Consider the following 72,089-nt stretch of genomic DNA (forward strand, 5'->3'; position numbering starts at 1 on the left):
TGGTCGCTGATGAAAAGGAGAAACTGAGCAATATATCTCCCCATGTGTACGGGGCTTAACTTTAATTGCAGAAACCAGCTCCTGTAGGAACAGGCATTGCAGTCAAGGCACTCTCTGGGACAAGCCTGCATCTCCCAGACCTCCACAGATGATGAGAAAGGTGGTTTGGACTGCAATCCCCCACTTCTGACCCACGAGGCCGGGGCCTTTCCTTGGTGCATGTTCATACCACATTTATATATTTATTAACAGCTTCTTATATAGTGCAGCATATTTCCTTGCACTTTGCAATAGGACACAGTGATACAACAAACTGAATATTTATAGACAGTCAAAGGTAGGAGGGCCCTGCTCACAAGCTTACAATCTATAGGGAAATAGGTATTAGTTCCACCAGAATGACAATTTTTCTATTGTGCTGTATGATACGGTGACCCAGTAGTTTGGGCAGGGGTCGGGAGGATGGAAAATGTGAAAAAGAAAGAAAGAGGATATGTGTGAACTGTACACTGGGGATGTGATTGGATAGGAATGGTACAGATGGAGCACCTTGCATACTCATTCAGAGGTTTTGGTGACCCTCTTTTCTTCTTGTGCTCACGTCCGCCAAGAGGGGTGTGGATGCACACCATACAATACAAATTGACACCGCTGGGTGGCTAATGCTCCACCAATCTAGCGGTGGATTGATATACTGTACTGATGGAAGCCCGCCATTAACAGATAGTGGAGCGAGCCTACACAGTATACTACAGTATGAGACGCTCATGCGTCTCATCACCTGTGAACAACGCTGCGGCTCCAACTATACTGTACAACTGTATAATGGGGAGAGATAAAAGCTCCTCCCTAAGTTGCCATCAGTAAGGGAATCGGCAAGCAACTGTAGGTAGGGACCCTCCAATTGTCCACCTAGCACATTACTACTGAGTACCGCGGAATGCAGTTAATATCCCGGCGGTCGGGATCCCGGCGTTCAGAATCCCGACGCCGGAATCCCGACCGCCGAAATACCAACATATTCTCCCCCTTGTGGGTGTCCACGACACCCCTGGAGGGAGAATAAATTAGTGTGCCGAGCGTAGCGAGGCACCGGGCCCGCTGCGTGGCGAGCGCAGCGAGCCCGCAAGGGGGGGCGATCCACGTCCCCCCCTTGTCGACATTTCGGCTGTCGGATTCCGGCATCGGGATTCTGAACGCCGGGATCCTGACCGCCGGGATTCAGTACTAAATCCGAGTACCGCTAATAGGAAATACTGTATAAAGAGGCTAAACATACTAGCGTTTTGGAGATATCACTTATAGCTGTAGCCATTACAGTACAATGCAATAAATGCTGTTGTGCCCGTGCAGACGCACTGAAAGCTTTATAAGGATGCAGGATTTTTTTGTGTTAATTATACAGTAACTAACCTACTATAAATGGAAAAAAAATAAGTTCCCTTTAATAATCAAACTCAGTTATACTGTACTTTAATATACAACATGCAGAGCGGCGCGCTTATCCACTACCCTACACACACCTGATAAGAGCGGCTAAAGCTTCCACTCAGATTTATCCTAGCACCTTTCAACCAAATCAGTGAAACGCATTAGCGCCTGTGCCCATAGCAAGTTATAAAAAAGTGTAATGATACGCACTTCTATGTAATTGTATTTATTAGTGTCTATCTACAGTACTGTAGCTGCTTCCTGAACAGTACAGTAGAAGCAAAGTAGTTCCTGCACTACAGAGCTCTGTAATCACTTCATGCACAGGCTGCAGCACACATTTCACGCGTGCGCAGTGGAGATTTCAAAAAGTTGATCACCGGTATTGAACTAATCCGGCAACACCACCACCAATTGCCAAGCTGTTAAAATGTATTGTGATGCCTTGCGCCATGGACCACCATGGCGGGCTTGCGGTATAACCAATATACAAAAAAGGTTAAAATAGTCCCAAGGCGCAAAGCCGGAATCCTGCAGCTGTACAGTGGAAGAAGAGGTTAACTAGAGGCCTCTTGTGGACGAAATTGCAGGGGAAAAGAACCAATGTGTGATGGGCACTGGTTTCCTGTTTGCTTTAATGGTAGCTCATATACGGAAAATATAGAAAAGAATGGACATACATTAATTAAAGATGTATGTGTATTTCATCCACACTATCCCTGTGTGGATTAAATAAACATACATCTTTAATTAATGTATGTCCATTCTTTTCTATATTTTCCACACATGAGCTACCATTGAAGCAAACAGGAAACCAGCGCCCATCACATATTGCGGTATAACCACCATAGGTAGGCTGAATGAGCGGCACTAAATCTATATATAAAGGATAACTGGCTGGTTCTGGAATAAGCTTGCCTGAAGAGATGAGTTTTCAGGGAACGCTCGTAGGTTTGGAAACTGGAGGAGAGTCTTATTGTACATGGGAGGGCATTCCACAGAGTGGGTGCAGCCCAACAAAAGTAATGCAATCGGGAATTAGAGCAAGTACTGAGTGTGGATGAGAGGCGCAGATCTTGGGAGGAGCGTAGAGGTCGTGTTTGATGATATTTTGAGATAAGAGAAGATATGTATGTTGGTGTAGTTTGGTTTATGGATTCGTTTGTAAGTAAAATAATTTTGTATTGAGTACGGTAGAATACAGGTAACCAATGAAGTGACTGACAGAGTAGCTTTGCAGACGATGAACGTCTGGCTAGGAAGATTAGCCTCGCAGCTGCATTCATGATGGACTGTAGTGGTGAGAGTCTGTATTGGGGAAGGCCAATAAGGAGACTATTGCAATAATCAATGCGTGAGATGATGAGAGCATGGATTAGAGTTTTTGCAGTGTCTTGTGTATGGTAAGGTAATTTTGAATATGTTTTTTAGGTGCACGTGGCATGATTTCGAGACAGATTGAATGTTGGGATTAATGGAAAGTTCTGAGTCATGAATGAGGCCCAGGCAGCGAGCTTTAGAGGTAGGAGCGATTGTCATATTCTCAACAGCTATAGTGATATCAGGTTGGTAACTACTATTTATTGGTGGAAATATAATTAATTCTGTTTTAGAAATATTCAGTTTGAGGGGGCGAGATGACATCCAGGTTGAATTACCAAAAAGGCATTCAGAGACATGGCCCAATACAGATGGGGAGAGGTCAGGGGAGGATAGGTAGAACTAAGTGTCATATGCATACAGATGATACTGAGACCTAGGGATTGTATTGTTTGTATGAGAAGTGTGTGGTCAACAGTGCCAAAAGCAGCTGAGAGATCTAAAAGAATTAGTAGTGAGTAGTGGCTTTTAAACTTAGATCATTCACATCTTTAGTCAGTGCTGTCTCTGTGGAGTGTTGGGAACGAAAACATGGACTACACATATTGCTGTACAGGGTGTCAAACCAAGGAGGAGAGTGGATAGGATGTCTTGCAGACCCCACACCTGGGTGGAGTTGGTGCTAGTGAAGGATTTGCTGATTTTATTGTGGCTGGTATCTAAGGTTTAAGCTAACATCCAGAACAATGCCAAGATTCTACACATGATAATTTTCTTAATTCTGTACCACCAAGTGTCAATCTAGTTGGTTGGCTATACTGAAGTATTTTCTTCTGATGTTGAGGCCCTTTTATAAGGACCTCTATTTTATCAACTGGCACTCATCCACTACTGGAGCTCCACTAGACAGCCATTTAGGGTTGTTATTGGTTCTCAGTGCCCAGAGCAAAGGACTAGTACACTTGTGAATTACCTGAATAGCAGTGCTAGACCGGGCTTAAACTTTACTGTTTACTCAAGCATTTCCTTCATTCCTTTAAGTATTGTTTATGGAAAGATTTTCTGTACATCATAGTTTATGTACTGTATTACATTAATTCTATCTGTTAAGAGTCTTGAGTCCTATTGGACTAAATACATTATTATTATTATTATTATTATTATTATTATTATTATTATTATTATTATTATTATTATTATTATTACTACTACTATATAAATTATGTTGATCCAGCTGGTATCATCAAACATCTAAACCCTCCTATGTAAATTATATTGTTCCAGCTGGTGACTTCAAATATCTAGATCCTACCATTTAAAATATGTTCTTCCAACTGTTTCAGGGGCATAGGGAGGGCGGAGCTGGAGGAGCACAAGCTCTGGGGGCCGAGAGATCAAAGGGCACAAGAGCAGTGTGCAGCCGGCTCCCCCGCCCTGCTTGTCAGCTCCCTCACTCCCTCCCCCACCTGGCTTTGGCACTTACAGTGCTAATACAGTGTGGAGGACGATGCTGTCAGAGGCACCTGGCAGGACAGAGAGAAGCAGTAACTGTGGCAACATGGGAATTGTAGTTTATATTTTACTGCTCAGACTTTGAGCAGTTAACGGTTAAGCTACAAATCCCATGAGGCCATGCTTTGCCCTAGCAGGAAGTCTCACACAGGTTATCTTGAACAGTGGAACCTCGCTGGTGGCATGCCTGCAGATTGCAGTTAGGACTAGACGGCTGTTATGGAGGCAGCTCTGCAGTTCTCTTCCTCCCCTACCTCCCCTGTGTTTACCTAATCAGCAGGGTCTGCAGCATCAGTAAGAGGACCCCTCCGATCCGTGCACAATATGTGATTTTTCACTGACAGGGTAAAGATCCTTTTTTGTGACTTGGTGCCCTCCCCCCCCTCCCCCCAAAACATTATTTTTTTTTTGCTTACTTATTCATTGCCACGGGGGTTACTTGCTCTTTTGCAAGGATTATTTGTTCATTGCCAGGGGTTACGTGCTCATTGCCAGGGGTAATGTGCTCATTTACAGGGAGTTTATAACTAGTTGCCAGTGGGGTTTCTTGCTCGTTGTGAGGGGGTTTCTTGCTGATTTCCATGGGGTTAACTACTTATTGCAACACAGTTACACAAAGCGCACTAGTGTACTTCCATGTATTGCTGTATGCGCTGCCTCCCCCTGACCTGGCAGGCTGAAGTCCCCATTGGCAACAAGCAGTTTTAGTCCACCTTGGCAATGAGCTTTTTCAGGTAACCTTGGCAATGAGCAATTTTAGTCCCCCTTGGCAATGAGCAATTTTAGTCCCTCTTGGCAATGAGCTACTTCAGTCCCCCTTGGCAGCGAGCTATTTTAGTCCACCTTGGCAACAAGCTATTTTAGTCCCCCTTGGCAACAAGCTATTTTAGTCCACCTTGGCAACAAGCTATTTATATCCCCCTAGGCAATGAACAATTGCAGCACTCCTTGGCATCGAGCATGAAGTTCCAAGCAATGAGTATGTAGAAAAGTGGCACTTATGTGTCAAATGTGTAATGGGCAATATGGTGTGTTATATAGTATGTAATGGGCATTACGGTGTTATATAGTACTGTATGTAATGGGCATTACGTTGTGTAAAATAATATGTGATAGACATTACGGTGTGTTATATAGTATGTGATGGGCCTTACTGTGTGTTTTATAGTATGTCATGTGCATTACGGTGTGTTATATAGTATGTAATGGGCATTACGGTGTGTTATATAGTATGTGATGGGCATTACGGTGTGTTATATAGTATGTAATGGGCATTACGGTGTGTTATGTAGTATGTAATGGGCATTACGGTGTGTTATATAGTATGTAATGGGCATTACGGTGTGTTATATAGTATGACATGTGCATTACGGTGTGTTATATAGTATGTAATGGGCCTTACTGTGTGTTATATAGTATGTAATGGGCATTACGGTGTGTTATATAGTATGTAATGGGCATTACGGTGTGTTATATAGTATGACATGTGCATTACGGTGTGTTATATAGTATGTAATGGGCCTTACTGTGTGTTATATAGTATGTCATGTGCATTACGGTGTGTTGTATAGTATGTGACGGGCATTACGGTGTGTTATATAGTATGTAATGGGCAGTACTGTGTGTTATATAGTATGTAATGGGCATTGCGGTGTGTTATATAGTATGTAATGGGCATTACTGTGTGTTATATAATATGTAATGGGCATTACGGTGTGTTATATAGTATGTAATGGGCATTACGGTGTGTTATATAGTATGTAATGGGCATTACGGTGTGTTATATAGTATGACATGTGCATTACAGTTTGTTATATAGTATGTAATGGGCATTATGGTGTGTTATATAGTATGACATGTGCATTACAGTTTGTTATATAGTATGTAATGGGCATTACGGTGTTATATAGTATGTAATGGGCATCACGGTGTGTTATATAGTATGTAATGGGCATTATGGTGTGTTATATAGTATGTAATGGGTATTGCGGTGTGTTATATAGTATGTAATGGGCACTACGGTGTGTTATATAGTATGTAATGGGCATTACAGTGTGTTATATAGTATGTAATGGTCATTACGTTGTGTAAAATAATATGTGATAGACATTACGGTGTGTTATATAGTATGTAATGGGCATCACTGTGTTTTATATAGTATGTAATGGGCATTATGGTGTGTTATATAGTATGTAATGGGCATTACGGTGTGTTATATAGTATGTAATGGGCATTACGGTGTGTTATATAGTATGTAATGGGCATTACGGTGTGTTATATAGTATGTAATGGGCATTACGGTGTGTTATATAGTATGTAATGGGCATTATGGTGTGTTATATAGTATGTAATGGGTATTTCAGTGTGTTATATAGTATGTAATGGGCATTACGGTGTGTTATATAGTATGTAATGGGTAGAGACCGGATTATATGCATTAGCATATTTGCATATGCATTTGCATATTTGCCCGATTTTCAGCAGAAATTGCATATCTGACCTAAATGTCCTGATGGTGCATATTTGGCATAGCGCGGTCGGCGCGGAGCGTTTACCCTCACTTCCTGACTTTTTTTTTTCTTTATGTGAGGAAACGCCGCTGATAGGCTGACAGAATCGCCCATCAGAGGAATGGATTGAGCGGCCTGTTAGCGCGGCGGGGGGTGGGATGTGGGTGGAAGAGCTGATACGCCGCAGTGTGTACTGTAGGCTCTTCCAGCTACATCCCACACCCGCCGCGCTGACAGGCTGCCCGCCGCGCTGACAGGCTGTCCACCTCTGCTGACACGCGGGGAATCACTGCGCGCCACACGGGTGCTGGAGGCCCCGAACAGTGGTGCTTCTGGACAGAACACTGACCTCAACCAACGGATGGCAACGGTGAGTGTGACTTACAGCACAGTTTCTGCTGGGGCATTACAGTATGTGCGGTTTTGCTGGAGGCATTATGTGCACTTCTGCTGGGGGCATTATGTGTGTTATACTGCTGGGGGCATTATGTGTGTTATACTGCTGGGGGCATTATGTGTGTTATACTGCTGGGGGCATTATCTGTGTTATACTGCTGGGGGCATTATGAGCACTTCTGCTGGGGGCATTATCTGTGTTATACTGCTGGGGGCATTATCTGTGTTATACTGCTGGGGGCATTATGTGTGTTATACTGCTGGGGGCATTATGTGTGTTATACTGCTGGGGGCATTATGTGTGTTATACTGCTGGGGGCATTATGTGTGTTATACTGCTGGGGGCATTATCTGTGTTATACTGCTGGGGGCATTATGTGGGGTATACTGCTGGGGGCATTATGTGGGGTATACTGCTGGGGGCATTATCTGTGTTATTCTGCTGGGGGCATTATCTGTGTTATACTGCTGGGGGCATTATCTGTGTTATACTGCTGGGGGCATTATGTGTGTTATACTGCTGGGGGCATTATGTGTGTTATACTGCTAGGGGCATTATCTGTGTTATACTGCTGGGGGCATTATGTGTGTTATACTGCTGGGGGCATTATCTGTGTTATACTGCTGGGGGCATTATGTGTGTTATACTGCTGGGGGCATTATCTGTGTTATACTGCTGGGGGCATTATGTGTGTTATACTGCTGGGGGCATTATGTGTGTTATACTGCTGGGGGCATTATGTGTGTTATACTGCTGGTGGCATTATCTGTGTTATACTGCTGGGGGCATTATGTGTGTTATACTGCTGGGGGCATTATGTGTGTTATACTGCTGGGGGCATTATCTGTGTTATACTGCTGGGGGCATTATGTGTGTTATACTGCTGGGGGCATTATCTGTGTTATACTGCTGGGGGCATTATGTGTGTTATACTGCTGGGGGCATTATGTGTGTTATACTGCTGGGGGCATTATGTGTGTTATATTGCTGGGGGCATTATCTGTGTTATACTGCTGGGGGCATTATGTGTGTTATACTGCTGGGGGCATTATGTGTGTTATACTGCTGGGGGCATTATGTGTGTTATACTGCTGGGGGCATTATGTGGGGTATACTGCTGGGGGCATTATGTGTGTTATACTGCTGGGGGCATTATGTGTGTTATACTGCTGGGGGCATTATGTGTGTTATACTGCTGGGGGCATTATGTGGGGTATACTGCTGGGGGCATTATGTGGGGTATACTGCTGGGGGCATTATGTGGGGTATACTGCTGGGGGTCATTTACTACTTGCTAATTGTATGCTGATTTAAATAAAAAACTAAAATTTCACTTTATTTTGTATTTTTTATTTAGCATATTTTGACGCTTTTCATGCATATTTTAAGTATTTTGTATGCATATTTGCATGCATATTTCGAGCTTTTTATGTTGCATATAATCCTGTCTCTAGTTATATAGTATGTAATGGGCACTACGGTGTGTTATATAGTATGTAATGGGCATTACGGTGTGTTATGTAATATGTAATGGGCATTACAGTGTGTTATATAGTATGCCATGGGCATTACGGTGTGTTATATAGTATGTAATAGGCATTACGGTGTGTTATATAGTATGTAATGGGCATTACAGTGTGTTATATAGTATGCCATGGGCATTACGGTGTGTTATATATAGTATGTAATGGGCATTACAGTGTGTTATATAGTATGCCATGGGCATTACGATGTGTTATATAGTATGTAATAGGCATTACGGTGTGTTATATAGTATGTAATGGGCATTACAGTGTGTTATATAGTACTGTATGTAATGGGCATTACGTTGTGTAAAATAATATGTGATAGACATTACGGTGTGTTATATAGTATGTAATAGGCATTACAGTGTGTTATATAGTATGTAATGGGCATTACGGTGTGTTATATAGTATGTAATGGGCATTACGGTGTGTTATATAGTATGTAATGGGCATTACTGTGTGTTATATAGTATGTAATGGGCATTACGGTGTGTTATATAGTATGTAATGGGCATTACTGTGTGTTATATAGTATGTAATAGGCATTACAGTGTGTTATATAGTATGTAATGGGCATTACGGTGTGTTATATAGTATGTAATGGGCATTACGGTGTGTTATATAGTATGTAATGGGCATTACGGTGTGTTATATAGTATGTAATGGGCATTACGGTGTGTTATATAGTATGTGATGGGCATTACTGTGTGTTATATAGTATGTAATGGGCATTACGGTGTGTTATATAGTATGTGATGGGCATTACGGTGTGTTATATAATATGTAATGGGCATTACTGTGTGTTATATAGTATGTAATGGGCATTACGGTGTGTTATATAGTATGTAATGGGCATTACGCTGTGTTATATAGAATGTAATGGGCATTACGGTGTGTTATATAGTATGTAATGGGTATTGCAGTGTGTTATATAGTATGTAATGGGCATTACGGTGTGTTATATAGTATGTAATGGGCATTACGGTGTGTTATATAGTATGTGATGGGCATTACAGTGTGTTATATAGTATGTAATGGGCATTACGGTGTGATATATAGTATGTAATGGGCATTACGGTGTGTTATATAGTATGTAATGGGTATTGCAGTGTGTTATATAGTATGTAATGGGCATTACGGTGTGTTATATAGTATGTAATGGGCATTACAGTGTGTTATATAGTATGTAATGGGCATTACGGTGTGTTATATAGTATGTAATGGGCATTACGGTGTGTTATATAGTATGTAATGGGCATTACAGTGTGTTATATAGTATGTAATGGGTATTGCGGTGTGTTATATAGTATGTAATGGGCATTACGGTGTGTTATATAGTATGTAATGGGCATTACGGTGTGTTATATAGTATGTAATGGGCATTACGGTGTGTTATATAGTATGTAATGGGCATTACGGTGTGTTATATAGTACTGTATGTAATGGGCATTACAGTGTGTTATATAGTATGTAATGGGCATTACGTTGTGTAAAATAATTTGTGATAGACATTACAGTGTGTTATATACTATGTAATGGGCATTACGGTGTGTTATATAGTATGTAATGGGCATTACGGTGTGTTATATAGTATGTAATGGGCATTACGGTGTGTTATATAGTATGTAATGGGCATTGCGGTGTGTTATATAGTATGTAATGGGTATTGCGGTGTGTTATATAGTATGTAATGGGCATTACGGTGTGTTATATAGTATGTAATGGGCATTATGGTGTGTTATATAGTATGTAATGGGCATTACGGTGTGTTATATAGTATGTAATGGGCATTACGGTTTGTTATATAGTATGTAATGGGCATTACGGTGTGTTATATGGTATGTCATGGGCATTACGGTGTGTTATATAGTATGTAATAGGCATTATGGTGTGTTATATAGTATGTAATGGGCATCACGTTGTGTTATATAGCATGTAATGGGCATTGCGGTGTGTTATATAGTATGTAATGGGCATTACGGTGTGTTATATAGTATGTAATGGGCATTACGGTGTGTTATAGAGTATGTAATGGGCATTACGGTGTGTTATATAGTATGTAATGGACATTACGGTGTGTTATATAGTATGTAATGGACATTACGGTGTGTTATATAGTATGTAATGCGCATTACGGTGTGTTATACAGTATGTAATGGGCATTACGGTGTGTTATATGGTATGTAATAGGCATTACGGTGTGTTATATAGTATGTAATGGGCATTGCGGTGTGTTATATAGTATGTAATGGGCATTACGGTGTGTTATATAGTATGTAATGGGCATTACGGTGTGTTATATAGTATGTAATGGGCATTACGGTGTGTTGTATAGTATGTCATGTGCATTACGGTGTGTTATATAGTATGTGACGGGCATTACAGTTTGTTATATAGTATGTAATGGGCATTACGGTGTGTTATATAGTATGTAATGGGCATTACGGTGTGTTATATAGTACTGTATGTAATGGTCATTACGTTGTGTAAAATAATATGTGATAGACATTACAGTGTGTTATATAGTATGTGATGGGCATCACTGTGTTTTATATAGTATGTAATGGGCATTACGGTGTGTTATATAGTATGTAATGGGCATTACGGTGTGTTATATAGTATGTAATGGGCATTACAGTTTGTTATATAGTATGTAATGGGCATTACGGTGTGTTATATAGTATGTAATGGGCATTACGGTGTTATATAGTAGTGTATGTAATGGTCATTACGTTGTGTAAAATAATATGTGATAGACATTACGGTGTGTTATATAGTATGTAATGGGCATTACGGTGTGTTATATAATATGTAATGGGCATTACTGTGTGTTATATAGTATGTAATGGGCATTACGGTGTTATATAGTATGTGATGGGCATCACTGTGTTTTATATAGTATGTAATGGGCATTACGGTGTGTTATATAGTATGTGATGGGCATTACAGTGTGTTATATAGTATGTAATGGGCATTACGGTGTGTTATATAGTATGTAATGGGCATTACGGTGTGTTATATAGTATGTAATGGGTGTTGCAGTGTGTTATATAGTATGTAATGGGCATTACGGTGTGTTATATAGTATGTAATGGGCATTACAGTGTGTTATATAGTATGTAATAGGCATTACGGTGTGTTATATAGTATGTAATGGGCATTACGGTGTGTTATATAGTATGTAATGGGCTTTACGGTGTGTTATATAGTATGTAATGGGCATTACGGTGTGTTATATAGTATGTGATGGGCATTACGGTGTGTTATATAGTATGTAACGGGCATTACGGTGTGTTATATAGTACTGTATGTAATGGGCATTACAGTGTGTTATATAGTATGTAATGGGCATTACGTTGTGTAAAATAATTTGTGATAGACATTACAGTGTGTTATATAGTATGTAATGGGCATTACGGTGTGTTATATAGTATGTAATGGGCATTGCGGTGTGTTATATAGTATGTAATGGGTATTGCGGTGTGTTATATAGTATGTAATGGGCATTACGGTGTGTTATATAGTATGTAATGGGCAATACGGTGTGTTATATAGTATGTAATGGGCATTACGGTGTGTTATATAGTATGTAATGGGCATTACGGTGTGTTATATAGTATGTAATGGGCATTACGGTGTGTTATATGGTATGTAATGGGCATCACTGTGTGTTATATAGTATGTAATAGGCATTACAGTGTGTTATATAGTATGTAATGGGCATTATGGTGTGTTATATAGTATGTAATGGGTATTGCGGTGTGTTATATAGTATGTAATGGGCACTACGGTGTGTTATATTGTATGTAATGGGCATTACAGTGTGTTATATAGTATGTAATGGGCATTATGGTGTGTTATATAGTATGTAATGGGCATTACGGTGTGTTATATAGTATGTAATGGGCATTACGGTGTGTTATATAGTATGTGATGGGCATTACTGTGTGTTATATAGTATGTAATGGGCATTACGGTGTGTTATATAGTATGTGATGGGCATTACGGTGTGTTATATAATATGTAATGGGCATTACTGTGTGTTATATAGTATGTAATGGGCATTACGGTGTGTTATATAGTATGTAATGGGCATTACGCTGTGTTATATAGAATGTAATGGGCATTACGGTGTGTTATATAGTATGTAATGGGTATTGCAGTGTGTTATATAGTATGTAATGGGCATTACGGTGTGTTATATAGTATGTAATGGGCATTACGGTGTGTTATATAGTATGTGATGGGCATTACAGTGTGTTATATAGTATGTAATGGGCATTACGGTGTGATATATAGTATGTAATGGGCATTACGGTGTGTTATATAGTATGTAATGGGTATTGCAGTGTGTTATATAGTATGTAATGGGCATTACGGTGTGTTATATAGTATGTAATGGGCATTACAGTGTGTTATATAGTATGTAATGGGCATTACGGTGTGTTATATAGTATGTAATGGGCATTACGGTGTGTTATATAGTATGTAATGGGCATTACAGTGTGTTATATAGTATGTAATGGGTATTGCGGTGTGTTATATAGTATGTAATGGGCATTACGGTGTGTTATATAGTATGTAATGGGCATTACGGTGTGTTATATAGTATGTAATGGGCATTACGGTGTGTTATATAGTATGTAATGGGCATTACGGTGTGTTATATAGTACTGTATGTAATGGGCATTACAGTGTGTTATATAGTATGTAATGGGCATTACGTTGTGTAAAATAATTTGTGATAGACATTACAGTGTGTTATATACTATGTAATGGGCATTACGGTGTGTTATATAGTATGTAATGGGCATTACGGTGTGTTATATAGTATGTAATGGGCATTACGGTGTGTTATATAGTATGTAATGGGCATTGCGGTGTGTTATATAGTATGTAATGGGTATTGCGGTGTGTTATATAGTATGTAATGGGCATTACGGTGTGTTATATAGTATGTAATGGGCATTATGGTGTGTTATATAGTATGTAATGGGCATTACGGTGTGTTATATAGTATGTAATGGGCATTACGGTTTGTTATATAGTATGTAATGGGCATTACGGTGTGTTATATGGTATGTCATGGGCATTACGGTGTGTTATATAGTATGTAATAGGCATTATGGTGTGTTATATAGTATGTAATGGGCATCACGTTGTGTTATATAGCATGTAATGGGCATTGCGGTGTGTTATATAGTATGTAATGGGCATTACGGTGTGTTATATAGTATGTAATGGGCATTACGGTGTGTTATAGAGTATGTAATGGGCATTACGGTGTGTTATATAGTATGTAATGGACATTACGGTGTGTTATATAGTATGTAATGGACATTACGGTGTGTTATATAGTATGTAATGCGCATTACGGTGTGTTATACAGTATGTAATGGGCATTACGGTGTGTTATATGGTATGTAATAGGCATTACGGTGTGTTATATAGTATGTAATGGGCATTGCGGTGTGTTATATAGTATGTAATGGGCATTACGGTGTGTTATATAGTATGTAATGGGCATTACGGTGTGTTATATAGTATGTAATGGGCATTACGGTGTGTTGTATAGTATGTCATGTGCATTACGGTGTGTTATATAGTATGTGACGGGCATTACAGTTTGTTATATAGTATGTAATGGGCATTACGGTGTGTTATATAGTATGTAATGGGCATTACGGTGTGTTATATAGTACTGTATGTAATGGTCATTACGTTGTGTAAAATAATATGTGATAGACATTACAGTGTGTTATATAGTATGTGATGGGCATCACTGTGTTTTATATAGTATGTAATGGGCATTACGGTGTGTTATATAGTATGTAATGGGCATTACGGTGTGTTATATAGTATGTAATGGGCATTACAGTTTGTTATATAGTATGTAATGGGCATTACGGTGTGTTATATAGTATGTAATGGGCATTACGGTGTTATATAGTAGTGTATGTAATGGTCATTACGTTGTGTAAAATAATATGTGATAGACATTACGGTGTGTTATATAGTATGTAATGGGCATTACGGTGTGTTATATAATATGTAATGGGCATTACTGTGTGTTATATAGTATGTAATGGGCATTACGGTGTTATATAGTATGTGATGGGCATCACTGTGTTTTATATAGTATGTAATGGGCATTACGGTGTGTTATATAGTATGTGATGGGCATTACAGTGTGTTATATAGTATGTAATGGGCATTACGGTGTGTTATATAGTATGTAATGGGCATTACGGTGTGTTATATAGTATGTAATGGGTGTTGCAGTGTGTTATATAGTATGTAATGGGCATTACGGTGTGTTATATAGTATGTAATGGGCATTACAGTGTGTTATATAGTATGTAATAGGCATTACGGTGTGTTATATAGTATGTAATGGGCATTACGGTGTGTTATATAGTATGTAATGGGCTTTACGGTGTGTTATATAGTATGTAATGGGCATTACGGTGTGTTATATAGTATGTGATGGGCATTACGGTGTGTTATATAGTATGTAACGGGCATTACGGTGTGTTATATAGTACTGTATGTAATGGGCATTACAGTGTGTTATATAGTATGTAATGGGCATTACGTTGTGTAAAATAATTTGTGATAGACATTACAGTGTGTTATATAGTATGTAATGGGCATTACGGTGTGTTATATAGTATGTAATGGGCATTGCGGTGTGTTATATAGTATGTAATGGGTATTGCGGTGTGTTATATAGTATGTAATGGGCATTACGGTGTGTTATATAGTATGTAATGGGCAATACGGTGTGTTATATAGTATGTAATGGGCATTACGGTGTGTTATATAGTATGTAATGGGCATTACGGTGTGTTATATAGTATGTAATGGGCATTACGGTGTGTTATATGGTATGTAATGGGCATCACTGTGTGTTATATAGTATGTAATAGGCATTACAGTGTGTTATATAGTATGTAATGGGCATTATGGTGTGTTATATAGTATGTAATGGGTATTGCGGTGTGTTATATAGTATGTAATGGGCACTACGGTGTGTTATATTGTATGTAATGGGCATTACAGTGTGTTATATAGTATGTAATGGGCATTATGGTGTGTTATATAGTATGTAATGGGCATTACGGTGTGTTATATAGTATGTAATGGGCTTTACGGTGTGTTATATAGCATGTAATGGGCATTGCGGTGTGTTATATAGTATGTAATGGACATTACGGTGGGTTATATAGTATGTAATGGACATTACGGTGGGTTATATAGTATGTAATGCGCATTACGGTGTGTTATACAGTATGTAATGGGCATTACGGTGTGTTATATGGTATGTAATAGGCATTACGGTGTGTTATATAGTATGTAATGGGCATTGCGGTGTGTTATATAGTATGTAATGGGCATTACGGTGTGTTATATAGTATGTAATGGGCATTACGGTGTGTTATATAGTATGTAATGGGCATTACGGTGTGTTGTATAGTATGTCATGTGCATTACGGTGTGTTATATAGTATGTGACGGGCATTACAGTTTGTTATATAGTATGTAATGGGCATTACGGTGTGTTATATAGTATGTAATGGGCATTACGGTGTTATATAGTACTGTATGTAATGGTCATTACGTTGTGTAAAATAATATGTGATAGACATTACGGTGTGTTATATAGTATGTGATGGGCATCACTGTGTTTTATATAGTATGTAATGGGCATTACGGTGTGTTATATAGTATGTAATGGGCATTACGGTGTGTTATATAGTACTGTATGTAATGGTCATTACGTTGTGTAAAATAATATGTGATAGACATTACGGTGTGTTATATAGTATGTAATGGGCATTACGGTGTGTTATATAATATGTAATGGGCATTACTGTGTGTTATATAGTATGTAATGGGCATTACGGTGTTATATAGTATGTGATGGGCATCACTGTGTTTTATATAGTATGTAATGGGCATTACGGTGTGTTATATAGTAGGTGATGGGCATTACGGTGTGTTATATAGTATGTAATGTGCATTACAGTGTGTTATATAGTATAGAATGGGCATTATGGTTTGTTATATAGTATGTAATAGGAATAACGGTGTGTTATATAGTATGTAATGGGCATTACGGTATGTTATATAGTATGTAATGGGCATTACGGTGTTATATAGTATATAATGGGCATTATGGTTTGTTATATAGTATGTAATGGGCATCACGGTTTGTTATATAGTATGTAATGGGCATTACGGTGTGTTATATAGTATGTAATGGGCATTACGGTGTGATATATAATATGTAATGGGCATTACGGTTTGTTATATAGTATGTAATGGGCATCACGGTCTGTTATATAGTATGTAATGGGCATCCCGGTGTGTTATTTAATATGTAATGGGCATTACAGTTTGTTATATAGTATGTAATGGTCATCACGGTCTCTTATATAGTATGTAATGGGCATCACGTTGTGTTATATAGTATGTAATGGGTATTACGGCGTGTTATATAGTATGTAATGGGCATTGCGTTGTGTTATATAGTATGTAATGGGCATTACAGTGTGTTATATAGTATCTAATGGGCATTACGGTGTGTTATATACTATGTAATGGGCATTACGGTGTGTTATATAGTATGTCATTGGCATTACGGTGTGTTATATAGTATGTAATGGGCATTACGGTGTGTTATATATTATGTAATGGGCATTACAGTTTGTTATATAGTATGTAATGGGCATCACTTTCTCTTATATAGTATGTAATGGGCATTACGGTGTGCTATATAGTATGTAATGGGCATTACGGTGTGTTATATAGTATGTAATGGGCATTACGGTGTGTTATATATTATGTAATGGGCATTACGGTGTGTTATATATTATGTAATGGGCATTGCGGAGTGTTATATAGTATGTCATTGGCATTACGGTGTGTTATATAGTATGTAATGGGCATTACGGTGTGTTATATAGTATGTAATGCGCATTACGGTGTGTTATATAGTATGTAATGGGCATTACGGTGTATTATATAGTATGTAATGGGCATTACGGTGTGTTATATAGTATGTAATGGGCATCACGGTCTCTTATATAGTATGTAATGGGCATTACGGTGTGTTTTATAGTATGTCATGGGCATTACGGTGTGTTATATAGTATGTATGGGCACTACGGTGTGTTATATAGTATGTAATGGGCATTACGGTGTGTTATATAGTATGTAATGCGCATCACGGTGTGTTATATAGTATGTAATGGGCATTACGGTGTGTCATATAGTATGTAATGGGCATTACGGTGTGTAATATAGTGTGTATTGGGCATTACAGTGTGTTACATAATATGTAATGGGCATTACGGTGTGTTATATAGTACTGTATGTAATGGGCATTACGGTGTGTTATATATCATGTAATGGGTATTGCGGTGTGTTATATAGTATGTAATGGGTATTGCGGTGTGTTATACAGTATGTAATGCGCATTACGGTGTGTTCTATAGTATGTAATGGGCATTACGGTGTGTTATATAGTATGTAATGGGTATTACGTTGTGTTATATAGTATGTAATGCGCATTACGGTGTGTTATATAGTATGTAATGGGCACTACGGTGTGTTATATAGTATGTAATGGGCATTACGGTGTGTTATATAGTATGTAATGGGCATTACGGTGTGTCATAAAGTATGTAATGGGCATTACGGTGTGTTATATAGTATGTAATGGGCATTACGGTGTGTTATATAGTATGTAATGGGCATCACGGTGTTATATAGTATGTAATGGGCATTACGGTGTGTTATATAGTATGTAAGGGGCATTACGTTGTGTTATATAGTATGTAATGGGCATTACGGTGTGGTACATAGTATGTAATGGGCATTACGGTGTGTTATATAGTATGTAATGGGCATTACGCTGTGTTATATAGTATGTAATGGGCATTACGCTGTGTTATATAGTATGTAATGGGCATTACGATGTGTTATATAGTATGTCATGGGCATTACGGTGTGTTATATAGTATGTGATGGGCATTATGGAGTGTTATATAGTATGTCATGGGCATTGCGGTGTGTTATTTAGTATATAATGGGCATTACATTGTGTTATATAGTATGTAATGGGCATTACAGTGTGTTATATAGTATGTAATGGGCATTACAGTGTGTTATATAGTATGTAATGGGCATTACGGTGTGTTATATAGTATGTCATGGTCATTGCAGAGTGTTATATAGTATGTTATGGGCATTACTGTGTGTTATATAGTATGTTATGGGCATTACGGTGTGTTATATAGTATGTTATGGGCATTACGGTGTGTTATATAGTATGTAATGGGCATTACTGTGTGTTATGTAGTATGTAATGGGCATTACGGTGTGTTATATAGTATGTCATGGGCATTACGGTGTGTTATATTGTATGTGACGGGCATTACGGTGTGTTATATTGTATGTGACGGGCATTACGGTGTGTTATATAGTATGTAATAGGCATTACGGTGTGTTATATAGTATGTAATGGGCATCACGGTGTGTTATATAGTATGTAATGGGCATTACGGTGTGGTACATAGTATGTAATGGGCATTACAGTGTGTTATATAGTATATAATGGGCATTACATTGTGTTATATAGTATGTAATGGGCATTACAGTGTGTTATATAGTATGTAATGGGCATTACAGTGTGTTATATAGTATGTCATGGTCATTGCAGAGTGTTATATAGTATGTAATAGGCATTACGGTGTGTTATGTAGTATGTAATGGGCATTACTGTGTGTTATATTGTATGTGATGGGCATTACGGTGTGTTATATTGTATGTGACGGGCATTACGGTGTGTTATATAGTATGTAATGGGCATTACGGTGTGTTATATAGTATGTAATGGGCATTACGGTGTGTTATATAGTATGTAATGGGCATTACGGTGTGTTATATAGTATGTAATGGGCATTACGGTGTGTTATATAGTATGTAATGGGCATTACGGTGTGTTATATAGTTTGTAATGGGCATTACGGTGTGTTATATAGTATGTCATGGGCATTGCGGTGTGTTATATAGTATATAATGGGCATGACATTGTGTTATATAGTATGTAATGGGCATTACAGTGTGTTATATAGTATGTAATGGGCATTACAGTGTGTTATATAGTATGTAATGGGCATTACGGTGTGTTATATAGTATGTCATGGTCATTGCAGAGTGTTATATAGTATGTTATGGGCATTACTGTGTGTTATATAGTATGTTATGGGCATTACGGTGTGTTATATAGTATGTGATGGGCATTACGGTGTGTTATATAGTATGTAATGGGCATTACTGTGTGTTATGTAGTATGTAATGGGCATTACGGTGTGTTATATAGTATGTCATGGGCATTACGGTGTGTTATATTGTATGTCATGGGCATTACGGTGTGTTATATTGTATGTGACGGGCATTACGGTGTGTTATATTGTATGTGACGGGCATTACGGTGTGTTATATAGTATGTAATAGGCATTACGGTGTGTTATATAGTATGTAATGGGCATTACGGTATGTTATATAGTATGTAATGGGCATTACGGTGTGTTATATAGTATGTAATGGGCATTACGGTGTGTTATATAGTATGTAATGGGCATTACGGTGTGTTATATAGTATGTAATGGGCATTATGGTGTGCTATATAGTATGTAATGGGCATTAAGGTGTGTAATATAGTATGTAATGGGCATTTATGTGTGTTATATAGTATGTAATGTGCATTCTGGTGTGTTATACAGTATGTAATAAGCATCATGGTGTGTTATATAGTATATAATGGCCATTACGGTGTGTGGTATAATGTTAGACGGCATCGCCTTTTTGCTGCAAAAGAGCCCCACGTACTACAAATAAGGGGGGGCAACATGCCCTTGCCCTGGGCACCGTGGCATCTAGCTACACCACTGAACTGCTTACATCAACATCTAGATATCTGACTTCTAACTTCTCACAATCTTTACAGACAGAAGTATAAGTCACTAGGACACTGCAAATTTCATACAGTATATGCCCCTGGCTATGATTAACTATTGTTCTCTTATAGAAGCAGAGCTTTGTGGAAACACTTGCAATATGATTGGTTTCCTATATTTATTGTTTATTTTAATCTTTACTTATAAATTTATGGAATGCTCTTTTGATGTCTTTGTTCCTCAAGCTGTAGATTATAGGATTTAAAAATGGAGTAATGACGGTATACAGCACAGAAAGTGCTTTACCGATGTTCACTTGTTTACCTTTGTTTTGAATAAGATACATAGCATTGAGAGTCCCATAAAATATAGATACCACAACAAAATGGGAACTGCAGGTAGAGAAGGCTTTCTCCCGTCCAACAACTGAAGTCATTCTAACAATGCTGAAAATGATATAGGAGTAGGATAGAGCAATCACTATAAAAGAAAAGAAAAATAATGGAATACCAAAAATACTAGCAATTAGTCGAATTCTGAAAATACTGGAGCATGAGAGTTCAAGAACAGGGTCAAAGTCACAAAAGAAATGGTCAATGATGTTTGGTCCACAGAAGTTTAGTCGGCAAATTTGTGATGCTTGAATTGATGTCATAATAAAACTAGTAATTGAAGTCACAGTGATCAGATCCACACAGAAGGAAGAGCTCATTATAGAGTTATAATGTAGAGGTTTACAGATTGCCAGATATCGATCATAAGACATCACTGTTAAGAGCTGGCACTCAAGAACTTCAAGAAAAGCAAATACAAAAAATTGGGTTAAACACCCCATGAAGGACATGGTGCTTCCATCAAACAAGATGACTTCAAGTAGGTTGGGGGCAATATCTGTGGTCAAAATAAGGTCCGATATGGAGAGTTGAATGAGAAAGTAGTACATGGGGAGGTGGAGATTCCTCTCACAATACACCAATATGATGATCAGAAGGTTACCAGTTACTGTTGCACAGTAAATTGCAAGGAATAAAATGAATATGAGATATTTAATATCATTAATGTTGTTAAATCCCAAAAATATTATGGTTGTGAGATTGTTATGAAACATTTCTGGACATAAAATAGTAGGAATAGCTTATATATTATTGTATTATAAAACACAAAATGATCCTTCATGGAATTCTCTATAAATAAGGATTTTTAAGTAATAATGTAAATAATTACATACTGGAACATACTGTATTTATATTTCTATAGCTCCCAACAAATATACATTCTCCACAACCATTGAAGACCTGGACTATGCAAAGATAGAGCTGTCTTCACTCGTGGTCATCAAAACTTGCACATATGTGGTAGGCCTGTGAAGAATAGACCATAGAGAACATTTGTTACGAAACTTGGCTGGGCTTAGAGTGATTCGACAGCTGGCAGGAGGGAAAAGGTCAGGCGTGAGCCCGCAGCTGGGACCGCTGTTTAGGACGGCCACAGCGATACCTACACTGACTGACAGATGGAATACCCCTGCAAGTGCTAGGCTTCGCCTGTAGCCGCCGCGTTCGACAGAGCCATTTAGACCGGCTCTGACCCCGATGCAGCCAGGTGTTAGGTGTTGACAAAGGGTGAGCGATCGCCAGGGAATATCTCAAAAGGATAGTCTGACTAAAAGGGCCTAGCTAGAAAATAACCCCTGACTACCGGCACCAGGCAGAGGACGTGGATAGCGACCCAGTCGCAGACACAAAAGATACAATGGGGAATCTCGGAACGGGGACACACAAAGGCAAGTGATTCCCCAAAGCCGGGAGCAGTAGAAAAGGGGTACACCCCTGCCTAAAGGAAACTAGGGCCACAGACAATAACAAAACAGGAGAAAACAACTGAACAGAAGACACAACAGCAAAATGATGAGCTCACGGAGGGGAACAGCCCTGGAGGGCAAAGGAGCAGAAAAGGGTAGCAACACCGGGCTCCAAAGGAGCACTTACGTGACCCACAGGTGGATGACGGATGTGGATCTGACGCAGGCTCTGATCCGGGACTGGAAGGCAGACCAAGCCAAAGGGGCTGCAGGAACACAAGAACTGAGGCTGGAGAACACTGGAGTGTCCAGCAGAAAAGGCACTGGAACTGTAAAGGTTCCAGGGACCGGGTGCTAAGGCTTATGCTTTAAAAAGCAATGAGCTATAACCGGCGTCTGTGCCCAGCAGACGCCGGCTATTTATTTGAGGATCGCGCCGCCTGCGTGACGTCAGGCGCGTGTGCGTTCCCTGGCTGCTGGGCGGAAGTTCGGGGACGTTGCCTGGCAACGCCCCGACGCCCGTGCTTAGAATGAGGCTTGGGACGTTGCCTGGCAACGTCCCCCGCCTCCAGCCTTTGTGCCAGAACTGTCGTCCGTCCGGGTGCAGCAGATCCCGGACGGCGGCATGTAACAGTACCCCCCTTGAGGAAGGGTTAACAACCCTTTACCCCCGGGTTTATCTGGGAACTGTTGGAAAAACAACCTCTTGAGGTTGGGCGAATGCAAATCCCTATCAGGAACCCATGACCTCTCCTCTGGACCAAACCCCCTCCAATGCACAAGAAACTGCAAAGACCCTCTCACGAATTTGGAGTCAAGAATTTTTTCCACACGGAATTCCTGTTGCCCCTGCACCAACACCGGAGCGGAGCCACTTCTAACCTTGCGAGGAAATTTCCGCGAGAAGACCACAGGCTTAAGAATTGAAGCGTGAAAGGTATTATTAATCTTGAGGGACTTAGGTAGAGAGACACAAAAGGCTACCGGATTAACCCTCTTGACAATTCGAAATGGACTGGTGAACCGAGGTCCCAATCTTGCCGAAGGTTGGTGAAGCTTGATATTCCAGGCAGAAAGCCACACCCAGTCACCCACCTTAAAATGGCAAGGACGTCTGAATTTGTCCGAAAATACCTTTTCTCTAAAGGAAGCTTCGTCAAATCATTCTGAGTCAAGAGGCAGCAGAAGACTGGTTCAACCGTTCAGTCTGCCCATTGGCCTGCGGATGAAACGCAGACGTAAGACTGGTCTTCACTTTCAGAGCAGAACAGAACAGTTTTACAAAATTGTGCCACAAATTGCGGACCAAGATCTGAAACAATATCACTGGGTAAACCATGCAATCTAAAAATATGCTGCAAAAACAAGGTGACCAGCTACCTGGCTGAGGGTAACTGCCTTAGGGCCACAAAGTGTGCCATCTTGGAAAACCTATCGATGACAACCCAGATGACCTGACAATGGGATGAGACTGGTAGTCCAACGATGAAGTCCATAGCCAAGTGGGACTAGGGTCTAACCAGAATAGATAAGGGCATCAATTCCCCTACCGTTCGTGTCCGCGGAACTTTATGCCTGGCACAGTCCGGGCAGGACAAGACAAAATCCTTGGTGTCACGAGACATTCCCGGCCACCAGACAACCCGGGTGAGAAGAGCCAGGGTATTAAATACTCCTGGATGACCAGCAATCTTGGAGTCATGACACTCCGCAAGGACTCTGCGTCTAAGCGACGGGGGCACAAATAATCTATTCTCCGGAGTATGGACTGGAGCTTGAACCTGAGCCTGACGAAGGAGGCCCTCCAAAGTTTGACCTACGCCCGCATGAATACAAGATGCCGGAACAATGGGTCCTTTACTGAACCTATTTGCATGTCGAGGAAGGAAGCATCGAGAAATAGCATCTGCTCTGATGTTCTTCGAACCAGGTCTATAAGAAATGATGAAATTGAAGCGCATGAAAAAGAGGGCCCACCGAGCTTGTCGGGTATTCAACCTTTTGGCAGACTCAATATACTGAAGATTCTTATGATCAGTTAAGACGAGAATCTGGTGGGCGGCCCCTTCCAGCCAATGTCGCCATTCGTTAAAGGCCCACTTGACGGCGAGTAATTCTCTATTGCCAACAACATAGTTGGACTCAGCCTGGGAAAACTTCCTGGACATATAGGCACACGGGTGCAGCTCCAATGACTCGGGATCCCTTTGGGACAGGACTGCCCCGGCTCCAACTTCAGAGGCGTCCACCTCAACAATGAAAGGCAGATCCGGATTAGGATGCCTGAGGACCGGGGCTGAGACAAAGGCTTGTTTAAGTGTTTTAAACGCCTGTTCCACCTGAGGTGTCCATAACGAGGGATCAGCCCCCTTCTTGGTCAGAGCCACCAAAGGCGCCACAATGGAAGAAAATGAGTGAATAAAACGCCTATAATAGTTGGCGAAACCAAGAAACTGTTGGACCGCTTTCAAATTGGTGGGCCTGACCCAATCCAAAACGGCTTGCAGTTTCTTAGGATCCATTTGGAATCCTTGAGAGGAAATAATGTACCCTAAAAGGATACCTGGGTTACTTCAAACTCAAATTTCTCAAGTTTAGCGAATAACTGATTTTCTCGCAATTTCTGCAGAACTTGGCGAACCTAAGATCTATGTGGGACTAGGTCTTGAGAAAAAATTAAAATATCGTCTAAATAGACAACCACAAACTTGCCCAGGAAATCACGGAGGACATCATTTATCAAATCCTGAAAGACGGCTGGGGCATTAGAAAGGCCGAAAGGCATTACCAGGTACTCATAGTGCCCTGTCTGCGTACTGAAAGCCGTCTTCCACTCATCCCCCTCCTTAATTCTTATGAGGTTGTATGCACCCCGAAGGTCGATCTTGGAAAAAATGGTTGCGGACCGTAGCTGGTCAAACAGTACCGCAATCAGGGGGAGAGGATAGGTGTTCTTCACCGTGATTTTGTTGAGGGCCCGGAAATCAATACAGGGCCTCAACGAACCGTCCTTGGCCACGAAAAAGAATCCGGCTCTGAGAGGCGATTTGGATGGCCAGATGAACCCCTTAGAAAGCCTCTCTTAGATTTAGTCGTCCATGGCTTTAGTCTCCGGAACGGACAAGGCATACAGTCTGCCCTTGGGCAATGGGGCATTCGGGACTAACTGAATGGCACAATCGTAGGGACGGTGGGGTGGCAAAGCGTCCATTTTCCCCTTTGAAAAAACATCTGAAAAGTCCTGATAGGGAGAAGGAATTTTGGAAAGGGAGACAGAAGGGAGCGGGAGTGACGTGTTGAAACAATGCTCGTTACAGGTGGAGGTACGTGTGAATTATCCGGGCTGCCGATTTTGTCCTTAAGTTTAGTTAACTTAAGGACACCCAACCGACGCGATGCCCGCGATTTACCCCCAAATCGCGGGCATCGCGTCGGTCGTGGCAGTTATAAGGGGCCGCGACGCGATGCCCGCGATTTACCATAGACAGTAATGTTAAAAGACGCGATGGACCCGATTTCCCATAGACAGTAATGTTAAAAGACGCGATGGACCCGATTTCCCTCAGACAGCAATGTTAAAATTATTACAGTAATGTTAAATGATGTGCAAAATAAAATGACAATGTGAAATTGGCCAATATGGCCATTTCACATTGGATATGTTTTAAAAAAAAATGTTTCATGGCCCCCCACCACCGTTAACGCCACCCCGCTATTGACTCCAACCCGAAGCGTGGGGAGCGCAGCGAGCCCGCGAGGGGCAACGGTACGCGTCCTCCGACCTTTTCATACCCCTACTATCCAAGTCGGCGTGGAGTTGAGAATAGAAAGTGTGGCGAGCCCGAAGCGCGTCCCCTCGCGGGCTTCACAGGTGTTCGCGTCCCCTCGCGGGGCTCGCTGCGCTCACCACGCTTCGGGTTCGCCAAACTTTCTATTCTCAACTCCATGCCGACGTGGATAGTAGGGGTATGAAAAGGTCGGAGGACGCGTACCGCCGCCGCTCGCCACGCTTCGGGTTGGCGTCAATAGTGGGGTGGCGTTAACGGGGCCATGAAACATTTTTTTTTAAAACAAATCCAATGTGAAATGGCCATATTGGCCCATTTCACATTGTCATTTTATTTTGCACATCATTTAACATTACTGTAATGATTTTAACATTGCTGTCTATGGGAAATCGGGTCCATCCCATCTTTTAACATTACTGTCTATGGGAAATTGTGGGCATCGCGTCGGTCGCGTCGCGGCCCCTTATAATGGCCGCGACCGACGCGATGCCCACGATTTTTCGGGCGCGATGAAAAAATTGGCAGCCCGGATAACTCACAAGTACCCAGGTGGAACTCCAACGAGCAATCTCCCCTTGATTCCAATCAATGATGGGGTTGTGTTTTTTCAGCCATGGGAACCCAAGCACTATGGGGACTGCAGGATAAGATGTTAACAAAAAGGAGATCTCCTCTTGATGGAAAAGGCCGATAGACAGCTGCAAGGGAGGAGTTTGAAAGGATATAGCCCCATTGGAGAGGGCGTTTCCGTCTAACCCACGTAAAGTAACGGGTATGGGAAGCTTGATATGGGGAATGCCCAACGTCTGGGCTATCGAAAAATCTAAAAAATTCCCGGCTGCGCCACTATCAATGAACATGGACCCAGAAAAGTTGGCGCCTCGAAAAGAAATACACCCCAAAACTAATAGCGAGTTTAGAGAGGAAAAGAGCAGGAGGCCTAAGTGAACCCTCTCCTCGTTCATTTGGGCCCGGGCTTTTACTGGTTTGTTGGGACAGTTACGGAGAATATGCCCCTTGTTGCCACAGTACAGACATAGGCCAGAGCCAAGTCGTCGGGCTCTTTCCTCCGGGGAAATGCGGGCTGCTCCAAGCTGCATCGGCTCCTCGCATTCCTCAGAAACTGAAGGGACATAGGGGACCGCCCGAGTTATAGAGCTCCGCTAAGACCTCCGTTCACGGAGACGACGGTCAATCCGGATGGATAACTCCATTAACTTATCGAGGGAGGTAGGAGCGGGGTACTGGATCAGGCAGTCTTTAATCTCATCAGCCAACCCGCAGCGGAATTGACTGCGAAACGCAGGATCGTTCCATCCGCAGTCATTAGACCAGCGACGGAATTCTGTGCAGTAGACCTCCGCTGGATCCTTCCCCTGTTTAAGGGCCCGGAGATGAGTCTCTGCAGAGGCCTCCCCATCGGGATCGTCGTATAACAGACCCAGGGAAGTGAAAAAATTGTCCACCGAGGACAAGGCCGGACTATCCGAAGGTAACCCAAAGGCCCAAGTTTGAGGATCCCCCTGGAGTAATGAAATGACCAGGCCTACTCGCTGGGACTCGGAGCCGGACGACCGTGGCTAAAGCCGAAAGTATAACTTACAGCTTTCGCGGAAGTAAAAAAATGTCTTGCAGTCTCCTGAAAACGGATCTGGCAAGTTCACCTTCGGTTCGGAAACCCCTGGCTCCGGAGGACGTGACCTTTGCTCTTGGGAAGCAACCTTCAACGAGAGCTCTCGCACCATCTGGGTTAAGCCCTGGACCTGATCAGAAAAAGTTTGTGCTGACGGATTCATAACCACTCAGGGGAGAGAATACCACTACAACAAAACAACAGGAGGGATGGTTATACACAAAGATTACCCTACCAGGCTGTCTGTAATGGCTGGTTATAATGTTACGAAACTCAGCTGGGCTTAGAGTGATTCAACAGCTGGCAGGAGGGAAAAGGTCAGGCGTGAGCCCGCAGCTGGGACCGCTGTTTAGGACGGCCACAGCGAAACCTACACTGACTCTGTTGAGTCCCCCGGGCAGATGGAATACCCCTGCAAGTGCTAGGCTTTGCCTGTAGCCGCCGCGTTCGACAGAGCCAGTTAGGCCGGCTCTGACCCCGATGCAGCAAGGTGTTAGGTGTTGACAAAGGGTGAGCGATCGCCAGGGAATATCTCAAAAGGATAGTCTGACTAAAAGGGCCTAGCTAGAAAATAACCCCTGACTACCGGCACCAGACCAAGGACGGGGATAGCGACCCAGTCGCAGACACAAAAGATACAATGGGGAATCTCGGAATGGGGACACACAAAGGCAAGTGATTCCCAAAAGCCGGGAGCAGTAGAAAAGGGGTACACCCCTGCCTAAGGGAAGCTAGGGCCACAGACAATAACAAAACAGGATAAAACAACTGAACGGAAGACACAACAGCAAAATGATGAGCCCTCGGAGGGGAACAGCCACGGAGGGCAAAGGAGCAGAAAAGGGTAGAAACACCGGGCTCCAAAGGAGCACTTACGTGACCCACAGGATGGATGTGGATCTGACGCAGACTCTGATCCGGGACTGGAAGGCAGACCAAGCCAAAGGGGCTGCAGGAACACAAGAACTGAGGCTGGAGAACACTGGAGTGTCCAGGAGAAAAGGCACTGGAACTGTAAAGGCTCCAGGGACCGGGTGCTAAGGCTTATGCTTTAAAAAGCAATGAGCTATAACCGGCGTCTGTGCCCAGCAGACGCCGGCTATTTATTTGAGGATCGCGCCGCCTGCGTGACGTCAGGCGTGCGCGTGTTCCCCGGCTGCTGGGCAGAAGTTCGGGGACGTTGCCTGGCAACGCCCCGACGCCCGTGCTTAGAACGAGGCTTGGGACGTTGCCCGGCAACGTCCCCCGCCTCCAGCCTCTGTGCCAAAACTGCCGTCCGTCCGGGTGCAGCAGATCCCGGACAGCGGCATGTAACAACATTTAAATGGTTGAAATAATAAAACACAACCCCAAATCAGTTTAAGTGTGACTGGCTTATTTTCAATTAGGTGTTAAATGACTGGTACTAACTTTAATTCATGGGACACGCCCACCTGATTAATTGGTTCTCATAAGAAAATACTAACCTGAAGGAAATTTCTAACATGTATTCTTAATGACACCATCGGCTATAACAACTGGTCTGCAGGCAGGAACCATGTTATATATTTTTTTAAATTATGAATAATTGGCTATGGGCTGGGAAGAAATCCTGTGCACTGTTCTTAGCAAGTTGACAGTGAAAGGCATATGCACCTCAATAGCAACTTATGAGAACATCGTGGCACATGTATACTGTGTACCATGATAAACTTACTGTATTCATAGATAACCGTTGTTAATTACTGTAGATCTTCTTTGGACAAACATTTATGAAAGCAAGCTAAAATACCATAAATATTTTTTAAATGGGACATTTTGCACAATTAATACCTTTTCTTAACAACCTCTAGCCCACCCTATATATTGCCAAAATCCCTAGGTTCTGGACTCCACTACCACTGACTACTACTGTACCTGAGTGGAACCGGGTACTTCAGCTGGTTTATAATGATGGTACAGTATGAACATTTGACTCAAGTTTTTACATTCTTGTGGTGTGCAACTGCCCAGTCTTAATATTTTCATGTTAACTGACTTGGGTTAACAGATGTGTCCACATAATATCTTCAAATTATGCCAAATAACAGCTATCTTCAGCTATCTTCAAATCATGCCAAATAGTCAAATAGCCAAATGGTTACAATTTTGCAACATAAACTTTGCAACTTACTCAATGTATGTTCACATGCATAGCGTAAATGAGATAAATGTTTAAAGAGCATGAAAATAAAAATAACTTACCCCATTGTCTGTGTATAGTTCTGGTACTTGCACATTTAATTGTAGGAGTGTAGGGATAAGGGAAAGAGGGCACATGCAAACACAGGTTCAGCACAAAAATGTTATGCTTGTGTATTAGAAACTGAGTCTTAGACAACCAAAGAATAATCTCCAATAACCAGCCCTCAGAGCTGCAACACAAAATAAAATTGGGGACTTTTGTCAGATCCCGTGTGTTACAGGTACTGTAATTAATATAAAAAAAAATACAGTGGCTTTAATTGTGTAGACAGAGTACTATTGGTATAATATCTTTAATACAAAAAAAATAGCTCAGCCAATTGGATCCCCACCTTGTTGTTTATTTAATACATTGTTTCATATTTTCTTTACATTCATTTATTTTTTATATCACTATAATTTAACTTTTTGTTTCACTCACTACGACTCTAAACATTTTTATTTGTACAACTTTAGAAATGTTGCTCATAAATAAATAAAAGGCAGAATGCTAAAGCAATACAATAACATGGAAAATATTAATTACCTGAGAAGGAACATTTTTCAATAAAGTTTACATTTTTTACATGTTTTAGAATCAAACAATCAGAAAAAAAAAATTAATGTTTGCATATGAAATTTTAGAATATTTTTTTTCCTGAAAACAAATAATATTAAAGTTAAAGATAAAAAATAATAAAAAAAAATATTTCTAATTATATACGATTGCTGAATCTTTAAAATTATTGGCAGTAATTAATAACAACTTATCTCTACATGATACACATAGCTTTAAAAATACATTATCTTCAGTTACATTTTGTACAGTAGATAGTTTTATGCTTTTACAAGTTTTCAAAGACGTGATCACAATATAATACTTTAAAACTCTTTTTTCTTGCAAATTAAATTTTAAAACAATTTATTTCAAGAAACAAATTACAGTATAACTTGAAAAAAAGGTTAATAATTTTGCCAAAGTAAATCTAGTTATAAAAACCTTTGGATTTAATGACAAAGCTAATAATACACAAAGCTTCAAAAATACATTTTCTTATGATGAATGTTTTAGATAAAATGTTCCTGTACTTAATTATTTAGGCTGCTGAAGGAAATTAATGAAGGACATAAATAAATTAAACATTCTACTTGCATGTTTGTATTGCAGAGAAAACATGAGGTGTGTTATGAAACGTCTTACATAGTATGATCAAATAAAACAGGGTGCTTCTGCACAGATCATTTTATAAGTAGATAGAATAAGCCCAGAAGAAATATTTACTCTAAAGAGTCCATTGTTAGTCTCCTGAGTGATTATAAAAAGTCCATGGTGTACTGTAGATATAAGAATAGAAATAAAAAAAAAAAAGGTTCAGGAAGAGATGCTAAGAATTTGTAATAAAAAAAAATATATAGTAATACGTTGTTGTTTTATATGTCAAATATAGAATAAGGGACCCATGGCTAAAATGTGTCTTAGCTGTTCCAGGTCAATATTATTTTGGTCATAGGAAAAACAACTATAATGCAAATCTTTCAATAATCCTTTTATTTATAGACTACTTTTGCATGAACAGAACATTCCTCAATATTACCTACATATGAATCTTATAATTAAATCTATGGTTATTTTTTTTCCCTCTCATCTTTGTCATCTATTCATCCTACAGGTCAACTCTTCTGACCTTTGTGACACAGTTTTCTCCTACAGTATGTTATTTTCTAAGTTATGAAACCTTCCTTCAGTGTTTCTACCAACATTCCCTTCTCAACTCACTATCACTTCACTATCTGCTGAGGCTCTACAGAACTCTTTTCTCAGACATCTACTTTTCTCATTGAGGGGTAGATGTATGAAGCAGTAATATCAGAGGTGATATGATAAAGTGCCTGGTACTTTATCACCGGTCAATCAGCTCATAACTTTGCCCTTTTAAACCCAGCCTATAACTTAACAGCCAGGAGCTGGATGGCCGGTGATAAAGTATGTGAAAAGCCTTATCCCTCAATAACTTAAGTTTTGAACTCCTCCTTCTGTATCTCTACATCATTTATGTTCTTCATTCCACTCTCATTGTCTGTTGGGTTTCCACAAAGCTCTGTTTTTAAAACTCCGATTTTTCATTGTAATCTTCTAACCTTTTTTTTTTTTTTAATTAAGTCTTTATTTATGGTTTTAATTTCCAAAATTATCACAAAATAGGCTAACATAGCCGTACTTATCTCACATTTGTACATTTCAATTTCATATATAGCCATACACACGTAGGAATAAGTACAGAAAAATATTACCGAACACATAACAATATCAATACATATGCATATACATGAATCCCCCCACCCCCCGTCCCCACATATACCCCCAACCTGGCCGGTCCTTTCTGACCCTTCACTCTATATTTACTTTTCCCTTTCCTCCTTATTGGCTACTATTACTTCTACGTCTGGAGCAACCCCTCTAGACTACCCCAACCCTCCAGTTTGTTATTTCTTCTTCCATTCCCTATCACAACTTCCTTACTTTCTTCCCCTTCCTCCCCTTACTCTTCTCTACTTCTTTGCTAGAATGAAAGCCGGGTTCAGGCTATATCTGCTAGATGACATATTGCCCTTAATTCATTCCTTCGGTGCGTTATTGGAGGCCGCAACGGGACAACAACAACTACGACAAAAAAAAAAAAAAAAAAAAAAAGAAAAACCCATCGGTGCAGATCTTACTTGCAAGTCATACCCACAGAAAACTAAAAAGGGAAAGGACTGTGGGCAACTCTCCTATATGGACTTGCTTCTTCGTGCAATGTCCGTTTGTGAAATACCCCCTATCCTGGGATTTACTGTAGACCCCCCCCACCCTCCCCTGTGAACCCCCTACTTTTACTTACTCCTATAGAGTCTCACTAAGTTATATGTGACTCTTGCTAAAAGAGCAGTGAAATTGAGTCGGTTGCCACCACTTAATATTCCCAATCTGTGACCCCCTCTATTTAGTCAGTAATTATTACCAACCGTTTCCCCCTTTACCCGCTATACTATCCAAGATGTTGCGTATTGTTGTCCCTTGTGCTACACTGTGATTATTCGCCATTATTCCGGGCAGCTATTTTAAACAGCCTAGATTGTCTCCATCTCCCCCAAATTTTCCCATATTTGGGCAATGCTCCTCTGGATGCATAAACAAATCTTTCATGCTCACACGTACTGTTGACCAGATTCACCCATTCAATGATGTTTGGACCCGAAGAGGCCATCCATTGCCTGGCAATTATAACTTTCGCTATTGCTGAGACATTAACCACCAACTCCTTCCAATCATAGTAAGGGGCATCCTGCTCCCACACACCCATTACCATGCTTCGTGCAGTAAGTGCCACTCTAGGAACCCCCACAAGCACCAACTTGTTCTCCACCCGCTCCCAAAACTCCTTGATAACCTTGCACTCCCAAAGGAGATGCCAGAATGAACCTATTTCCTCCCTGCATTTGGGACAAATATCATCATGGGTTCCTGCTATTCTTTTTAATCTAACCGGGGTCATGTAGCTTCTATGGAGGATATTAAATTGCACCTGCTGGATTCGAATTGATGTCGTTGCCCTCCCTGGTACCGCTAGTGCCCTCTCCCAGACTAACTCCATCCCTTGCTGAAGATCGGCAGCCCACTTGTCCCTTAAAGCCAACAATTCATCGTCCTGGGTGTATGAACTCAAGAAGCCGTATATTTTGGACAATCTCTTCCCGCCACCACTCAGTTGCTTGATGAACTTTTTGCATGGAGAGTCAAGAACGTTTAAAACAAACGCGCCCCCCTCCTGCTGTAGAGCACTTCTAACCTGGAGGAACCTGAAAAACATATGTTTAGGAAGGTTGTATTCTGCCTGAATTTCTTCAAAAGATTTAATGTTTCCATTCCTGAAAAATTGCTCAATCCTTGTCACCTGATATTTCCCCCATATCTCTATGCCCTGTTGCTTCCTCAATTCCGACAGTTCGTTCAAAGAAAAAATAGAAGTATCGGGGTCTACCCCCTCAAACTTAATTAACTTATGTACCCATCTCCAAATTTTAACAGCTTGCATCAATATAGGAGGAGGGTGCCCTCGCATCTCCATCGATAACAGCCACTGAAGTGGGCCCAAGTCAGCCTCAACACAACTAATAAGACCAGCTATCTCCACCGTGGCTTCATCGTCCCGAACCCAAGCACATAGATGGACCAACTGAGCGGCAATATAGTAGGCTTTAAAATTCGGAACCGCTAGGCCACCCCTATCCCTATCTCTGCACAAAACATCCATTCTGATTCGAGGGCGCTTTTCATGCCAAATAAAAGAGGATATAATACTATTAATTTTTTTAAAATAATCATCTTTTATATATACTGGTGATTGTTGAAATACATAACTTAGCCTGGGTAGTATCGACATTTTTATCAAGTTCACCCTGCCAATCTGAGAGAGGGGGAGTTTTAACCAACAGCGACATTTCACCTTGATGTCTTTTATGAGTGGCGTAAGATTGTCCCGAATATAATCCATTGGGACTTCCGAGACCCACACACCCAGGTATCTAAACTTCTCTGTAGGACGAAGAGGGGTACCCACCATGGCGCCTAGCACGTTATCCCCCACACTTAACAAATGGGATTTCCCCCAATTAATTGTGAGACCCGAGAATTCCCCAAACTCCCTCATACTCTCGATGATTCTAGGGATGTCCTCCTCAGGGTTCGCTACTCCCACTAACAAGTCATCAGCGTACAAAGACACCATGTTCAAGCCGTACCCTGATCCCTGTCCGAGACCTGCTAGTTGCTTTCTTAATATGCAGGCCAAGGGTTCGACTGCAACAGCGAACAGGAGGGGAGAAAGGGGGCATCCCTGCCTGGTCCCCCGAAACAGGGGGAACAGTGGGGATGTAAACCCATTTATTGATAGTCTAGCATGAGGATTCTTGTACAATAATGAAATCCATCCTATGAAGCGGTTCCCAAAGCCAAATGTCCTTAATACTGCCCACAAGTACTCCCATTCGATGGAGTCGAAGGCTTTGTTCGCATCAAAAGATGCCACTGCCGCTTTCGCCTTCCTACCCCTCGCTATTTGAATGTAAGAAAAGACCCTTCTCAGATTGATCATGGTAGACTTCCCAGCCATGAATCCCGTTTGATCGGGATGTACAATCTCCTAAATTACTCTACTCAATCGATTCACCAAAACCTTAGCGAAAATCTTTGCGTCTGACGATATTAAGGAGATTGGCCGATACGAATCAATCTGAGAAGGGTCCTTCCCACTCTTCGGGATCATTATAATCGAAGCTTCTGACATAGAGGGGGGAATGTTCCCCTCTACCTCCATCTCTCTAAACAGGACCAACAGCTGAGGACCCATTATTTTAGCGTAGCGTTGAAAGACTTCTCCCGGAAGGCCATCTAGACCCGGGGCTTTATTTGTGGGCAAAGACTTGATTGCCTCCATAATCTCAGCCAATTCTATAGGGGCCTCTAAAGATTCTCTCAGATCCGATGATAACCTAGGCATATCGATCGATTCCAGATACTCCCCCATTAATTCACTCTCCTTGTTAATTTGGGATTTATATACTTTACCCAGGTGATCCGTGAAGGCCTGGGCAATCTTGGGGGTCTCTGAGACAATCTCGCCCGTCTCTAATGTAATTTGTGGTATAATATTTGAGGGGTGAGCTTGTTTTGCCAAGATTGCCAACCATTTACCTGTCCTATCTGCGCTAGCATACCATTGATGAGCCCCATAACTCAATCTACAACAGGTAATATCTTGAAGGTACTCAAGCCATACTTTTTGGGCTTGCAACCAGGCGTCTTCGTCAGCCGCGAGATTGGATTTTAGATATTTAGTCTCCAGATTGCCCATTACTGTCTCCAGTTCGTTTGCCTTTACCCTATGTTTTTTTCTTTAAGAAGGCAATTTTCTTAATCATAATACCTCTAATAAAGGCCTTAAAGGAGTCCCAAACGACTAGCCCCGGTGAGGACCCACTGTTAATCTAAAAAAATTCCTGCATAGTAGCCTCCAGGTCTTCATGCTCTCCCATTTGTTCCAACCAAAAAGGCTGCAGCTTCCAATATTTGAAACCCACCTCACATTCAAAATCCATCTGCATCACCACAGGCGAGTGGTCCGAGATACCCCGGCCTTTATATTCTATATGGGAAACGTTATTCAAGAGACCCTCCGTTACAAAAATTAAGTCTATCCTTGAGAAAGCTTTAAATGAAGATGAGAAACAAGAAAATTGTTGACGATGGGGATATTTTACTCTCCACGGATCCCTCCACCCGATCTCTGTCATGAATTGGGAGAATCTATAGCCTTCCTTTACCACTTCCTCCTCTGATCTTCTCCATCTATCTACACGAGGGTCCAGAACCTTATTAAAGTCCCCCAAACAAATCACCTGGCTATCTGGGAATCTAGCTGAAAATTCTACCGCCTCTTTAATAACCTCATACGAAAATGGAGGGGGGATATATACCGTTAAAATACAAATTCTTCTTTGATTAATACCACACTCAATGAAAACATATTTCCCTCCCGGATCAATCTTAACAGCCCCGGGTTCAAACACCAGAGATTTCCTAAACAATAGGGAGACTCCTCTAGCCATCGAAGTAAAGGAAGAGTGATATGCATGCCCTATCCAAGGGCGTCTTAACGAGAGCAATCTATCTCCTCTGAGGTGCGTTTCTTGGAGACAGATGATATCTGCCTCAAGATTTTTACATTGTTTTAAAACCAAAGCCCTTTTGACTCTCCCATTAATCCCTCTAACGTTCCACGTCAAGAACTTAACCATACATTTATATGGTTGGAAATATAATCCCTGGCATCAGGGGACCCTTGGGGCGCAGCAGACTTTATCAGCCTTAAGGGAAAATTTCTTGGCCAGGTTAGGGACATACTGACTAACAAACAAGTACAAACAACACACCCATCCCCCCTCCCCCACCCTGTATGACCCATCCCATTAGTCATACCTGTACCCCTATGTAAACCCACTGCTATCTGTACCCCACTATTGTAAACCCTAAGGAGCAATTAACTAATGACCACTAGAGTGAGCCCCATCCCCCCCTCCCCAGCCCGTACTGCCAATTTACTTATATCTCCCATGCTCGCTCCCCACCTCCTCCCACGCCTCACCCCCCCAAAAAGAAGGTACATCGAATTTTCTAGCAATCACATAAGCATATATGAGAAGAAGAAAAAAAAAAAAAAAAAAAAAGAAAAACAAAATAGCATAAGGAACAGCAAGATATCATTCTTATACAGTGCCCCATACATGGTAATTTAAGCCAACACTTGTTTCCTTCCTGGATGATTCTCATCCAGCCATCTGGCTGCATCTGCTGGAGAAACAAAAAATTTTGTACCGCCATCGGTCACAATTCTCAACTTAGATGGATAGAACATCGAATAACTCAGTCCGAGCTCTCTCAGCCTTATCTTGATGTCTTTGTATTTAGCCCTCTCTTTCTGGACTTCTAACGGGAAGTCCGGGAAAGTGACAATTTTTTTCCCATTATAGAGGCAGTCAGATTTATCCCTGGCCAACCGGAGAATACAGTCACGATCTTTAAAATGAAGAATTTTTGCAATCAGGGTACGCGGCGGCCCTCCTGGTATAGGAGGACGGCCTGGAATGCGGTGGGCCCGTTCCACGGCAAACTGAGCAGAAAAAGCATTACTACCAAACATTTGAGTGAGCCAGTTTTCAAGGAATTTTTCTGGCTCATTTCCCTCCGCCCTCTCCTCAAACCCGATGAAGCGGACGTTGTTCCGTCTGAGGCGCCCCTCCATATCAGATAGTTTCAGGCGAATGTCCGAGATCTGGCCTGACATTATTTTAACCTGTGCATGAAGGGGTGTAACAGTATCCTCTAGTGTCGAGACACGATTTTCTACTTCAGTTACCCTTTCGCAGGTTTTTTGTACATCGTTTCTCAGTAGTGCCATGTCTGATTGGACTTGACTTAGTTGGTCCCTGAGGCGCGTCTCACAGTTATTCACCGCCTCTAACACTTGCGACAACGTAACTTCTGAGGGTTGCTGAGTGCTACCGCTCTTAACCGGGGTTGTCAGGGGAGTGCTGGGTTGTGAACTAGGCCCAGCCTGGGACTGAGCTCTAGCAAATCTTTCCAATCGAGCTGCCGCTGTGTTTTGGCCAGTTTTCCCCATGGTTATGGTTGTAGTTAACTTCCACACTGTACAGAAAACCTGCTCCCAAATACAATATTGTCGGGCACACTTCCACTTGCAGAGTACCACAATGTAATAAAAGTCAGATAAAGTGTACTCACTTCTGATGTGCTGCCGCTTTTTTAAATTTCCTTCTTCTCCTCCGGTAGTTAGTCTGAATTCGCTGCGGCCAGGAGGACTAGGGATCAGGCGTGCGGTTCTCCACTCGACCATGAGATTAGCCGATGCCCTTATAAAAACTGTGTCTTGTTTTCCAGCTCTGGCCGCTGTCTCTCACCCAGGGGTCAGCAACTACCTTGACACTTTATGGGACAAGCAATTTTGGTCGCCACTGGTGTGAAACTTGGATGCTGAGTCCAGTAAAATATACTGTATACTATAGCAGGCTTTCCTCCGCTGCCCGTTGCCTGCCTCTCACGCAGGGGGCTGGGTTGCAGAGGTCACACAATGCAGAACCTTCACGCTTTACCCTTCCACTTGGGCTCAGACTGCCACCCAGAGCCACAAGCGACTGGCAACAAGGCGAGCAGCCAGCACCACACCATCAAGCGGCTGCTTCTGAAGGGGTTTTCACTTTGATTTGTGCCTGGGCAGCTTCTGCCACTCGTCACCACAGGCACAGTATTTGCGGAGACGGAGAGCTGCAGGAGTCCGGTTGCTTTGAGGTAGCCGCCGCTTCCACGTGTGCGGCACAGTGCGTCCCCGGCAACAGCGTCCCCGGCTGATGACGTCGGGGCTCTCCCCTGCCGCGTCAGAGCTCCAACCACTGGACCCGACCACCGCTCACTCGCCGCTCGATGGAAGTGAAGATTCACGGCAAAGGAGGCTCACGAACCACACGCTCAGCACCCCTTAGATACTCGTCTCAGACGGCGGAGATCAGCTGGGAGGGTGGACCCGAAGAGGGAAGGGAGCACATATTCAAGCAGCCGGCATGAGGAGGTACAGGACACGCTCACTCACTCACGCACGCCGTGGCCACGCCCCCCGGGATTTGTAGTTAATCTTTTGTAATCTTCTAACCTTAGTAGGTAATTCAACCTCAAGTCATACCGCTATACAGTAAATCTATGTGGACTCCCCAGGCACACCAATTTCTGTTTCTAATTTCATACAGTTCTTATGTTTATCTATAGTGATATTTTCGTATGGTTAGTGAACTTAAGTGAGACATTGCGGGGACTTCCGGTTTCCGGGTGCATGCAGTGAGACGCGTCTCTCTCAGCTCCGCTCTGTGCCCCAATATATCCCCTTGTTTCACTGCGATTTCACCTCCAGAGCACCTGAGTCTGCACCCAACACCCTCTCTCCCTCCCCTGCACCACAGATGGACCGCTACATGACCGCTACACAGCCACCGTGCTCCCAGCAGCAGAGCGGGCAGCAGATAAAGAGAGGACAGGCCTCTGAAATGGCGCCGGACAGGGAGATGCTGTCCCTCCTCCCTGCCTCCAAGAAATCAACGCCTGACACTCAGAGAGACGAAGAGGACACCTTCCCTTCTCAGCACAACATGCCGCTGACATATGATGATATGGTGGAAGCCATCACTTCCACCATGGTCCCACTCTTCACAAAGGCAGTGAGTGACATTACAGCACAACTGCAGAGTTTGACACATAGAGTAGACTCTGCAGAAAACAATATTGGCACACTGGCACACAATTTAGCTAATGCACATTGCGAAATTAAGTGCATTGAAAAGGAGAATTACAAAATTATTAACAAATAGGAGGCGATAGAGAACAGGTCAAGGAAAAGCAACTTAAGATTAGTTGGCTTACCAGAAGCTGTAAGAAGGCAAGCCTTGGAACAATTTGTGGGCCTCACATTATCGCAATTATTAGGTGTCCAAGATGAATGTGCCTCCATGGTTATCGAGCGGGTTCACCATCTGGGTCCCCCCTTACACCCTAATGACACCCATCCTAGGGTCACCATCTTAAATTTTTTAAGCTATACCCATAAGCTAATAAGCTTAAAGAAAGATAACCACACTTAAATGGGAAGGTCATAATCTTCGCCTGTTCCAAGATGTCTCTGCAGAAGTTACCAAGGCTCATAAAGCTATCTCCCCTGTGTGTAGTTGGGTGATCACGGAAAAAATTAAGTTTGCATTAATTTATCCCGCCAAGCTAAGAATCTTTCACAAGTATTCTCAACATGATTTCCCCTCCCCTGCTGATGCATTGGAGTTCCTTAGCGATGGAAACAATGTCAAGGATGATGACATATCAGACAAATCTCATCCAATATAATCACCACTTCAAAACTCCCCTACTGTATGAATGTAATACTTAGGAGTAGAGGCCACTGACTTCTGACAATTCTGTCAAATATATCTGTCTTGTTGAGATAATTGGTTCAGCCGGCAAAAAGAAGGAAAGTCCTAGTGTACTGTAACAAACTAAAATTAGATTTACACAACAAAGAAAAGGGAGAGTGAGTTCTATGCGCCTGGGCAGCCTATGGTGGGCACATCCACAGGGGTGACCCTAAACCCCCCAAAAACAATAGAAACAATGGCAAGAAATGGGATGTTCCCTCCACCAGTGCCCTTGTAAAATCAGAGTACGTCCCTAGATATACAGAAAGGTCCTATTCTCCAAATATTAGCAGACATATACAGGTATATATAACCACAGATCGTTTGACTCATGTGGATCGAGTCAAACGATCTGTGGTTTTAAAGAATTGGTGTTCCACTATCTAATTTAGCAGTCGTCTTGGGAGAAGAGGAGACGCTAGTTGGACAGGAGGAACATATGGTTATATATACCTGTATATGTCTGCTAATATTTGGAGAAGAGGACCTTTCCTGTACAGTATATCTAGGGATGTACTCTGATTTTTCAAGGGCGCCGGTGGAGGGAACATCCCATTTCTTGCCATTGTTTCTAAAATTATATTTAATATACGTTCAAGAAGCCCACCTAACGCCTTTAGGTCCTCACCATATATCCCTTTATGGGGGATCCCTAATTTTACCCCCTCCCTTACGAATGTAACACTCCAAAGGTGGAGGCAAAGTGGACTGTCTTTAGTGACCAAGGTTTTTGACCCAGGTGGAACTGTGCTCTCTTTTGATACGCTTGCTCAGGTCTATTCAATCCCAAACTCTCAGTTCTACCTTTATTTACAAGTTAGATACTATGTCCAATCAATTTGTCCTCCCCCTTGGGAAAACAATGTCTCACGCCCTATTCTTAGATTATTACACCCAGTGGTGTAGCTAGGGCGGAGCGGGGGGAGCGCCTGCTCCGGGCGCCGAAAGTTGACTTGGCGTCTGATCCGCACACCGCATCCCTGCCCTTTATGCCGCCCGCCCGCTGTCTTCTCTCAGTAGTAGTTAGTCTACATAAAAATGGCCGCCGGCCTCCTGCACTGAGGACATGTCTAGTGCAGGAGGCCGGTACAGAGGGTAGGGGTAGCAGGAAGTAGTCTGTGATGATCACAGGCTGCTGCCTGCTGTGAGCTCTATCTACCTACTTCACTGCAGCCTGCCTCGTTCAAACGTGCACAGAAGGGGGTTTCCAAATACATAGAAACCCCCCTGCCCGCCGATACATCTGCTGAGGTGTTGAACAATGTATTTTTTTTGTTTATGAAGGCCTGCCTCGTACTGTTCTGCTGCTGGCTGACAGCAGCATCTCTCTCTCCGTGAGAGACTGGTCAGCCACTGTCTGCCAGTGGGGGGGCTGCAGCATTAGTGCACAGTGTGCAGCTCCTCTAAGTTCTCCCTCTCCTCTGCAGTTCTCCCATTTCTGCGTCTTTCTGACAGTTCTAGGCTGGCTGGGTGTCGTGGGTCAGTGAGTAATAACAGTAGAGCAGGTGTGAGTGTCTCATGTAGGGGTAGTTATATTGTGCTGGTCGGGCAGACAAGGGGACAGACAGCCCTGACTCCTGATAGCCTCAGAAGTTTATTGTAGTAAGGTGTGTGTGGGCTACAATAATACATCGTTTGTCTGACTTGGGGGCCAGTGGGCTAACAAAAAGTAATATCCCACTGGGAGAAGTGTTTGTGTGTGGATTGTACTGCAGTCCAATACAAAGCTTTCAATTAAACATTTACACCTGCTGCATCATTATTTTTATTAATGCAAAGCAGCAGCTTCCTTCGTTCTCAAGATAGTCTGAATGAGTCCGACAGTCAGGCCCCTACAATAAGCTCACATAGGAGTAAGGGATAGTCTGCAAAACGTTCGCCAGCATTCAAACACTGCTGACTACACTTCTATAGTGGGAAGTAATTTGCAGACTGTCCCTTACTTTTAGCGTGACTTGTGAGATCTCTGGCTGGCAGCAGCAGCAGCAGCATTCCTGGTAACTTTTTTGGGTGGAAATTGGAATGGATTGTGTGGGGTGTCACTTATCCTATTTGTGTGTATCCCTTGTACCTATGTCAAACCCAGGTGGGCATATCCTTGGCAGTACTTTCCCCACATTGTATCAATGCCATGCCCTTCTCATGGGAGCGTACGTACCTGCAATACACAAAAATATTCCTGTGACCGCTAACCCCTTCCCCTATCAGAGTGTCCCCCTGTGATTTACTTCTGGATCCACCCCTGATTTAAATAGTTTTGAAAGTAACCATACTGCTTAAATAAATTAAAGGGTGATCACAGGTTATTCTGGGGTATAGTTTCAGTGCACAAGTTCTCAAACTCGGTCCTCAGGACCCCACATAGTGTATGTTTTGCAGGTCTCACAGAATCACGAGTGAAATAATTAGGTCCACCTGTAGATCTTTTAAAATGTGTCAGTACATAATGATTGCACCTGTCGGGTGACCTGGAAAACGTGAACTGTGTGGGGTCCTGAGGACCGAGCTTGTGTTTAACTCTACATGTACCTGGAACTTGACTTGGAAGAAAAGAGAACAATGTTTTACACCACAGAAATACAAAGACTTATAAACCTGTTATACCCTCTGCTCATCTTATCATCTTGATAAAGGTCAGCTAGACCGAAACGCGTAGATCCTGTCAGAGGAAAGTGAGCAGCCACACTCCTGGATGTATGTATGCGCTTTTTTAGCTATATTTTAATGTTTTTGGATTACATTGGACACTTTGGATCTTCTTTGTATTTTTGTATTTTTTTGTCTCGTATCTATGTCCGCATGATCTGTCTATGGGACATACCTTTTTATATGGCTTAAAACATTGTGAAAGATTTTTATCAAAATTGAATCTTCGGCTTCATTCCTGTTAAAATTTGAGTACCCACCAATAGGAAAAGAAACTGCTATGGGCTTTTGCCCCCCTCTATAAGGGGTGAGTAAGGTACGCCACTACTGGCTGGCAAGATAGATCGATTACACAAATTTGGTGACATTTTACCTCCCTTAAAAAAACACTTTTATGTTTCATGTACCCCGATATACTGGAGCTACCGGGCTAACAGATACATATCCGGCTTCATTAATACCCCACTCATCAACACAAAGAAACCTTTATAGGTTTGAAAACTACTAAACACACCGTGAGTAGGGGTACGCCTTCACGTCATTCAATATAAAGAAACTTTTATGTGTGTATAATATTTGATTTAAATGTAAGTGAGGTACGCTGGCAAGACATTATTTTTGTACAGCTCCCACTCACTTAAAAAACAAGTCACTTTGTTTCTGAGACACTACTTTTTCTCTTTTTTGAACACTGGTGAAAATCCCGATATACTGGAGCTACCGGGCTAACAGATACATATCCGGCTTCATTAATACCTCACCCATCAACACAAAGAAACCTTTATAGGTTTGAAAACCACTAAACACACCGTGAGTAGGGGTACGCCTTCACGTCATTCAAACATAAAGAAACCTTTATGTGTGTATAATATTTAATTTAAACATAAGTGATGTACGCTGGCAAGACATTATTTTTGTACAGCTCCCACTTACCTAAAAACCAAGTCATTTTGTTTCTGAGACACTACTTTTTCTCTTTATTGAGCACTGATGAGAATATATCCATTGCTGCTGAGAGGCTGAGTTTCCCGAGACTACAACCAAAGAAACCTTTATAAGAGGGATAACATCTAGAACCAACGTGAGTCTTGGTACGCCTTGTGGAACTCAACTTGTCTCAACATTCACGATATCACTCACTAGAGTGTTTATAATAAGACACATACACGGATTTTTAATTATTGTTTATTTTTCTTGTTTTTCACGAATTTATATTGCTTGACCACCTTCACCTGAGACCAAGCTAAATATATGAAAATAGAAGTTAAAAAGAACGACTTTAAGTATCGATTTTGCGCCATTGTGTCGATATCCCACCTCTTTTTCCACATATTGTCTACAACCGCCTCACTGACTTTCTCTCCTCCCACTCTCTGCTTGACCCATTCCAATCTGGCTTCCATTCTCTCCACTCCACTGAAACTGCCCGTACAAAAGTCTGCAATGATCTTCATGCTGCCAAATCTAAGGGCCACTACTCTCTACTTATTCTTATTGACCTTTCTGCTGCATTTGACACTGTGGACCGCCCTCTCCTCTGAATCCTTCACTCCCTTGGTCTGCATGATACTGTTCTCTCCTGGCTGTCCTCCTACCTCTCTGATCGTTCCTACTCTGTATTCTCTTATAACACTACCTCCTCCCACCTCCACAAACCGTTGGTGTCCCACAAAGTTCTGTTCTTGGTCCTCTCGTTTTCTCTCTCTATACAACCTCATTAGTTTAGCTTAATCGTTCTTTTGGCTTCCAATATTATCTCTATGCTGATGATACTCAAATCTACCTTTCATCCCCTGACCTTTCCCCTGCTCTTCTCACTTGTATCTCCAACTGTCTCTCTTCTATCTATTCTTACTGGATGTCCTAGCACTTTCTTAAACTTAACATGTCCAAGACTGAGATGATCAGCTTCCCACCCTCCCGCACAACCTCACATCCCACAATCTCATTATCTATTGATGGCGCAACTATCACCTCTAGCTCCCAAGTATGCTGTCGTGGAGTAATACTTGACTCCTCTCTCTCCTTCAAACCACATATTCAGCACCTCTCACAAACTTGCCATTTTCAATTAGACCTTTTCTCACTCAGGATGCCACTAAGACCATTTTCCACTCACTAATCATATCCAGGCTGGTTGTCTGCAATCTCTTCCTAACTGGTATCCCTGACAAATGCCTGTCTCCACTCTAATCGATGCTCATTACTGCAGCCCGGCTCATCTTCCTCACCAAACGCACTACCTCCAACTCACCTCTTCTACAAGCCTTTCACTGGCTTCCCTTCCCTTTCAGAATTCAACTCAACCTTCTCACACTCACTTACAAAGCCCTCACCCACTCCTCTCCCACTCCTCTCTGACCTTATAACCCTTTACACTCCCACTCATCCCCTTGTGAGAGAATAAAATAGAGCCGAAACAAAATGGATATGTAAAATGAAGACATTAGAACCTTTAGGACTCAACATTGAGTTAAATGCATTTTTATAAGTGGTACCTTGTTTTTTAACTTGTATCTGCTATATGTGAAAATTGAACTGATCCCCATTATAAGGATAGGAACATGTGCTTCCCACCTTTTTCCCTCCCTTCCGGAACAGAACTTCTGTTTTATCAATAAAGTTTTTCCCTATAAAAACCCACAATGTTGGAAAGCCAAACCATCCTTGAAAAAGTGTGCAGGATGCACGAAACGTGTTGGACCCACAAGGAGGACACTGGCACTTGCTCCCACACCTGCCCTGAAACTCTGCCCGGCAGCCACGGTGAACGTCCGGCAAACTCCCGAACTTTCGGCAGTCACGGATGCGCAGTAACATAGCCGCAAAAACATCAAGTGGCAGCCCTGACACTGCGCCCTGCCAAACAGAGATACCACCACCACCGGAACCACGTAAGGGTTAGTACAGGGACAGTACCAGTATCCATACATGTCTTCCCCAAAAGGGTGTAAACATTACTACTAATGCTGATTTTTTTTTACAGGTACCACTGTACATAAAATATTAATTACGTTCATTACTTTTTTTAAATTACCCTTTTTTTAGCGCTTTTTACAAACTCCTGGACTTTTAGATGAGTAAACAAACCAAGCACTTTAGCCACAAAAGTGTCACTCGCTGTCAAAGAAGTGCTTGTTTTTTTTAAACCGGATGTCCTTTTTAATATATGCCAGAAGGGCTGATGGTAGAGCCTGAGAACAATATCATCAAGCTTCACTTTTATTATAGGTTTTACCCTCCTTCATATCTTAATGTGACGACAGCAAGGAGAGGAGCTTCCAGTTTCCATTTTAACTGTACTGACCAAAGTCAAGTGATTTGCTGGCTGTAAAGGCTTTTTATTATTGGGCTTTCTACTATTTGGCAATTCCCCTATTCTTATATTGCATTGTCCACTAAAACTCTTCTTCTATATAATGGAGTATGACACAGTCATCTGTATGTTTATAGTTTTTACCATACCTTAAACAAAAGCATAGCCACAACTTTGTAATGAATGTTCTAAATAGTTTTAATAATAACAATGTATCAAACTTAAGTTTCCAAAGGTAGCATAGCTTGTTGTCTTATTACAGACTAACAAAATACAGATTCAAAACAATTAACATTTTTTTTTAAGATTATGGATAACATAAATATAAGAGCTCTGGTGTCTAATTATTATAATTGACATAATAATGACACAACTGAATTCTCCTTGGATTAACTAAACCCATAAAACACTCCAGATAAAGGTATAAATTGAAAGTACATTGAGATGATCTTTCTGCAACACTAACTGGGCTGCAGGACATTGTATATGTGTGTGATAGATTTTATTACAGCCTAGAATTTTTTGCCAAGAGTAGTGCAAAGAAATATTATGATACAGTACGTTGAATTGGGCTCTATCAACAGACATGGAGCCACAACGAATTCCTGATGAAGTTGAGGTAAGAAGCAACCTTATCATGGTACTGTGTACTAAACCTGTGCACTTTAGTGTAGGTGACACATTAACAATGGTGTGGTACAAATAATGTTTTTTTAAACAAAGTTTTGGAGGACGCGTGTTGACTAAAACCTACCACAATTAAAATGTTATAATTGTAGTTTATTGTACTGTATATAAACACGATGCACAGAATTATAGTGAAAAAACTAAATTGATAATTCTCCTCAGCCCTGGTTAATAGGAAAATAAAAAAAGGATTGCCTTTGAATATCTTGCCATTGTGAAATGATTAAATAAATACTAGTGGAACTGAGTCAAAGAAAAATACATAAAATGTACAATGTGAACATAATACCATGTAAAGAAACCTTTATAGAAAAAGAAAACTATATAAAGTGCAACATTATGTAGCTCTGCAATGAACATACCCATACTTTATCTGTAAAAAAATAGGAATTATTTGTAAATGGGGTGTATTTGATTGAGTTTTTGATTGACTTTATGGATTCAATGTTGTTTATGGAAGATAATAGTGCATATGAGCAATTTTTTTTGTTATTTATATTTATTTTGTATATTTTGTTTAATGGAATCTCCACCTTAGTTTGGCTGGTTGCCTATTACTACAAAATTAATACATTTGTTTCTCCCCCAGGTACCATATAGTATCAATATCACCTCAGTCATTCTTCTTGGGTTTCCAAAGCTTCAACATGTTTCTATTCTCTTGTTCTTGCTCCTGCTCGTTATATATTCGGTGACCATATCTGCCAATATTTTTATTATGATTTTATTTCTGCTGAGCAAAAACCTTCAGACCCCCATGTACTTCTTCATTACCCAGCTTTCAATATTTGACATCTTATTGACGACTGATATTCTCCCGAACCTACTGCACATTTTGCTGTATGATGGATGTGTTATGTCACTAATTGGCTGCATCATTCAGTTTAATTTATTTGCCGCCACAGAATGCTCTGAGTGTCTTCTTCTGTCGGTGATGTCCTACGATCGCTACCTGGCCATTTGTGACCCTTTGCGCTATCATTCTATCATAAATCCCAGGTTTTGTGTAAAATCTCTTATTACAGTTTGGATAGTGAGTTTTCTCCTGATGTTAGTCAATGCTATATCTATCTGCAGTTTGCATTTCTGTGGACCAAACATCATTGACCATTTCTACTGTGACTTTGAACCAATATTACAACTGTCCTGCTCTGATACCTCCATAATTTATATTCAGACTTTTATAATGTGTATTGTTGCCACACTAACTCCATTTATAATAATTGTGATGTCATATGTGTTCATCGTCCTTGCAATTCTAAAGATACCATTATTTACTGGAAGACAGAAAGCCTTCTCCACCTGCAGCTCCCATCTCATGGTGGTTTCCATATTTTATGGGACACTAATCATTGTTTATGTGTTACCCACAAAACAATTGACCACAGTAAGCAAAGTCATGGCTCTTTTTTATACGGTGATAATTCCATTGCTTAATCCTATAATATATACTTTCAGAAACAAGGACTTTAAAGAAGCATTTGATAAAATAAAAAACATGAAATCAGACAAGTTTTGGTGACAGAGTTTAAAGAAGGTAAGCTCAATGTTTTACTCATAATGTAAAGATTAACTGGTTAACTACTCAAACAGCAAAAAAAAGTTTATCAAGGCTGAATGGGTTTACGGAAGTGATGGGCAAGTTTAGGACAAGTGATTTACAGCAGTGTTCTTGGATATACAACTGAGGAAGACTTGGATGCAAATAAAAGTGGAAGGAAGCATCCTGACGCCTGGTGCCTGCACCAGGGCATAGTGGTAGTGGTGGTGGTGGTGGTGATAATGATGATAATCATGATGATGAAGACCAATATTATGTAATTGCTTTTCTATGTCTGATGCAGATTAAAATCATCAACAAAATGTTATCGAAATTTGACCTTTATATTTAATATTAGAACACACTTCGTTTTTTAAAGAAAAATAAAATTTACTACTGCACTTATACAAGGAACGGAAAAGATGAGTTGCAGTTTTTTTTTTCTTATTTTTTCCCCACCAATCTTTTTTTTTTTACTGTTTACCTTTTCATTTCCATTAACTTTATATAGATTCAATGGGATTAATAATCTGCTTAACCAGCTGAGGGACATCACCTCCTTTACTAGTATATTAAGACACACTTCTGCTATTATCAATAAAAAAGGATTTTTCGAGACTAAACGTAGAATATATAAATATTTCCTAACCATCATATACATACAAACTATTAATAATTTTCTTCAATATTTTAATGTTTGTGTCTAAAATAAAGTTACACTTACTGCAGTATATCCTGTTACAAGGCCAGATTGAAAGGGGGGGCATCAAGGTACGTGTTATACGTTACACATAGATAAGTGGTAACTGTAATTGACAACTATTAAGGCAGCTCCCAGTAGCAAACTGGATATTTGCTTAAACGGCCAAGGCTACAAGAGAATATAAAAGATACATATATGTGTGAAATTAAATCACACACTAATTTACTTTTATAAAAGAGCGCCACACAGCTGAGTATAATTAATCAATTAATTTTGTTATTAGCATATTAATCAAGTTTATATACAAAAAAACATATAACAATTATAAAAACATGATTAAGAATTTGATTAAGAATTATTTCAAACAATATATTCACTGGAAACCACACTCCGATGTTATTTATATCTTAATTATTTCAATTTTAGGAAAGCAAAGTCCCGTGCTGTGTGTAATGAACAGCAATGCGATATTTTGCGGCATTGTTTAATTGTTTTTTGGCGAGTCCACTTGTACGGCGGCTTCCTGATGCGGAGACAGATGGCTCGCTCCCTGACTGCAAACGTCATCTAGCAGTACAACATCAAGCGGCGATAGCCGCACAGGTGAGCTGGAGCCGTCCGAACTAACCAACCTAGGTTACTTCGGACACCTTCTATAAACAGGGCGTCATCCTAGCCCGAGTTTATTACTGTACAAGCCATATACAGTGCATATATATTTGCCATATTTGGATAAAGGATAGCAAACTGTTTGTGGATACCATTACCAAACCAACTAAACAGTGCCGCAAAATATTGCATTGCTGTTCATTACACACAGCACGGAACTCTGCTTTCCTAAAATTGGAATAATTGAGATATAAATAACATCGGAGTGTGGTTTCCAGTGAATATATTGTTTGAAATAATTCTTAATCAAATTCTTAATCATGTTTTTATAATTTTTGTATGTTATTTTTATATATAAAATTGATTAATATGCTAATAACAAAATTAATTGATTAATTACACTCAGCTGTGTGGCGCGCTCTCATAAAAGTAAATTTGTGTGTGATTGAATTTCACACATATATGTATCTTTTATATTCTCTTGTAGTCTTACACAGTTCCCTGGCCTATCATGATGGAAGTGGGCAGAGCATGGCTAAAGAAGTGTGAACATGGGACAGTGGAGGAAGACACAAGGCTTCAGCAGGGCAAGGAAAGGATAACTGTTTCCCATGCTCACATGCACCCCCATGATTACTATCCCCCCAGACTAACTTGCACTCCCAGGATAATGCCCTTCCCAAGAAGAGCAGTGCTTTCAGTATCCATATAACTGCCTAACCCTAGCCCCACTCTCCCAGCAGCATGACCCTCCCTGCTGTTGCCTAAACCATAACCCTTGTACCACACCACATAAACCCACTCTCCCCACAGCCTGGACCTAAAACTTCGACCAACCGCAGCCTAACTATTATTTATTTATTTATTTATGAACAGGTTCTTATATAGCGCACACATATTCCGCAGCACTTTACAAATAATTACAAGCAAAAACACATAACGAATTACAGCACAAGACAGTTTAGGACAAGTACATGGTTAATACGGATAGTTGCACAAGGGGACAGGACACTGAAGCAATCATCAGGGTGGCAAAGGTTTATATATTCTAAGAAAGGCACATGAGGAGAGAGTGCCCTGCTCGTGAGAGCTTACATTCTAAAGGGGAGGGTTAGACAGACAGGTGGTGACACGGAAAGGGTAGAAGTGAGCATAAACAGGTTAGGATGAGAGATGGTCAGGAATTATGCGGGAGGGTGGGAAGAGGTCAGCTTAATCTTTGATATTTTCAGTCTAAAAAAGCGCTGGGTCATCCAGGAGTAGACAGCAGAGAGACAGTTGGAGATATGAGTGAGGATAGAGGGAGAGAGATCAGGAGAGGAGAGGTAGAGTTCAGTATTATCAGCATAGAGGTGAAAGTGGAAGTCGAGTAAGCAGATGAGCTCACACAGGGCCTTATTTTGGTTCATTCTTTCTGACAAAATCCTTCTTAGATGGGCAAAACCATGTGCACTGCAGGGGGGCAGGTGTTACTTGTGCAGAGAGAATTAGATTTGGGTGGGGTTTTACTTCAAAGTGAGATCTATATTGCAGTGTAAAAATAAAGCAGTCAGTATTTACCCTGCACAGAAACAAAATAACTCACCCAAATCTAATTCTCTCTGCACATGTTACATCTGCCCCCCTGCAGTGCACATGGTTTTGTCCATCTAAGAAGGATTTTGTCAGAAAGAATGAACCAAAATAAGGCCCACAGAGAGGATGTAAAGAGATAGAGAAGAAGAGGGTCAAGAATAAAATTCTGGGGGACACCTACTATCAATGGAAGAGCAGGGGAGGTGAAGTCATTTTCAAAACTGACAGTGCAAATACAAGCATTAACAGTGATAGTAAAAGTTGTTTGCAGATGTACAAATGATGATATTATGGTTGAATAGCCAGATTAAGTAACCAGGAGTAGTATGTTGTGAGAATGAATTGATCTCACTCAAAGCAGTCTTTGGTTTTCTAAGCTGTTGGTTTCTGTCCTTCTGTTTCACTTCAGTAGAATGCTGCAGTTATATTTAAATTATGCCGCACTTTAAAAATTATGCACTTCAAAACTATGGAAAAAAGAAGGGTACTTGTTTCCTAGCACGGCCACAAATCTTGGCCATCGGGGGTAATTTTAGTGGCCTGCGACGCGACCGACGCGATGCCCCCGATTTTTCCATTGAAATGCATTGAAAACAGTGAAAAATCGGGTCGGTCGCGTCGTGTGCGCCTAAAAATGCTTAAATTGTCCACCCGCGATGGCCGCGATTTCCCCATAGGGAACAATGTTAAATGCCTCAATTTACCCGCGATGACCCCGATTTCCCATTGGAAGCAATGTTAAATGGGTCAATTTACCCAAATCATCATAGGGAAGAATGGTAAATGGGCCAGAAAGCCCAAAAACCCCCCCTGACCAGTGAAATGTCCCCCCCAAAAGTAGTTCACGCCACCCCGCGATGAACGTGAACCCGAAGCGTGGCGAGCGCAGCGAGTCCGCGAGGGGCGGCGGTACGCGTCCTCCGACCTTTTTATACCCCCACTATCCACTAGGGCGTGGAGTGAGAATAGAATAGTGTGGCGAGCGCAGCGAGCCACCGAGCCGGAAGCGTGGCGAGCGCAGCGAGCCCCGCGAGGGGACGCGGATACCTTCACAGGTAAACGCGTCCCTTCGCGGGCTTCACAGGTATCCGCGTCCCCTCGCGGGGCTCGCTGCGCTCGCCACGCTTCGGGCTCGGTGGCTCGCTGCGCAAGCCACACTATTCTATTCTCACTCCACGCCCTAGTGGATAGTAGGGGTATGAAAAGGTCGGAGGACGCGTACCGCCGCCCCTCGCGGGCTCGCTGCGCTCGCCACGCTTCGGGTTCACGTTGATCACGTGGTGGCGTAAACTACTTTTGGGGGGACATTTCAATGTTATGGGGTGTTTTGGGCCCATTTACTATTGTTCCTATGATAATTTGGGTAAATTGAGCCATTTCACATTGTTTCCTATGGGAAATCGTGGTCATCGCGGGTAAATTGAGGCATTTAACATTGTTCTCTATGGGGAAATCGCGGGCATCGCGTCTGGCCCATCGCACCCGATTTTTTTGCGCATGCGATGCCCGCGATGGCCCCGATTTTACCCCCGATGACCGCGATTATGATCGTTGTGGCCGTGCTAGGAAACAAGTACCAAAAGAAGAACTAAAAAAGTAGTCTGTTTGTGGCACACTAGAAACACTAAAAGTAAAATATATCTATTACATTTTTAATATTTAATATTGTAGTCCGTTGCCACAGCGAAAATTAAAAACTTTTCGTAGATAAAGTGTCAGAAGAATTTTTTTTTTTTTTAAATCAATAGATTTTTTTTATTGAAAATGGCCAGGTAAAATATCTCAGCAATAACAATATGTATAGTAGGTTAGAATACAATATGCACGATTGAGAGAGTGTACTTGAGGAAGCAGAGATAACATAAAAAGACACTCAATAGAGGTAAAATGCTAATTACTATTCCACGTGGCCAATAATTGTATGTTTTATAAACAATACTGACTTAATACAAAACCATGTAAATCATATGATGGGGTTTGAAATGGGGGGAAGGGAGGGGGGGTTGAGGAGATGGAGAGAGAAAGATAGATATACATTTGCATCTATACTCTCAAAACTGTGTACACGTGTATATACACATACATGTACATTTATCTATTTAAATGAATAGAGGAGAGAACCAGTGAGTAAATGCAACGGAATGATATGACGATGAAGCAAGGAAGCAGGAAAAAGAAACATAGAAAGACAATGAGGAGGAAGAAGAAGAAGAAGAACCCTCTCAGCAGAGTCCGGATAGTGGTACAACACGAAAGAGATACCACGGAGACCAGATTGTGTGGAATTTGGCTACAGTATTATTCCGGAGGCTAGTGATATATTCCATTTCAACTACGTAATTAATCCTATTTATCAGAGCATTTAGGGAAGGTGCATTAGGGTCTTTCCAGTGTTTAGCTATTAGAGATTTAGCTGCCATGCATATATGCATGATAAGCTTATCATGATATTTGGGAAGGTCGGGGATAGGGGCGTGAAGTAAAGCGATAGAAGGGGAGAGGTCGAATCTTTGTCCTAAACATTGTCTAATCAAGGATTCAACCAGATTCCAAAATGGGCGAAGAGAAGTGCAGGTCCACCATGTGTGAAAAAAGGAACCCACCTGACCACACAGCCTCCAACATTGATTCGATGTAGCGGGGAATATGGTGTGTAGCCTAGTGGGTACTAGGTACCAGCGGGTATAAACCTTGTAACACGTTTCTTTAATTGCTACGCTTAAGGAGGATTTGGCTATATGTAGTCTGATTTCTTCCCATTTCTCGTCTTCCAATGATTGGGAAAGGTCTGCTTCCCAGGCTAGCTCATGTGGTTCGCAGAGTGGTGGGTCAGGGGACAAAATAGAATGGTAGATTATATAGATATTCCCTTTGCTGCAACTTCAGGGTAAGCATAGCCTTTCGAATGAGGAAGGCTGTCTCAGTGTGGTAGATCTCGTTTGAGAAATGAGAAAGCTTTGTATTTGGATATATTGAAAATGATAAGAGTGAGGTATTCCAAAACGCTCTCTGCATTCCTCAAAGGAGGATGGGGAATTTTGGCCTCTGAGATGGATAAATCTGGTAATCCCGCGAGATTGCCATGAATCTGCCATAGTGCGATCAGTTCCAGGAAGGAATGCCGGGTGGCCCCAGAGTGGGGTCATCTGGGATGGGTAAGAAGATAAATTATGGCCAACTAATGCTTTGTCCCATAGACGGATTGTAAAATTTACCGTGGGTATTAGGTATGCCGAGGATGGTCTGCAGGGCCTAGGGAGCCACAAGAGGTAATCTAGTCTGTTTCCCTGAAGTAGGGCATTTTCAATATCCACCCATTTCTTAGTGCCTTGTGGTGAGTGCCAGGATATAACATGATTAAGTTGGTAAGCTACGTAGTATGCGTGCAGATTAGGGTATCCCAGTCCACCCAGAGTAGTCTGTTTGTTTAAAATCGAACGTCGTATTCTAGGTTTACGATTGGCCCAGACAAATTTGTGACACAGTTTTTGGAGAGATGTAAAGGTTGACCGCGGTACCGAAATTGGAATTGTTTGGAACAGGTATAAAATGCGTGGGAGTAGGTTCATTTTGAGGGCGTTTATTCTGCCAATCCAAGAGATGTATAAGCGGTTCCAGTTATTCATATCTTGTGTAAGCACCTTAATAATGGGGTCAAAGTTAGCCTTGTAGAGAGCGAAATAGGTTTTGGTAATATTTATGCCGAGATATTTAATGGACTGTGGCCTCCAAAGGAAGCGGAATGATGAGGTGAGGGAAGCATATGTTTGGGGCGGAATATTGAACGCCATCGCCTCAGATTTGGTGTGGTTAACTCTGTAGCCTGAGAGAGAACCATATAGACTAATTTCTGTTTGGAGATTGGGAAGAGATATCAGCGGGTTAGAAAGGGTCAAGAGAATGTCGTCCGCAAACAACGATATCTTGTATGGGTTATGTCAGATAGTGATACCTCCTATGTCGATATTAGAACGGATACGAGCTGCGAGGGGCTCAATACACAGCGCAAAAATTAGAGGTGAGAGGGGACAGCCTTGGCACGTGCCATTATTTCACTGAAACCGTGAGGAATTGAGACCGTTAGTCGCAACTGTCGATGAGGGCTGCGAGTAAAGGGCTTTAATGGCTGTGAAAAAGTGGCCTTGAAGGCCAAAGGTAGAGAGCGTTGTGAATAGAAAGGGCCAAGAAATGCGGTCAAATGCCTTTTCGGCGTCGAGTGCTAAGGCGACCGCTGGAATTTTGTTAGAGATGATGTGGTGTATCAGGTTGATAGTGTGTCTAGTATTATCAGAAGCCTGTCTGCCCGGGATGAATCCTACTTGGTCTGGGTCTATCAGCGAGGCCAGGACTGAATTTAAGCGAGAAGCCAGAATCTTAGCAAAAAGCTTAAGATCCGTATTAATGAGCGAGATGGGCCTGTAGTTAGAGCAAGATGTAGGATCCCTGCCGGGTTTCGGGATGACAATAATACGGGAGTTCATGGAATCCTTATGGAAAGGGGCTCCTTTCATGACTTTGTTAAAAAGGGAGACCATGTGCGGGATGAGTTGTGGTGCAAAGGTCTTATAATAGATCATCGGATAACCATCGGGGCCAGGAGCTTTAGAGGGTTTTGGGGATTTTAGGGCCGCCTCCAATTCTTCAGTCATTATATCGGCATTTAAAATCGAGTTTGCTGAGTCATCTAAGTTGGGGAGGGCGCATGAATCTAGGTATTGACGGATCTTATGAATTTGGCTTACAGGGTCTGGAGGAGCCTCCAGGTTATATAAAACTTTATAGTAGTCTAAGAAAGTATTGTTATTTTTTTTAGGGTCAAATGTCAGATTACCTGAGGAGTCTTTAATAGAATGTATTGCCCGGTTTGCTTTTTTAGCGTGCAGTTTGTTAGCCAGGAGAGTGTGGGCCTTGTTACTTTTTTCATAGAACGATTGATTGGCCCAGCGTAATGAACGTTTAACTTTTTCTGCTAAAAGGGATTGTTATTCGGCTCGTGTGTTTGAAAGTTTTGTTAGGACTTGCTGGGAGTGGGTGCGTTTATGTTCCCTATCTAGTTCCACTAAGGATTTATTGAGAGCTTGAATACGCTTTTCTTGCTCTTTCTTCCGTCTAGATAAATATGAAATGATGGTCCCCCTAATGACTACTTTGTGGGCTTCCCATATCGTTGATTCGCTGCAGTCATCCTGTAGATTATGAGAAAAATACTCCTGAATGTTAGTCTTAATTAACTCTTGAAATTGAGGGATCTTCGATACAGTTTCGTTGAGTCTCCATGAAGGTTTACAGGTGGAGATTTCATATATATTAAAGGAGGCGACTAATGCGGAGTGGTCAGTCCAAGTGAGGGGGACTATTAAGGAACTCTGGGCAGACTGGGATAATGAGGAACAGCCCTGGAACATATCTAAACGTGAATAAACATCATGTGGTTTAGAGAAAAAAGTATATTCTCTGGTAGTGGGGTGAAGACATCTCCATATATCATACAAATCCGCCCCAGCAATGCAGTTACGTAGCGTGGTTGAATTTGGGATTTGGTTACCCTGTACAGGGCCAGATTTATCCATAGGGGTGAGAACCATATTAAAATCCCCTCCTATAAGTGTCTTGCCTCGCCTATACATTTCAAATACCCGAAAAAATTTCCTAAAGAATTTTGCTTGGCCAGTATAAGTGGCATATGTGTTGGCCATTTTAACTTCTTCATGTCCAAATTTGCCTCTTATTATAAGGTATCGACCGTCACTATCACATTTAGAATCTTGAAATTGGAAGGGGAAAGAGTTTCTAATGAGAATAGCTGCACCACAACGCTTAGTTGAATTATTGGAGTACCATGCTAGAGGGAAAGATTTAGATGTCAGGGAAGGGTGAGAGATACTTTTTAAGTGTGTTTCTTGTAGGAATACCACGTCGCCTCCTAAGGTCTTTAGTGATCTGTGCATATGGGAGCGTTTCTGAGGGGTGTAAAGGCCTTTGACATTTATGGACACAAACTTTAAAGGCATAATACAAGTGGATGTTTAGTGTAGATTTGTAACTATTATGAGGCCCCAGACCCCGATGAGAGGGGAGAGAGAGAAAAAATAAAAATAAATAAAAAATAAAAATAAAAAAGGAGATAGAGAGAAAAAGAGGAGAAGAGAAGGGGGGTGGTGGAAGAGGGGGAAATAATATAGGAGAATAATAAGTAGACAAGATACTCTGGAAAACCAGGGAAATTGTCCACTAAGGTTGAGCTCTACACCAAACTGAGCTCACTAGTGCGAAATAGGTAAATTAACAACGGCCCGAAGGGTTTAAACCCAACAGGTAAATGCACAACAGTTATCCCAATAAGTGGTGGAGGGTGGCCCGCCAAAGAGGCTTGGCTCCCCCGCCCCCCACAGCTGATTTTAAACATAAGTAGGTAGATAATACTTAACTTACAGAGCCCAGAGATTCAACAAGTAAAGAAGTGTAACAGGGGTCGCGGCGCCAACCGGGATGCAGACGCGTAGCATTAGATAGCAACTCCTTTGAGTGTAACTGCCACAAAGTGCCACATAAATTGCGTCTATCACACCAGGCGGGGCCGCGAAAATGGAGGCCCAAAACATAACATTAACAACTCAAAACTGAAATTTAGAGTATGGTTGGCTGATGTTCAGTCAGCAATGGTGATAAAGAGGATTTGTCTAAAGGTTAAACTGTAACAGTAATTTTCAGGTTTGTACTATACCCACGAGAAGTCCGGTACAGCATAGCAAAGGAAAATGTTTATACTCGCGGTCTAGTTTTATCAGAAATGGGTATGGAATGAACCAAAGAGATTGGGATCATCCCAGGGATGAAGCTTTGGATGTTGCTAGATCATTTCCAGATGGAGGTACCAGCTGGAGTTTACGTAATAGGCGGTGCCCTTCCTCAGGTGAACGGATGGTTTAAACCTTTCCCTCAATGTCCACTATTAAACGAAAGGGGAAGCCCCAGCGATATTTGTATCCATTGTCTCGTAGCATGGAGGTGACAATACGTAGATCTCGCCTTTTGGCGATAGTCACTGGAGACAAATCTTGGTAGATCTAGATGCGACCTCCCTCAAATAAGATCGATGAGGAATTTCTGCTTGCCATTGTGATGTTATTTTTAGTTTTGAAGGAGAGGAACCTAAGTATGACGTCCCTAGGCGGTTCGGAGTCCTTTGGTTTAGGTCTTAATGCTCGGTGTACTCTCTCTATTTGGATCACCGGCTCAGTCAGAGATGGTACTAAAGAGATGAAGAGCCGTTTGAGGTATGGTTCAAGTATGGTTCAAGTTCGATTGTAGTTACTGTTTCCGGAATATTGCAGATTCGCAAGTTGTTCCGTTTTTCGCGATTTTCACTATCTTCAGGTCCAGTTCACCGTACAGATGATACATATCCTCACCCACTTTGTTCTGAAATTCTAGATGTTTTTCTAGCTGTATTTCTGTCCGATTTTAGTTCTCCTATGGCTGACTGGAGAGCTGAAGTGAAAGAGTTCTTTAGGTCCATTATCATATTTTGGATAGATTGGATATCTTCTTTGGTAGATGGAGCATCTTTAGGGTCCATCATTTGCAAGGGTGATGGAGACGGCAGCGGTGAAGCGGGAGCTGGTTTCTCTTTACGTGGAAAGTGTTTAGCAATATCTTGTGGTGCTCCTTTGTTGGTCCGCGTGCTCGCCCTCGCTCATAATAACTATTAGGGTTGAGAAGTTTTGGGTTCTTTGTCCTGAAAGGTATCTCCTTGGGCTTAATATAATTTCCAAGAGCGGAGGGGGGAAGGGGGAGCGTGCTGCCCTTAAATCACATCATATGAGGGGTCTAGGTCTAAGGTGAATGGGGAAAGCCAGCAATAAAAGTTCCTGGGAGTTGAATCTAGATTATAGTATAAATGTAAGAGACACCAAGTGTGGGAGTGCAGGTATCTCAGAGGGTCCTGCAGGTGGCCCGCAAAGTCTAAGTAAGGGGTAGCCCAAAGCTGCAGCTATCCAAGGTGTCTCTGTGTTCAACAGGGGGTTGTGTGGCGGACAGTCATGAGGGTGCTATGACTCACCGTTGGAATAATCTTCCTCCTCTGCCGCTCCCGGTCAGAGCCACGAGGCTGTAGATCTGCAAATGGAAGTGTGAGGCCACTGGTCCACCGCCATCAAGGATCAGGGTCGTGTCAACGCTGCAGCGTCTGTATAGGGGGAGCCTGGGCGGGTAGAAGATGGCTACCCATCACGTCTGCTGTCGTCCCGTTGAGTACTCTGATCTGTTGGCCTGTCCCGCAGTGCCTCCGGTATTGAAGTTGGTGTGAGGATGGGAACAGCGCCACACTAGGCAGCTGACTAATGATTCAGTCACTATTTACTGGTTGTGGTGTCAGGTGTGAGAGACCGGGCCCTCAGCACTTTTATGAGGGGTCTAGGTAAGGTGCTGTAGTGCAGGGGGTGTACGGTGTATCAGGGAGGAGAGGTGACAGGCAGACAGACTGCAGCTCCTCAGGTTGCCTCATCCAAGATGGCCACCACCGTAGCTCCCAGTGCCCGATGCTCCAAATTTCAAGCAGCTTGGTAGGCACACAGCTGCAAAACAGACATCACTCAGTCTTCTCCTAGTTCCCCACCCCAGCAGGAGACTCAGCAGCAGACAAACACAGACAGATATGCAGGTTCTCCGTTTCTGTCTCTCCCAAGATGGCCGCCGCGGGCGCCGGGATAGGGAGAGACTGAAGAATTTTTTTTATTTAAATTTTTTGTGTCCAATTCAGCTAGGTATGTGTATCTTTATTTATTTCCTCTCTTTCTTAATATATATTTTGGTATATGTCCTTGTGTTTATAGCATATAGTTACATTTAGTTGATACTCTGTTTTCCTTGTAGCTAGTTGGGAGATCTGAGCTCTGTTGTTACTTTCATTTGTAAAGATTTGTAATTGTATCAAATATATTGGCTCAGTTCCCAGTTCCTGCTAGGTTTTTCTCTTCTCATATATTTAAGCTTATATTACACCAACGTATATCTGACAGGTGAAGATTTATGTAGATGGGGGGCAATATCTTGTATAAATGCTTGGGTACAGTTACAGTACCTATCAAACACTTTCTTTCCAAACAACCATACCGTGAGGCGGCACATAGACTTCCCACATTCTACGAGGCTCTACGTCAGGCTGAATCCTCTCCTCAACATCTCCTTTCCATAGGATATAAACTCCTAATACAAGATACGTTCACTACGCTACCACGTTTTACTACGAATTGGGAAAGGGATCTAGGTATACAGTTGAGTCATAAAGAATGAGAAACATATTTTTTTAGGTTACTTTGTCATGCTCGTTGAGCTATTTAGTAATAGAGACCCAATATAAGGTGTTATAGGTGTTATCCAGATGGTACAGATGCCCCTCAATATTGGCTAGGATGTACCCTGGATTACCTGCGTCTTGTTGGAGATGTAATGCAGCCTTAGGATCCCTGCTACACATATGGTGGGATTGTAGTAGCCTTCACCCTTTTTGGAACTCAGTGTTTTCAATAGCTAAGGAAATTATGGGACAGGATATAGGCTCTGATCCTACATTCTGGCTTCTTAACAAAATAGACTGTCCTATTTCCAAATACAAAAAATCTTTACTAAAACACTTGAACAGTGCAGCTAAAGCCGTTATCCCGATACACTTGAGGTCCACTTCCCCCCAACCATAGCTGAATGGTTCACGCGACTTGAGTTCTACCTGTGTCTGTCCGGCCCTTCTAACTATCAAACGTTTAATGCTATATGGACATCATGGCTCATTTTCAAAGACTACATTTCCTTTTTAAGACATATTAGGATATAAAACCATCAAGATAGATATGTTGATAACTTGTCAATGGCTACTCGTGTAGTACCCCTTTATATACCTCCCTTTCTGTAACATTACCAGATATGTTCTTCCTTTTGTTTCTGATTTATGTTACTAGAAAAACCAGTTTGATTTTGCAGTGTAAATGATTGCCACTTTTTAAAAAAACTGGAGATTTCTCATCAAATCTCTCACTTACTGAATCTCTCATCCCATTAAATCTCACCCATTGTTTCCATCTGACTTTCGCAGATACGTCGGTCAACTTTAATGGCCAACTTCATGAGGGTGTCCAGAGTTTCTGGGGTTGGGTACTGGACTAGTTAATCCTTAATCTGCTTGAGGAGGCCTAATAGAAACTGGCCACGCAGGGCCCAGTCATTCCAACTACAGTCATTAGCCAACTGAGGAAATTTGGTATAGAAGATATCCACTTGCTTTACGGGGCGGAGATGTGCCTTTTTCAATGCTGCACACTTGGGGTCCTCATAAAGCATCCCCAAAGCTTTGAAGGTTCCCACTGAGGAAAGATTGCAGATCACCCTGCAGGAGGGAGATAACAATACCCACCCGCTGGGTTTCCGATTCTGAGAAATTTTGTCTGAGATGGAAGTAGAGCTTACACTTCAAAAACTGCTTACAGTCTCCCGTAAACTGGTTGGGAATGTTCAGTTTGGGCTCCCTTGGAGTTGACAATGGGGTGGATAGAACCCTTAGAAAAACATATAATAAACCAGCCAATAACAAAGACTAGAAGTAAACCAAAATCAGTCCCTGCCCCAGTGGAGCTTACATTCTATATTCCTTACCACATGTACACGCACACTCATTCCTTCTAGGGTTAATATTTTGTTAGGAGCCAAATAACCTACCAGTATATATATTTTGGAATGTGGCAGAAAACCTGAGTACCCGGAGGAAAGCCACGCATGAACAGGGAGAATATACAAACTCCGCACAGTTAGGGCCATGGTGGGAATGGAACCCATGACCTCATTGCTATGAGGCACTAATGGTAACCATTACATTATCTGTACTTTCCCATGTGATACATGTGATGCAGGAACAGAATTTCAACAGAAAATTTAGTGCACAGACATGCAGGACCTGGAGTTCCTCCAGGAATGAAAAGTTATCACCAGCAAGGATATGAATACAGGAAGAAGTTTTAACCCAGACTGTCTAATGACTGCTTGAGGATCTTAATTAATCAAATGACATGCAGATCTCCTACTGCACGTCCCTTTAGTCTATTCCCACACAATTAATTACCCAGCAACAGAGAATGCCATCGGCCTTCAGCATCCCCGTTTCTAGGCACCCAGTGGCGCCCAAGCAGCACAGTGGCTGCATCGCTAGGAGCAGGGCGGAAGCCAGCGTTCCCTACATCCGGTGGCAATGTAGCGTACTGGTCACTGTGCAATGGCCAGGACCTGTGTCCTTGGCGAACCACTCCGTGTCTTCTAACAAGTAGGCATATTGACATCTGGATCAAAGGAATTTTATATAATGGGAATTACATTAGGAACCTAAAGCCTAATTCCAACTTTATTGCAAAGCATATTTTTCTCTAATGGACAAAACAATGTGCAATGTATGTGGGGCAGATTTAACATTACCAGAGAGGCAAGAAAAGTGCTAGAGAGGCCAACGGTCTGGAGGGTGTGGAGGCGGAGAGGGGATTGAAAGTATTAAGGAGGAAGCAAGGAATAGAGAACCAAGTTGAGTTATTGGAAAAAGGATTTATTGGTGTGAGAGAGGACAGAGCTGTAGGAAAAGTCCACCAGAGAGCAATTTTTCCTCCAGGAGCATTTTTTTAAGGAACTGTGTCAGTTTGTAGTGCCAGATTTGGATGTGCCAGTAAGGGTGGATTTAAAGAATGAGACAGCCTGTTTGGGGCAGGTCATGGTAGATAGAGGGTAGGATAGTGGACCCAATATTGCATCTGGTGAGGGTGAGTCTGGGCGTGGGAAGGAGAGGAAGAGATAAAAAGATGAAAGAATGTAGATGGTGGGAAGAAAGATGGAAGAGAGAGTGGAGAGGACAGAAGGGTCACACTGGTAAGTGAAGACAAGGTCAGTGAAGTGGCTAAGTTGGTGAGTGGAAACAGAGGTCCACTGAGATAGGCCAAAGTAGGAGGAGAGGGAAAGAATATTAATGGATGCTGACTATGGGATGTTAAACTTGTCAAGGATGATAAAGGGGGGGTCATAAAAAAATAATAGGGGAAATCCGGCAGCAAAGTTGTTGAGAAATGGGGAGATAGATAATCACCACAGGGAGGTGAATGGGGGTAGAAGAGGCAGATAAGGCACATCTTAAAGGTGAAGAAAGCGAGGGAGTGTTCAGATGGGATGATGTGAATGGTGCAGTTCAGGGAGAGAGACAGATGCCTGTCCCTTTGCAGTCATCATTCAGGTGAAGCGGAATCAGTAGAGGAAAGACAATTTTTCTCTTGTTGACCTCCAGTATATCTCCAATATGTATCATAATATTTCTGCACACTTTATGCTACCACACTCCACAGCTCCACGTCACTTTACAGCAGTCTGGTTAAAAAGAGATGCAGACCTGCACCTAGCTATAGCATTAGGGTCCACCAATACTCAGAGAAGCCTTGACGGACAGCTTGAAAGCTTACTAATGTACAGTATTTATTTAACCAAGATATCTAAGTCCTACTACCATGTAGTTTTTAAATCTGATTACTGATATCATTCAGTGTGCTGGGGGAAACAATGTTTTGTTTTTCTTACTTAAGCTTACCCCTCCCTTTCATCCTGTATCTGGATGGTGATGAACAAACTTGCTACTGTCGACCAGGTTCACTTTGATGCTTAACATCTGTCGATCTCCCGTCACTGTCTATCTAAATGCTAATTTCAAAATACAGGCATCTAAGTAGACAACATCGACCTCAAGTGGTTGATCATGGTAATGTCGATCTAAACAGGCTTTCATTCTCCTGAGTGATATTACTAAACTGATTGAGGGTATGCTAGTATATATAAACCTGTATATAAGCCACATTGGAAGCCCCATCCAAAGACAAAGGTTTTCAGCAAAGTGAGAACATTGAATGTTCAGTTAACCCCTTAATACACAATGATTTCCTGCCATACTACAGTCTGAGAACTTCAAATATAAATGACAGTATAGGCCAGTTTACTTAGCAGATTTTGTTAACAGAAGAGCACAATGCAGGAATGGTAGGAGTATAACTGTTACTATGTTTACTTTGCTTTGTGCATACAATAAACTTGTTGTCTTAGAAAAAAATAAAATAAAAGTTTAATTTGCCATAATCTCCACTTGAAGCACCATATATACTAACCAGCAGTGGAGGCTACAGAGGTGGGGCTGCAGTGCACTTCAAAATTTAAATAAGGGAGGATCAGCAACTGTCACAACTTTTATTCCAGTTGGTGTGGCTCCAGTATCTGAATTTCGGACTGTGCTGCAGCCCTACCTCTGGAGCTGCCACAGGTACAGTATCCAGGTTGATTTCTACCCTGAATATGCTTCAGTGACTAGAGGAACAACCAGTCATGCAGACATACACATCCAGCCATGAGAAGGGGACATCATTTCTCACTGCAGCACTATGGAGAATATTCTTTGTTTTATGTCAGGTAATATAATTTATTAAACTACTAAAAACACAGCTGGAGAAGCTGAAGGATGAGAAAAAATGATAAGCATTTCTGCTAAGTATGTTCAACTTTTAGATCAGGTAATGCATTCTTTGCACAAGGATCTGTACTTTTTGCTATGAAGTTGTCAGCTCGAGTTTAATTAAATCACCAACATACTTTCTTTTGAGTGTGCCCAAACAAACCAAGCCCTTCAGCCACAAAAGTGTCACTCGCTCTCAATTAAGTGCTTGTTTTTTTAACTGGATGAACTTTTTAATATACAATATAAGGGTTGTTTTTAGAGCCCGAGAACAATATCATCAAGCTTCACTTTTATTATTGGGTTTGCACTCCTTAATATCTTAATGTGAAGACAGCAAGGGGGGGGGGGGGGAGTTTCGAATTTCCATTTTCCCTGTACTGGCAAAAGACCAATGGCTGGAAAAGCTTTTTATTATTAGGGTTTCTACTATTAAACTACTATATACTACTATAGGCAATTCTCCTATACTTATATTGCATTGTCCACTAAAACTCTTCTATATAATGGAATGTGACACAGTCATCTGTATGTTTATAGTTTTTAGCATACCTTAAACCGGGCATATCCAAACTGTGGCCCTCAAGTTGAAACTACACAACCCAGCATGCCTTGCCATAGTTTTAGCAATCCCTAATAGCAAAACTGTGGCAAGGCATGATGGGACTTGTAGCTTTACAACAGCTGGAGGGCCACAGTTGGGACATGTCTGCCTTAAACAAAAGCATAGCCACAACTTCTTAATGATTGTTCTAAAAAGTTTTAATATTTTTTCAACAATTTATCAAACTTAAGTTTCCAAAGGTAGCATAGCTTGCTGTCTTATTGCAGACTAACAAAATACAGCTTCAAAACAATATTTTTTTTTTTTTTTTTTACATTATGGATTACACAAATATTAGAGCTCTGGAGTCTAATTATAATTTCCATAATAATTTCAGAACTGAATTCTCCTTGGATTAACTAAACCTATGAAACACTCCACGTTAAGGTATAAATTGAACGTACATTGAGATGATATTTCTGCAACACTAATTTGGCTGTAGGACAGTGTATATGTGTGTGATAGATTTTATAACAGCCTAGAAAGGTTTGCCAAAATTCCTACAATGAAATATTATTATACGTAGAATTGGACTATATCAACAGACATGGACCCAAAACTAATTCCTGATGAAGTCGAGGTAAGCAGCAACCTTATCATGGTACTGTGTACTAAACCTGTGCCCTTTAGTGTAGGTGCCACATAAACAATGGTGTGGTACAAATTCTGTTATTTAAAAAAAAATTGGAGGACGCGTGTTGAATCATATTTCTACATGTTTTGCGTTGTTTACTAAAACCTACCACAATTCATATATTATTATTGTAGTTTATAATATATAAAAAGATGCACAGAATAATAGTGAAAAAAAAAGTTTGATAATTCTCCCCAGCCCTCGTTAATCAGAAAATAAAAATAAGGGTTGACTATGAATATCCTGTCATTGTAAAAGGATTTGCAAAATACCAGTGCAACTGATTGAGTTGAAGAATAACACTAAAAATGTACATTGTGAACATACAGTACTGTAATACCATGTAAAGAAACCTTTATGAAAACAAGAAAACCATATATAGTGCTGTTTATCTGTGCAGTGAACATACCCATACTTCATCTGTAAAAAAAATGGAGTTATTTGTAAACATTCTAAGGGGTGTATTCGATTGAGTTATTGGTTGACTTTATGGATAAATGGATGTTCATGGAGGACTATGGTGCATATAAGCAATTTTGTTTTGTTATTTATATTTATTTGTGTTTTGTGTTTAATGGAATCTCCACCTCAGTGTTGGCTGGTTGCCTATTACTACAAAATAAATACATTTGTTCCTGCCCCAGGTACCATATAGTAACAACATCACCTCAGTCATTCTTCTTGGGTTTCCAAATCTTCAGAATGCTTCTATTCTCCTGTTCTTGCTCCTGCTCGTTATATATTCATTGACCATATCTGCCAATATTTTTATTATGATTTTATTTCTGCTGAGCAAAAACCTTCAGACCCCCATGTACTTCTTCATTACCCAACTATCAATATATGACATCATATTGACGACTGATATTCTCCCGAACCTGCTGCACATTGTGCTGTATGACGGATGTGTTATGTCACTTATTGGCTGCATCGTTCAGTTTAATTTCTTTGCTATGTCAGAAACCTCTGAGTGTCTTCTTCTGTCGGTGATGTCCTATGATCGTTATCTGGCCATTTGTGACCCTTTGCGCTATCATTCTATAATAAATCCCAGGTTTTGTGTAAAATCACTTATTACTATTTTAATAGTGAGTTTTGTCTTGATGTTAGTAAATGCTATATCTATCTGCAGTTTGCATTTCTGTGGACCAAACATCATTGACCATTTCTACTGTGACTTTGAACCAATATTGCAACTTTCATGCTCTGATACCTCCATAATTTATATTCAGACTTTTATAATGAGTATTGTTGCCACACTTACTCCATTTATAATAATTGTGATGTCATATGTGTTCATCGTCCTTGCAATTCTAAAGATACCATTATTTACTGGAAGACAGAAGGCCTTCTCCACCTGCAGCTCCCACCTGATGGTGGTGTCCATATTTTATGGGACACTAATCATTGTTTATGTGTTCCCAACAAAACAATTGACCACAGTAAGCAAAGTCATGGCTTTGTTTTATACCGTGATAATTCCATTGCTTAATCCGATAATATATACTTTCAGAAACAAGGACTTTAAAGAAGCATTTGATAAAATAAAAAACATGAAATCAGACAAACGTTGGTGAGAGAGTTCAAAGAAGGTAAGCACAATGCTTTACTCATTATGTAAAGAGTAACTGGTTAACTCTACTTGACAGCAAAACAGTTTATCAAGGCTCAATGGGTTTAAGAAAATAATGGGCAAGTTTAGGCCAAGCGAAATACGGCAGTGTTCTTGGATATACAACTGAGGAAGACTTGGATGCAAATAAAAGTGAAAGGAAGCATCCTGAGGCCTGATGCCTACACCGGCTCATGGTGGTGGTGATGATGGTGATCACGATGATGATGACCAATATTACGTAGTTGCTTTTCACTGTCTGATGCAGATTGAGATTGTCAACTTTTATATTTAATATTCGAACACACTTCCTAGTTTATACAAGGAAAGGAGTTGTCAATTTTTTTTTATTTTTTTCCCCACCATTTTTCTTTTTTTTTTTACTGTTTTCTTTTCCATTTCCATTAACTTTATATAGATTCAATGGAAATGATAATTGGGTTGACCAATTAAAGGACATCAGCTCCTTTAGTAGTATAATAAGACAACACTTCTGATATTATCAATAAAAAGTATATAATTAAAAGGTACTCAGTCATGGTTTTTCTTTTTGAATTAGAATTTTGAGTCTCCCATATCTGAAATGCTTAGGATCAGAACTTTTTTTTAGAATTTTAGATTTTTTTCCATATTTCTAAATATTTGCTAATATAATGAGGTATCCTAGGGGTTTGGTACCGAGTCTAAACTTAGAATATATTCATGTTTCCTATCCATTGTATACACAGCACAACGGTGACCCAGGTACACTGACGTTTATAGGAATTGCAGAAGTCAAAAATAACTGGAGGGGAGGCGACTTTACACACAAGATAAATAAACTCAAACTCAAATACACGTATGAACTAAAAACACTAAAACCGCGGGGATTAAACTTAGACAACGAGGTGAAAGCCATAGTCGGGAAAAAAGAAAGAAACTTGTAAAAAACAAAAAAAAGGACCCAGCAGATTAAATGGGAGGGGCCAGCAGAACACTAAATACCCATCAACAACATCGAAAGACCTTAGACAAATCCCTACTATTATCCGATTTCAAACCAATAAAGACAACATCCAATTTAAGACAGCAATGAATAGAACCTATTATGCATCCACTTGTATAAAGAGAATTACTAACAACCAGTGTACAGCAGGCAACAAATAAACACACATATCTCTGCAATAAAATTCGGAGTGTACAATAAACAATTACTATGTATTTAAATTATACCTATGTTTAGAATTGATTACTGCCACCAAGTACTATGTAATTATGATAGACAAGAAAGACACTTGCAGCAACTATGTCAGTAAAGTGACACAGACAAACAGCAACAGACTGTTTCTCACCAGAGAGCTCTGAGGACCAATCAGAGACACCACAATAACCACCAATTACATCAGAGATGAGCAGAATGGAGGGACATTTAAACTGAGAGACTCACTTTGCAATCCATCTCCCTAGAAGAAGGCAAAAGCCGAAACGCGTTGGAGGGTACATACCAATGACCACTGACACTTCAAGCCGACCAAGAGACCAACACCTGTGAGAACCCCACAAGTAGGTGAGCGGCAGGTGCACACGCCGCCACGTAATGGAAGACGGAGAGAGACTGACACGGAGCAAGTGTACCGGCAGTGGTGAGTATCAAACAGGAGGGGGAGCAGGGCGAGCCAGCAGGGTCCTGTCCAAAAGGTAAGCGGTCACCGCGAAGGACTCCAAATCCTGAAACGGTGAGCCGCGACACCTCGCCAAGACAGGCAGCAGCGTCTGCATTTACTGAAGCCCGGTCAGCCGTGTTACACACGGAGCTGCCGGTGTTCTATAGTACACAGACGTAGCACACCCAGTCCGGGACCCGGGGATCCCCAGCAACACGAAGCACCGCGCGCACAGGTATCATCATTTCCTTTTCAGGAAGCATTTCAAATCATAAAGGATTACAAATAGCGGGACACCGCTTCACATTGCAAGACTGTGTAAACTTTTTTTCAGGAATTACCACTTAATTGTGTGCATATCCAACCCGAGTGTACACACCATACAATTTATTGGACATCCAATTCATGACCCAATTTATTTAATTCTTCAATATTTTTTCTATTTTCCCCTTTTTTTTGTTTAATTGTATTCTGATATTGTGTAATTCAGGCACAACATTCATGTACCATTTTGTAAATCATATCTATTGACCTTGAAGGAATGCACTCTTTCAGCCCGATTGAATGAACAGTGTATTGAAAAGGCCAAGTGCTCTATGTATAAAAGCTACATTTGTAAACAAATAAAGAACAACATTTTATCAAACATCTGTAGAATTTCAGTGACAGAGCGCGGCACCACCACCCATTCCAGTATCTTGTACAAGCGGACCCAGTCACCCGTTCAAAGTGCAGCTGCTAGTCAAAGAAAACACAAATAGATTCAGTGCGCAGGTACTAAAACTTCTTCTATACTGCCTTACCAGCAGCAAGAATCTATATATGGGATTAACCGACATTAGAAACAATAGGCTAGAAAGAGCAAATTAAGCTTTTCTCCCCTTACTAGGGGATCACCCACCACCCAGCCTAAACATTTTCTGTGATACATTCCTTAATCTAGAGAAGTTAATTTCAAAGGAGACAAAACTATGGTGGGAGACTCAAACACTAAAACTTTATGAACAAAACAACATAATACCGAAAGGACTACTAGTAAAAAAAGCACCAACACATGACTTAAATGACACATGCTTTATGGACAAATGGAACAACATACTAAAGGATTGTTCATTAGAACTGATGAAATTAATCATTGACAACAATACAACCAAACTAGACACCATTGAGAAGGAGATAGATAAACTAGATAAAGAACTTACACCATTCAAAGAAGAAAAAGAGTTTATCACACTATCAGATCTCACAAAGAAAAGATTACTACAAAGGGAAAAACAACTCATTGAAACAAAAAAGAAAAAAATACTTAGAGACAAATTTGGACTAAAACCACAGAACAACAAAAAAACCCCAAAAAAGCAAAACTATTTACCCCAATCCAGAATCACAAACAGAATAAATCAGTACGAAGCCCGGTATACAAACGTTTAAATCTGACATATCAACAGTATATGACTAAATTACATACAAAACCCTCTAGTTCCAACACAGCCGGGAACACTACACAAGAAAGCTTAAACTCAGCTGTATATGACACCTCTTTTTATGTCCATGAAATAGAAGAAGACACCTCAGGAGAGGAATTAAACTACGACAATATAAGTAAACTATTATTAAGAAAAGGGTTGGAAAACAGCCTCCTAGGTGACATCAGTTCACCAAGTAATCAAACTACACATAACACTGTAGGAGAAACAGAAGATACTGGAACATGTGCCACCCCAGAACCAACCCTTTTTTTAGACATACGTCACACCAGACACACCAAGAGCAGGACAGAGAAGGTGAGACCCACCGCAACAAAAAGAAACATAAAAAACAACACAAAAAAACAAGAAGAGGTTGCAGGGGAGGGGAAACCAAGAAAGACAATAATAAGAAGAAGCGACCACGAACTAACACAAGACCATCTAAAAATTCTAGATAAAGGCTTAAAATTTGCCCCACTAATAAGATTGACAAATTTCAGACATACCTAGACCTACATAATTTTGCAAGAAAACTAACACTCAAAAAGTATTTCAGCAACATAACACCAGTAGAAGTTAGGAACGACAAAGAAATGTCCAAATACAAACATACAGAACTGAAACCAGCATCTCATTTTTACCCCAGCCACATGAAAGGACCACAGATAGATGCCTTTATAAAAATGGTAGAGCGAGACATTGAAGGCATCACACATAAATCAGCAGACAGGAACATCACTAACAAAGAAGAGAAAGCACTGAGAGACCTACAAAATAACAAACAAATAATTGTGAAGCCAGCGGACAAGGGGGGAGGGACAGTCATCCTCAATAAACAGGACTATCTAGAAGAAGCACACCGCATTCTCAATGACGATACAACATA

General features: G+C 41.3%; 2 protein-coding genes across 2 annotated transcripts; one reads left to right on the plus strand and one right to left on the minus strand.

Annotated features, from left to right (window-relative positions):
- Window positions 1-20,852: 20,852 nt before the first annotated feature.
- On the minus strand, window positions 20,853-21,605 carry LOC146073459 (olfactory receptor 5B21-like). The gene has a single exon (XM_083180640.1). The coding sequence runs from the start codon at window positions 21,603-21,605 to the stop codon at window positions 20,853-20,855; it is 753 nt and encodes a 250-aa protein (XP_083036766.1).
- A 25,595-nt stretch (window positions 21,606-47,200) lies between these two features.
- Window positions 47,201-48,823, plus strand: LOC146073460 (olfactory receptor 5A1-like). The gene is made up of 2 exons (XM_083180641.1): window positions 47,201-47,233; window positions 47,891-48,823. Exons 1-2 carry the CDS (start codon window positions 47,201-47,203, stop codon window positions 48,821-48,823), a joined length of 966 nt encoding a protein of 321 aa, XP_083036767.1.
- Window positions 48,824-72,089: the final 23,266 nt, after the last annotated feature.

This window comes from Crinia signifera, chromosome 4 (assembly GCF_055691185.1).
Source record: "Crinia signifera chromosome 4, ASM5569118v1, whole genome shotgun sequence".
Taxonomy (NCBI): domain Eukaryota; kingdom Metazoa; phylum Chordata; class Amphibia; order Anura; family Myobatrachidae; genus Crinia; species Crinia signifera.

Bases quoted from the DNA above. Each gene is read 5' to 3' on its own strand.
- LOC146073459 (XM_083180640.1), bottom strand. From the start codon at position 21,605: ATGTACTACTTTCTCATTCAACTCTCCATATCGGACCTTATTTTGACC.
- LOC146073460 (XM_083180641.1), top strand. From the start codon at position 47,201: ATGGAGCCACAACGAATTCCTGATGAAGTTGAG. The intron at 47,234-47,890 runs GTAAGAAGCAAC...TTTCTCCCCCAG, and splicing joins GAATTCCTGATGAAGTTGAG to GTACCATATAGTATCAATAT.